The sequence below is a fragment of the Mus musculus genome, chromosome 8 (assembly GCF_000001635.26).
Source record: "Mus musculus strain C57BL/6J chromosome 8, GRCm38.p6 C57BL/6J".
Classification (NCBI taxonomy): domain Eukaryota; kingdom Metazoa; phylum Chordata; class Mammalia; order Rodentia; family Muridae; genus Mus; species Mus musculus.
In genome coordinates this window covers 59,338,715-59,410,803 of record NC_000074.6, presented here as the reverse complement: position 1 = coordinate 59,410,803, position 72,089 = coordinate 59,338,715, and positions in this window count along the sequence as shown.

Sequence of the window (72,089 nt, the reverse complement as noted above, 5' to 3'; positions counted from 1 at the left end):
GAAAAGATGGCTAATGGGATCCTAGAATTCTCCTGTCTCTGCTTTTCATTATATTTAAAAAATAATTTTTTTCTTAACTGTTTACTATTAAAATAAAAATAAAAGCAATTGACATAAGTATAATCATTATTAAAAAGAAAGATAGAAGGGATAACTAAAATGTAAAGAATTAAACAAACAGAAAATAATTTATATTTTATTATTTTCCCTAGGTTAGAGTGCTTTCCTAGAAGTGTGACAAATTAAAATAATAGGTATAAAATGACAGTTGATTTCACCTTATACTATAACATCCAACATTTCTATAATCCTTGCAGAGGAAAAAAAAAGCCAATCTGAAGTAATGCTGAGAATATCTCTGAGAAATGATTCTGACATTGATACCAAAGGCTGTCAGCCACTAAAGTCTGATTAAACAGATTAGGTCAAGCACTGTTTTATTAGCCGTATTACAAGGGAGATGACATATTGAAAATCTTTAGCACTGGTTTCCTGTCAGTAGTGAAAAATTTTACATTAACATGATATCAATCTCTCCATTCCAAGTGTTATTCATCATATTGAATAGATTGAAGTGGTAGCCAGATGACCAGCAACGTAGATTGATTTTGGCATAAAATAGTCTGGATAAAAAGTGAATCAGACATGAAAGTGGATTGAATCCTAGGCTGAAACCTAAGTCCAGAAGTGAGGAACTTTTGGCAACCTACGAAGAAATAAGTAGAGTCCTTTGAGGACCAAAACATAACACTGTCCAGTCAATGAACAGTGAAGGGTTAGCCACCAACTGAGGCAAGTAGGGCACAGACAATGCTGAAATCTCTGCTGCTCATGTCCAGAGTCTGCAGCATCTAGAAAAGTTATGGCGTAGGTAGACATTAGTGGGCAAAAATATTCAGAGAACCAACTGCTTCTAAATGGTTTGTTAAAAACTAACAAACAAAAAGCTATCTGTACTTGTGATGTTAGTATTCCTAACCATCATGGGTGACCTTCAGGAAAAGTTTATTACTGGAACCAAGAGACCAGGAGTTAGCAGATTTCCTACCAGAAGGTAGATAGAGAGATGCTCTGTGACTTGGTAACAAAGATGGTGAATTGGCAAGCTATCTGGCTTCTTCCTCGATTTGAGACAGAAATCTGGCAGCTTAAAACATAGACTTAGGAGCACTTTTCTCCCACAGTAAGGCCTGTTGCTAATGGACAGACTCAATAAGTTCATGGGCTTGATTGTACAACGGTTTTGAGTTAACCGACCATCCTGCTCTTCATCAAACTGACCAACATGAAATTAGAAAGACGTTTTAAAGACTTTAAAGCTACCAGCTCTTAGGGAGAGGGCATGTTTTTACTTCTGCTTGTTTGTTTGTTTGTTTGTTTGTTTGTTTTCTAATTCCCTACTGCAGTTTGAATGTGAGATCTCTCTCACAGGCTCACGTTCTTTTAATATTTGGTTTTTAAGTTAGTTGTACTGGTATTCTTTTTTTTTCTTTTGGTTGTTTGTGGGTTTTTTTGTTTTTAAACAACAGAGTTGGGGATTTTATCTTAGTTTATGATTGATTTATTTTATGATTTATTTATTTTATGTATATGATACACTGTACCTATTTTCAGATATACCAGAAGATGGCATCAGACCCCATTACAGATGGTTATGAGCCACCAAGTGGCTGCTGGGAATTGAGTTCAGGACCTCTGGAAAAGGAGTCAGTGCTTTAAACTACTGAGCCATCTCTCCAGCCCCTAGTTGTACTGTTTTAAGAGGTCAAGCCAAAGGCTGGCTGGCATAGACCAATGGGGCATGGCTTAGTTATACCCATTAGCTTCGCATACATTCTGAGTTCTCTGCTTCTTGGTTGGTTATGATGGAATGAGCTACAAGCTCCTACTACCATGGATCAAATCACAATGTTATGTCAAACTCTTTATGCTGTACTACACCTTCTGAACTGTGAGCTAAGTAGAACTTCGCCTCACTTAAATTGCTCCTGTCATTTAATTGTCACAGAGACTTGGGATCAGCAATTCTACTTTAATACAAATAAGTATAAATAACCAGTATTTATTTAACATAGGAAAACAAAACCCTTCCTTTCCTTCTATTTCTTTTCTTCCTGTAATGCTTCTATTTAATACTTTCTAAAATGAGATCCTTAGCATCTCTGTCCTTGTTCATCCTACAGTCCACACTTCTACCATGGGGAAAACCTAGTCTTACCTTTTGTCAAAATCTATTAACTAAGATGGATGATCAGTTCTCAGCCTTCACATTTTCTGTCATTGTAAAGACAAAATTGTAGTTTCCATATACTCAGACATCTCGCTTCTGCTACCCATTTTGTGGCTTCCTCAACTCTACTTGGTGAGACCACTGTACCTAATCTTTCATTTTCCTTTATTTTATTCCCCTAGCCTTCTGTCATGATCTCTCCTTTCTCTTTCATATTTTCTATATTTTATAGAATAGTTTTATACTTATATGACGTTAGTTTTGATTTCTCATCTTAACTTCTCTTGAAGATCCTACTTAAGGGACTCAGAGGACCATAAGCAGCTGACTTGGATGCATGCATGAAGGAATCTCAGAGGAAACTCCAATGTATATGGGAGGTTCATTGCACTCAGTGCCTACTCAGGCAGATTCTTCCTGTATCAGTGAAGAACATAGTCATAGCATTGCTCACATTAGTACATGTGTTTACAAATGGCAGCATGCCATAACAACATCAATCAAGTCAATTAACTTTTGCAGGGCACATAATAGTTATTCTTATTTTACAAGGAGAGGAACTAACCCAGACATACCCATTTATTTTATATGGTTTTACATTTAGCAGACTGTTTTGAAAATCTATTCTGATTCTACTTAATATGGCACATAAAAGTCACAAGGGTAATTCTACAAAAGTGATATATTTTAATTTCTTACCTCAAAATCACAAGTCATTTGTGGATGTCACAAAGTGAGATATAGTTCTTGTTTATTTTTTTAAACAAGCATCTTAACTTCTACCTATCTACCCTATCTAAATTTCTTCCATATCAATTAACTCACTGTAGCTACCATAGCCATAAACCTGGCCCATGTTCTTTATTATTCCTTCTCTAGTTTAGTACACTAGCTTCTAAATTCAATTTTCAATGCTGTAAAGATTTTTAAAAACGTGATTATACATGTGACTATATACTTTTGTAAAATATACAGCTCAATATAAAGAACTAATTTTACAATACTTTGAAGTCTGTAGTATGAATAGATTAAGCAAAAACTTTAAAACCTGTGTAGCAATTGGAATTTATAAACTGAAAGATTTTAGTGTCTAAATATTCTTCACCATCAATATTTGAACATTTTCATTGGCTTAACCAAATTAATCCTTTGAATTGTAACAATAGAGAAGTAAAATACTGTAAAAGTCACTTTTACTTCAGTCAAATCAATCTCTGATTATCACTTTGTCTGCCCCTCAATTAGATGTCATTTTAAAACATGGCTGCTTCCTTTTATAAAGTAACCTTACTTTCATTATATGGGGTTAAAGGTATATACCAAGGATGTGTTTGTATTCCAGCTAAAGGGATCAAAGGGGTGCAGAGAGTCTGTACTCTAGACATTATTCACAGACCTCAGAGGTCTTTGGATGTAATCTCTTGCCAGAGAAGCCAAGTTTCTGGACTGAAATTTCTCTACAAAACTACTTGTACTTACTAGATATACTATTTAAAAGGGGTGAAGGGGCTAGACTTCAAGAATAAAGCCCAAGTGCAGGTAAGGTTGGGATAAGAAGAGGGGTATGGAAAAAATAAAAACAAAAATAAAGAAGCAATCATTCCATAATACTTATATTTGATACTAGAAATGGTTTTACAATAATATACTTTTCTCATCACTGTAAGCACATTATAATTGACAAAAATATCTGAAATAAGACCACTTTGATTTTTAATTTATGCTTGATTAATGTGACATAGATATCTATGTAAATATTCCAGGTATTATTTTTGCTAATTGCTGCATATTATGTATAATACTTTTAATTATACTAATGTTTTAATATGTACAATTATTAAGTGACTTTGAATATGAAATGCCCACAAAAATAAAAACAAATTTTTAGGGCATAAGACAATTTACTGGTTAGTGTGTTAAAATAACAAAACCAGTAAATAGTAGGTGATAATCATCTTCAGTTTCCACATATGCACACACACTGTAGACTGAAAATTTTACAAATGAATTGTATCTGAACTAAACAGGCACAGACCTTATATTTTATTATTCACTCAATGGTACAGTAATATTTGCACAGCATAAGCACTGTATTGTCTATTATATGTAATTAAGACATTATTTCAGGTATACAGAAAATTCTCTCCAAGTACTATTTAAATACTGCATTAGTTTATATGATGAACCTAAGCATTTACAGGCTTTGGTATTCATAGAGATTCTGTACTCCGCCTTCTTTGAATAATAAAGGAGGGAAAAACTTACATTTTAAAAAATGATTCATTATCAATCATGCTTAACACATAAGAGGATGCAACACACATCTTATCTTTAAGTGGCTGTATGTGCACATTGTCACTAACTTAATAAATGCAAAAAAATAGGATGCTCCAAGAAGAAGGAATGTTCCCTTGTGTATTTTCCATAATTCAAAAGATAACAAATTCAAATTGTGTTTTGTTACCATCACTCTATTACAAGTATATCCATTATGAGCATAATTTAATAGACATGAGAAACAAAAATATTTGCAGAGTAGTTGTGTTTTAGGAGGATAGTTGGTTTTAAAATACAAAATTTAATTGGCATGTGTAAATAATGAACTTGAACTTTAGGAATTTATCCAAATTGAATCTTGACAATGATATATATACATATATACATACATATATATATATATATATGCACACACATATATACATACACACATATATACATAAACACACATATATATACATACACACAAATATACATATATATGCATATGTGTTATGATTGTATGTATTTATGCAATACATATTTATATTTTTATTTTTATCTGTATGTACATTATCTATATTATTTCTCTATATATACATATCTAACTCTATCTCTATGTATATCTATGTATATCTCTCTTTTGATCTATCTATCTATCTATACACACACACACACACACATATATATACATATATATATATATATATATATATATATATAATTGAACAAATGAAACTACACATATGCTAAAGATTGTGTGTCTGACTATGACAGATATTAAAGAACATGATTTTGTATAGCTTTAGTTGCTAACTTTCAGTTTGACCTTTCTGTTATTAGGACTTTCATTTCAAATTATTGTCAAAACACACACACATACACACACACATGAATAGCATAATTTGAAAGGCATTATTTTGAGATACAAGGAAGAAAGGACAGTTTTATTCACATATAAATATATTTGCAATTAGCTTCATAAAATAGAACCGTTTAGTAAATGGTTTTGTTTTACACATTGTTCTGCTCAGACTGCAATAACACAAAGCTACAGAATGAATAACCAAGACACTGAGCTGTTTCTCACTGCCTGGCATCTGGGAAGGTAAGATCAGGTTGTCAGCATCAATGGACTTTATCCCAGAAGAATGCCTTCCTCTGGATTCTCAGAGAATAGAAAGAGAAAAATTAATATTCCTTCTTACATGGGAGCTAACCCTCCATGTGGGACTACCTATGATGACAGTATCCCACTCTACATACCTTCCAAAGCCCCACCCACATCCTAAAGCCATTACAATAGAGGGAAGGACTTCAGAAATTGAGGTGTGAGACACACCAATTCATGGCTGTGAATTAATATAGATACTTTATAATTCTACTAGTTCTTTGAGTATTTCATATAATGTATCTTGGTCTTTGTCATTCTACTCCTTCCCAGATCCACAGCAAACTCTCATATAAATACTTTCACATGTGTTATTTCTCTCCTAAGCATCACTAATTTAAAACTGAATTTATTATGTTTCACAGAAATGAGTTAAAGTAAAAGTAGTTTCCTGAATTTCACTTTTTTTCAGTGATTATAAATGGTTTAAAGGATTTGAACAGATATGCATATACATTACACACAATCATATAAATGCATAACCTGACACTCATATGCACATACACTTACATGCAAGAACACACACACACTATATATATTTATATTATAATATTTATATATTATAAACATATATATAAAACAAAAGCCTGTAGAACTAGAAATTCTGTCCCAGAATCTGGACATGATTTTTAGGTTGTCTCACAATTAACCTAAAATAAAACTAGTTGTGTGTGTGTGTGTGTGTGTGTGTGTGTGTGTGTGTGTGTGTGTGTTTGTGTTATTTTTTCTTCCAACGAATTTAAGTAATAGTTTTCTTTTAAACAATTGCTTAGATCATTCCAAGTCAAAGTGTTTGTTTTTTTTTTTTTTCATGCTTACCAGAAAGACAGTCAATACTACAGAAATGGATATATGTCCTAAACTGACAAAGAATAAAAGGTGTTTGAAATTGAAAAGAAATTATGAAATCATTAATCTGTTTTAGGACCAGATTTCACTTATTTTTAGGTACATTTTTATTAGTGCTTCTTGAGGTCCTATATGGTCACAATAAATTTAGATCGCATAGATTATTTCCCTTGTCCTTAAACAATTAACTATCTCTACTCTTAAAGTAGCTCACAGCATGTGCTTATTTTATGAGAAGCAGAGAAAAGCTAGAAAAACTTCAGTGGAACACAAAAGCCAGCATCCCTGGCAAGTGATAGAAAATATGAATAATGAATAGCTCTGCCACACTGTCTCAGCTGCAGCATAAGCTGAGCCACAAGCCTCCTTTAGAATGGGAGCATGCTCACTGCTGCTATCTCTCTGAGCAATTTTCAGGACTGGCTATCTTTTAGTGCAGTCAGACTATCCTCTTCATAGTGTGGGTCACATGTATATCAGCAGACTTGTTAAAGCTCAAAGTGAGCTGACAGCTGCCAAGCTTGCTAAGCAGAGATTTCATTTTCATTACCAGTAGGTGAACTGCTGCATGGGTCTCTTATTAAGGTCAGTCTGATTCAATAGCCTTAACCTCCTTGAAGCCAGAGCCTTTTCTATCTCCCTCTCTGCCTTTTTATTACTTCCATCTGTTAACCAGATAAATGCCATAGTAAACTTACTTTTGTTTAAAATGAGATATAAAAAAAATTGAATCCTGGTATTTTTTACAAATAATTTCTATATATTTCAATTTTAAAATTACATTCTTCACAATGGTTTTTCTAATGTAAAGAAAATATCATCTCCAGGGAAGTTTTTCCTACTTTGAACATCCCACAAACTTGGAGAACTAAGGTTCAGGACAAAATCAATATCTACCAGAGCTACTCCAAGCTAGTGGCTTCTAGGGCTTTTGACACTGTGGGTGGGCAGGAAAATGGATTTGGAAAGAAGCTTTATTATCAGATTATAGATGTAAAATTATGAGAGAGAGAGAGAGAGAAAGAGAGAGAGAGAGAGAGAGAGAGAGAGAGAGAGAGAGAGAGAGAGGAGCATCTATATTTGTCAGGCCTCTCAGGAGACAGCTATATCAGGAGTCTGTCAGCAAGATCTTGTTGGCATCCACAACAGTGTCTGGTTTTGGTGGTTGTTTATGGGATGGATCCCCATGTGGGGCAGTCACTGGATGGGATGGCCATTCCTTCAGTCTCTGCTTCACACGTGTATCTCCTTCCTTGGATATTTTGTTCCCCCTTCTACGAAGGATCAAAGTATCTACACTTTAGTCTTACTTCTTGAGTTTCATGTGTTTTTTGAATTTTGTGTTGGGTAGTCTAAGTTTCTGGGCTAACATCCACTCATCAGTGAGTGCACACCATGTGTGATCTTTTGAGATTGGGTTATCTCAGTCACTATGATATCCTCCAGATCCATCCATTTTTCCAAGAATATCATAAACTCATTGTTTTTAATAGATGCATCCCACTGAATTCAGGAACTAGACAAGGCTTGTACTCTCTCCCTACCTATTATTCAATATAGTACTTGAATTCCAGGCCAGAGCAATTAAAACAAAAGGAGATCAAAGGTATACAAATTGGAAAGGAAGAAGTCAAAATATCACTATTTGCAGATAATATGATAAAAAATTCCACCAGAGAACTCCTAAACCTTATAAACAACTTCAGTGAAGTAGCTGGATATAAAATTAACTCAAACAAATCAGTTGCCTTTCTTTACACAAAAGATAAACAGGCTGAGAAAGAAATTAGGGAAAGAACACCCTTCACAAAGTCACAAATAATATAAAATACCTTGGTGTGACTCTAAGGAAGTGAAGATCTGTACGATAACTTTGAGTCTCTGAAGAAAGACATCAAAAAAGATCTCAGAAGATGGAAAGATCTCCCATGCTCATGGATTGGCAGGATTAATATAGTAAAAATGGCTATCTTGCCGAAGGCAATCTACAGATTCAATGCAATCCCCATCAAAACTCCAACTCAATTATTCACAGAGTTTTAAAGGGCAATTTGCAAATTCATCTGGAATAACCAAAAACCTAGGATAGCAAAATCTATTCTCAACAATAAAAATACCTGTGGTGGAATCAACTTTCTTTACCTCAAGCTGTACTACACAGCAATTGTGATTAAAAACTGCATGGTACTGGTACAATGACAGAAAGTTCAATGCAATAGAATCATTTTCATAGTTACAAATATAGTTTATATTCAAATTTCTAGTTTATTTGGGATTAACATTTTAAAGAAATCAATACATGGTCAATGCTGATCAAACTAGTTTTTAATATATCAAGAGAATTTTAAATGGAGATTTGCACTCTGATTTTGGCTGACAGAAAAAAGTCAGTATGAATAAATCAAATATTGTGGATTTTGCTAAATAAAATAAATTGAAAATGCTTATTTAAAAATACAAGCCGGGTGTGGTGGTGCACGCCTTTAATCCCAGCATTTGGGAGGCAGAAGCAGGCAGATTTCTGAGTTTGAGGCCAGCCTGGTCTACAAAGTGAGTTCCAGGACAGTCAGGGATATACAGAGAAACCCTGTCTTGAAAAACCAATACCAAAACAAACAAACAAAAACCAAAACAAACAAACAAACAAACAAACAAACAAAACCCCCAATAATACTACTATTATCAGCAACACAGCCCTTGTGAAAGAAGACTGGAGTAGAGTAGAACAATGGCCAATTGAGGTGAGTGTGTCTTTAACAATGAAAATAATCCAAAGTTTTCCTGAGAATATGCTTGGTGATTTCATTAAAGTTTTGAGCCTCCCCCTTCATGAGGCTTTTGAAACTAAATCCTTACTACGTTTTTATAAATCGTTAAAAGCAGTTAGTTATTCCAATCAGTAAACAAAATGTATAACCATGCTTTTAAAATAAGCGATCTTTTAAAAATTATGGAATTTAATAAAAAAGACAAAGACTAGTTAACATACTATATAAAGTAGTGAGGACTATGGATATGAGTATAATGATAGCAGAAAGGGGGGCAGACAGAGGAAACTAGGGGAGAGTGTGGACAGTTAACCAAAATGAAAGGTGCTTGAAAAGCCAATTGGAAATATAGTATCTTGGTCCCCAATTAAATATCATAACTAGAACTGACAATACTATGAATATATTTAGATTAAAGAAAGTTTAAAGGGGATATCAGTGTATGGGCTTCAGGAGTTAATTGGCCAAATCTCAGGATGTGTGAAGAAACTTTATGGAAAACCCTTGATTTATAAACTAATTATAAAACACAATAGTTTTAATTTTATTTATGAAATTTGCACAGAGACATGAAGGCAAAGGTAAATAATGTCATATCGGGAAAAATGCACTATTAAATGAAAAAAAAAAAGACAGTGTTAAGCGTAGGGTACTTCCTATGGGTTATTGGTTAGAGAGGCCATAGAGGACTGCAATAACAACTCAGACTATTGCCTTTGGTCTTTTTAGCCCACTATGATTAAATGGTAAGTTCCTATTAATGTAGACACTACACACTTTGCTAGTTATAGGACATAGAGTAATTAACCTCAAACTTCTCAGAGACATTCTTTTATGGATCAGGTAGTGCTTGCAGGTTCATAAGGGATCAAAGATATAGATAATCTTACCCAGGACGGAATCCCCACATTAGAATACTGATGTGTCAAGCAATATGTATCTACTGTTGTAGTAATAGCATTACTGTTTGGAGGTAGCCAATTGCTTGCTGATTGGTTTAGAGGCCTAATACACCAATGGAAAGATAGGGCTTATGGAGAAAGATACTTTTTTGTTGTTCTATATACCCATAACATGAAATAGCCTTCTAAATATTTGTGCTTATAACCATAGTTTTCTAATGTTCATAACTTAAATTAGAAAATATTAGTATTGCAGTAGGTTAAGCAAAGACTCATTACTTTTCAAAGTGATGAGATTGTGGCTGCAAATTCTTATTCCTAAATAACTCATTGGTATTGTTCTCTGATCTAGTGAGATCAAGAGAAATATCAAGAGTGGATAGAATTATGTAGACACCAAAGAAGAGGAAGAGATGTCACAAATTGCTGTCTGTAGTACAAAACATTGCTGTGGTACATATAAACTCACAACAGTTAAGGTTATGCATACAAGATTTATGCACAATTGAGCCAGTCAAAATTACAATATAGAGATGAGAAAGTATCTCATAGATACTACCCTAGCTGAGGAATTACTGGCAGAAAAGGGAAAGTTATTATTTTTCTTGAGGAGTGGGCAAAAGTTATTGAATGCAGTGCACACCTTAACTCTCAACCACTCACCCTCATGCACATGGACAAGGGATTTTAAGAGGGGAATATTGGTGTGTGCATGTGTGTTATATAACAAATATTACATGCAGGATACACACACACATACGAACACACACATATATCACTTAGAATTATAAACTGAAGTCAACAATTTCAGAGTTTAAGATATAAATAATTGAGTCTCTTCCTCACTCTTTCTTCCTTTAGTTTCAGTAGATCTGGTTTTATATGTAGGTACTTTATCCACTTAAGAGCCTCAAACATATGGGCACATGGAAAATTTCCTGAACGGAACAAAAATGGCGTGTGCTCTAAAAGCAATAGACAAATGAGACCTCATAAAATTGCAAAGCTTCTGTCATGCAAATGACACTGTCAATAGGACAAAACAACAACCAACAGATTGAGAAAAGATCTTTACCAAGCCCACATGCAATAGAGGGCTAATAGCCAACATATAAAAAGAACTCAGGAAGTTAGACTCCAGAGAATCAAATAACCTTATTAAAAATGGGGTACAGAGCTAAACAAAGAATTCTCAACTGAGGAAACTTGAATAGCATAGAAGCACCTAAAGAACTGTTCAACATCATCAAGAAAATGCAAATCAAAACAACCCTGAGATTCCACATCACACCAGTCAGAATGGCTAAGATCAAAAACTCAGGTGACAGCAGATGCTCGCCAGGATGCGGAGAAAGAGGAACACTCCTCCATTGCTGGTGGGATTGCAACCTGGTATAACCACTCTGGAAAACATTCTGGCAGTTCCTCAGAAAATCAGATATAGTACTACCTGAGGACCCAGATATATCACTCCCAGGCATATACCCAAAAGATTCTTGAACATTTAACAAGGACATATACTCTACTATGTTCATAGCAGCCTTATTTATAATAGACAGAAGCTGGAAAGAACCCAGATGTCCCTCAACAGAGGAATGAATACAGAAAATGTGGGCCATTTACACAATGGAGTACTACTCAGCTATTAAAAATAATGATTTCATAAAATTCTTATGCAAATAGTGGAAATAGAAAATATCACCCTGAGTGAGGTAATCCAATTACAAGAGAAAGCATATGGTATGCACTGACTAATAATTGGATATTAGCCCAATAGCTCGTAATACCCAAGATACATTCACAGACCACATGAAGCTCAAAAAGAAAAAAGACCAAAGTGTGGATGCTTTGGTCCTTCTTAGAAGAGGGAATAAAATACTCAAGGGAACAAATATAGAGACAAAGTATGGAACAGAGACTAAAGGAAAGGCCATCCGGACACTGCTTCCCATGGGGATCCACCCTAAACACAGTAACCAAATGCAGACACTATTGTGGATTACAATTAGTACATGCTGACAGGAGCCTAATATAGCTGTCTCCTGAGAGGCTCTGCCAAATATTAACAAATGCAGAGGGCAATGCTCACAGTCAACCATTGGACTGAGCAGGGATGCCCAGTGGTGGAGTTAGGGGAAGGACTGAAGGAGCTGAAGGGTCTTGCAACCCCATAGGAAGAACAACAATATCAACCAATCAGACCCCCTGCCCCAGAGCTCACAGGGACTAAACCACCAACCAAAGAGTACACATGGAGGGACCCATAACTACAGCAGCATATGTAGCAGAGGAAGGCCATGTTGGGCATCAATGTGAGAAGAGGCCCTTGTACTGTGAAGGCGTCATGCCCCAGTGTAGGGGAATGCGAGGGTGAGGAGGCAAGAATATCCAATTATTATCTACACAATAGAATACTACCAAGCCATTAAAAAACAATGACATCATGAATTTTGCAGGCAAATGGATGATAACAGAAAATACCATCTTGAGTGAAATAACTCAGACCCCAAAGGGCATGCATGATATATACTCACTTATAAGTAGATACGAGCCATAAAGTAGATTACTCATTCTATACTCATCATACCCAATGAAGCCTAAAAACAAGGAGGACCCAAGGAAGATGTTTAAATCTTTCTCAGAACGGGTAACAAAATAGATATGGGAGGTCAATCGAAGGAGAGAACTTGGTAGAAGCCGGGATGTGGAGGCAAGTGGGGTGCAGCAGATCATTAGGAAAAGAGAGGTGGAAGCATTCTCTACAGCATGCCAGAGCCCTGGAATGCGGAGAGGCTTGAGGGATTCTATGGGAGTGACTCTAGCTGAGAGTCCTAGCAGTGGAGAGTATGGATCTTGAAATGACAACTTCCTATAACCAGGCAGGATCCCCTATGGAGGGATAAAGACACCAACTCATCCACAAAAACTTCAAACCAAAATGTTTCCTGCCTGCAAGATGTCCAGGGACAAAGATAGAGCAGAGACTGACGGAATGGCTAACCAATGACTGCCCCAAATTGAAACCCATCCCACAGGCAAGAACCAATCTCTGACACTATTAATGATACACTTTTTTAATGAGATATTTTCTTCATTTACATTTCAAATGCTATCCCGAAAGTCTCCTACAACCTCATTCCCCGCCCCTGCTCCCCAACCCATTCCCACTTCCTGGCCCTGACATTCCCCTGTACTGGGGCCTATAATCTTCTCAAGACCAAGGGCCTCTCCTTCCAATGATGGCTGACTCTTCTGCTACATACGCAGCTAGAGACACAAACTCTCGGGGTACTGGCTAGTTCATATTGTTGTGCCTCCTATAGGGTTGCAGACAACTTCAGCTCCTTGGGTACTTTCTCTAGCTCCTCCATTGGGGGTTTTTGAGTTCCATCCAATAGATGACTGTGAGCATTCCCCTCTGTATTTGCCAGGCACTGGCTTAGCCTCACAAGAGAGAGCTATATCAGGGTCCTGTCAGCAAAATCTTTCTGGCATATGCAGTAATGTCTGGGTTTGGTACTGTTTATGGGATGGATACCCGGGTGGGGCAGTCTCTGGATGGTCCTTCCATCCGTCTCAGCTCCAAACTTTGTCTCTATAACTCCCTCCATGGGTATTTTGTTCCCCATTCTAAGGAGGAACGAAGTATCTACACTTTGGTCTTCCCTTTTCTTTAGGATATTATCTTGAGTGAGGTAATCCAATCACAAAAGAACTCACATATGTACTCACTGATAAGTGGATATTAGCCCAGAAACTTAGAATACCCGGAATGATACACTTTTATGCTTGCAAACAGGAACCTAGCTTAGCTCTCCTCTGAGAGGCTCGCCCGAGCAACAAATTGAAAGAAATGCAGAAACTGACACCTAAACATTATGTGGATCTCAGGGAATCTTACAGAAGAGTTAGAAGAAGGATGGAGGGACCTTAAAACAACAGGGAATCTACACTAACAAAGTCAACTAATCTGGACTGTTGGAGGCTCCCAGAGACTGAATCACCAACCAAAGCCCAAGCACCTAGGTCACCCTTGAAGTATGTAGCAGATGTACCACGTGGACCTCATGAGTATCTCCCAACAACTGGAGCAGGGGCTGTCTCTGAGCCTTTTGTTTGCCTGCCTATGGATCTTGAGCCCCTAATGGAGCACCACATCTGGCCTCAATAGGAGAGGATGCACCCAGTCCCCCAGATACTTGTCCCGGTCTGGAGTGGGGTGGGAAGTAGGGGGTTGATTTAGTGTGAATGTGTGACACGCAGAGTGGGGGGTCCTCTTCTCAAAAGGGAAGGGATTAACGAATAGGGGAACATTTTTGTGAAGTAGTACTGGAAGGAGAGGAAGATCTGGTATTGGGTTGTAAAATGAATAAATAAATAAATTTTAAAAAGAAAAAAGAATGGACAAATATGTCCATAGATGAGCTATGGATAGGGAGCAATTATTTGGAAAACCCATATCCAACAAAATAATATTCTCGCTGGGCAGTGGTGGCACACGCTTTTAATCCCAGCACTCAGGAGGCAGAGGCAGGCAGATTTCTGAGTTCAAGGCCAGCCTGGTCTACAAAGTAAGTTCCAGGGCTATACAGAGAAACCCTGTCTCGAAACAAACAAACAAACAAACAAACAAACAAAATATTCTTATGAATTTCAACATACATAATTGATTTGTATTCTTTTAAGAATTGCTATCAGAAATGGCCATTTTACTGAGGGGAATATACAACTGCCAATAATTTACAAAAACAATTAGCATGCTTAGATAATAGGAAAATAAAAATTAAAACATAATAAAAAATTATCTGCTTTCATAACAGTTAAACTAAAATTGTAACAGCACCAGAGCAAGGATACTGAGCTGTTCAATCTTTCATACATTCCTATGTGTAGCAAAAGCCACAATCACACTGGAAAAGCAGCTGCAAAATAAGCCTGTTAAGCCTGAATATACAATTGTTAAAATTAATAAAAAATTTAGATAATGCAAATGCTCTAAATTACCACTTCTCATGCCAATATTTTGGTGTAAATCTATAAAGTTATATAACAAGTTACAAAATTGGGAGAGGCTCAAGCACACCTACATGTCAATCTACAGTTCTTTTAGCCTAAAATTGGAGGTCATTAATGGGAGGAAGAAAATGGAAGAAGGGGAAGGTAAGGGGTGAATGTAGTACGCACAAAGTATACTATATAAATGCTGCATGAAAATGTCCTTATGGAACCTAATGCCATGGAAATGAATACATATTATTAATCAACTAAAATTTTAGGTTCAGTTAAAAATAAAATCCACCTCAGATATAAAACCTAGTTAATGTGCCTTTTAAGGATAGAGTTATACGTTTTGAGATTTGAGCTCTAATTTGGAGTACATTAAAATTGTTGAAATGAGGGAAAGTGATTGCAACTCTCACATACAATATCTTCATGAAGTCACAGATACCCAGATACCCAACTAATTAGAGGGTACTTTTAGAAGAGCTGTGTTCTTTGATTGTCCCAAGTTCCTTTCACAAATTTTAATAACTTTGCCTGGCTTTGAGTTTGGCACACCTTCAATATGGAGAGCCTAATATCTTGAATACAAATTTTTAAACTTCCCATTAATCATTAAGAAGTAAGATGCTTTGTTCGAGCGTTTGACAGTACTTTATTTTTTATTGTTTGAAATTATAATTACATCATCCCTCCCCAGATTTTTCTCCCTATAAACCCTCATGTATAGTCTCTTTCAAGAGAGCATCTCTTTGAAGCCCATGACTTCTTTTGTCCTTGCTATTACATGTATAAATGTGTATGTACCATACTTAATTACACACACATTAACTGCTCTGTCTGCATAGTATGTGTTACAGGGCTGTTACATTTGGAATTGTTGTGCATTTCCTGGGCAAGATTATTTCTCTCATTATCAACATTCAATTTTTGGCTGTGGGTCTTAGAGTTGGGTTGAGGTCTGTTGAGATTTCTTTGCAAAAGAGGGAGACCTTATTACAGGAAATCACAACCAATCAAAATGCAGAATTGTGGCGCCCAGTCTCACTGGATCCATCTACAAGAGAATTCTACTCATAATATTCAAGGTGTATTGTGGAAGAGTGGGTGAGAGATTGTAAGGACCAAAGCATAAGAGAGATTGTTGTGGCACTGTATACCCTACAAGTATCAAAATTTACATCCTCAAAGTGTCACAAATATGACTGCCTAAACCTGATGAACAAAGATGTTACCAACACTTGTGATGGTTCTCTTGAAATCATTTGCATATATAAAAATATAATTAATTTGGTGCATTTTATAACTAGTTACCCAAATTAGACTCACTTCTATAATTATAATCTAAGAAGGTCCTTCAGATAAATACCTAGAATATTGGATTTTACCTGATTCCGCACCCACTTAAATTGACAAGCATCTTTAGCTGTCACAACAGAATAATGTCTGTGTTGGAAAAATATTAATGCATAGTTGGGAAAGGATTTTAGATATAAGTAATAAAATCTATATAAACATGTTTCTTATTTTTGTGAGTGGATCACCTTGTGAAAATATTTGAGCATTTCTGTGTGTTTATGGTAGACTTAAACTGGTTTAAAAATACTGATTTATCACTGACTTTAAATTATGGTTAGAACATTCTGCAATTCATTTGGTCCTATTTAATTCATTTATATTTTTGAAGTTAATAGTTTTGACAATTTCATATATCTAGAAAAGGAGGGGTTCATGACCAGCTCCCAGTATTCCTCTATCCTCCCAGATCGGCTCCTCTTCCTCTTTTTCCAAATGCATCCTGCTACTTCCACACTTTTCGTTCCCTCCCTCCCTCCCTCCCTTCCTCCCTTCCTCCTTCCCTCCCTCCCTTTGTTGCCTGTCTGCCTTATTTCCTTTTTTTGTACACACTAATTTAATTGAAGCTACTTATATAAAACTATACATTTTATTTTATTTTTAAAATAATAAAAGCTAAAAGGTCTAGAGTTCAGGACTGATACACTTCCTATTTTCATTTTGTTCTCAGTAGGAAAAAGTTAGTGGAAGACTGATAAAGCATTATTTCTACTCTTTTAAACAATGTATTGTGTAGGCTAGATAGCTTTATTTACTCTAAGTTTGCAAGGCAGCTGCCTTCACTACTTGTCAAAATGACATGTTAAAATACCTGAGAATTATTAATTCGAACAGTAATTTTGTTTGATTTCTCTGCCTTCATAAAGCCCCTTAAATTGTTCAGGATTCTGGTTAAGCCAATAGTGCTCACAAAGGAAGCAAAATAGCACCCAAGCAAAGCAGCTGAATTTAAAGGACCTGAGGGAAAAGCTTTGATGTTTTGCACTGAGTATGGGATGGGTGCTGCTCTTTGTTCTTTTTGAAAGTAGCAAGCCATTCAGAGACATCTAAAATGAGAGACTATTGCTGCCTAGATTATTTACAGATGAGAATCTCTGCATTCAAGTGTTTCAAGTAACAATGTACACTTTGAACCTGCATTTTGTGGGATATTGAGCATGCTTTTCAAAAATGTCTGAAGCTGAGGAAGCAAACTTTAATGAGTAAATCTATAAATGTAGAAAGTTAAATCAATAAAGTAACGCTTGTCCCTTCAAGGTTTTGGTCAATCGTCATCAGATACATCAGGTACCAAGTACTGAAGGGACTTTCAGTCCCAACAAACACTTTCATTTTATCCTGATCTACATCTTATTGTCTCTGTTTTCTTTTGTACGAGCAGAATGGCAGCTCACTAATAAAATCAGAGAAACATCTGTAACCCTATAACATAAAGTGACAATCAAGTGAATATAAGAAAGTGTACATACTGATACGTTTTAAAGATTCCACTTTTGAACATTGTTGGCTTTGGTGCAAGTAAATGGCTGACACACGTACATAAAAGGACATAACAGCGAATTATTGCATTATCTACAAAGGCTGCTTTTACTTTGGAAGCTGAAGCCACTGCCAGTAGAACCCAGCAGGCTTTGAAATCTTGTCTTTTTCCCCTCACAACCAGGCTGTAGCCATACATCAAAAATAGCCATGTTAGCACGATCGCTGATTGCAGCACCCAGGCCTTCATCATTGCCACTCAGATTCTTAGCAGGGTCACATTATTAGAAGGTGTGCTTTAGGGTGTCCTATATTTTTGCCTTTCATGTCCTACTCTTGGCCAATCCACTTGAGTTTCTTGGGTAAGAGCAGTCTCTCCATCTTCCACCAGATCATGAAGGGATAAAATTGGAAGCATCAAATGTCAGCTGTGCAGTTGCCATACTAGCTCACCCACCTGCCAAGCTTTGATCATGAGTTTGGTCAGAGGAGAACTGGAGGTAGTTATTATGCTTTCTGTCTCCACAAAGAAGCCATTCCATTATCACAGTTTAGAGGAAGCCAAAATAGTCTGAGGTTCCTCAAGCAGCACAAGACAAACAATATGCCTTTCTAGGAAATCAGCTGCAATTCATGTGACATTTATATCATTTATCATAGCCAAGGGCAATACCAAAGGAGAAACAGATGTTTTCTCTATTAAAGTTAGTGATATGTGTGCTGCACATGTGTGTGCATATATGCATTTGTGTAAAATAAAGAGCATGGTAAAATAAGTATTCAAATGCTATCTTCTATCCATATCTACCTTTCTTTCTTCATATATATATATATATATATGAAGAAAGAAAGTCTTCATTTGTATTTGTATTTGTCTACTCTCATATATATATGAGAGTAGACAAATACAATAGACAGTAAGGCAAATATTACTGTCAAGACTGGGTATCTGTGAACAAAACTGGCCATAGTATATCTTCTAAAATAAAAACTAATAGAATAATCAATGTCTCTCCTACTATGAGTAAAAGCATATCCATATATATATATATATATATATATATATATATATATATATATATATATGTGTGTGTGTGTGTGTGTGTGTGTGTGTGTGTGTGTTTATACACAGTTAAGTTTATATATATGACATTACCCATTGAGAGAAACAAAAGTATTATTCACTGAAGAGCTAAAGTGTAAATTTTGCCACCTAGAGTCTTTCAAAAGAGAACTGGGAACATACTGTTGGCAGTAAAAATGAGAGAATAAAGATGCAGAAGAGTGAATGGTTCCCTGCTGTGTGCTTCCTAGACAGAGCCATTCTCAAGGACATTCTTACCCACAAGAGCTTCAGGGCTTTTGGTTTCAATTCCACTTGCAATCATGAGAGACCAGTTGCATATTGGAATCCCTATGCCTGCTTAATTACACTATCAAATCATCTGTTAATTTTTGTGGCTGGCTAGGGAGAAATAAGAATGCAGATGAAGCAAACCACCAGATTCAAGTAGGAAATGTTCCTCTTCTAACTATCATTTTATCCACAAGTTTTAATCTAAGAATCAAGTTTTTCCTGCTTCTTGCTGAAAAAGTGTGGTAAAACAAACAAGAGTGATAGAAATCTAATCTAATTTGAAAGACTGTATTTCTGCTGGCATTTAAATTGGTCATACCATATCTTCTGAATGAAAAACATGCCAGTTTCTTCTACTAGTGAAGCCATGTGGTGATCCCAAAGGAAGATGATACCAGGTATCACCAATCCTGAAAAATCTTTATCGAGGTGAAGATTAAAAGTGCCAGTTTCACTGGTTAGTTTATTTGTGTATTATATCCTCAAGTTGCTCTTTTATGTTCTGGGAAACCATTGCAATACTGACATGTACTTCATAGTACCAAAGAAATAAAACCACATTTCATATTCCTATACACAGGATGTTAAATATATGGAATATTATATAAGATAGTTAATAAAATACCATATAAAAAACTACTATTTTAAAAAATTTAGCATTCATGTGGTTCAAATAATTCTAATTTTTAAATTCTCAAACCAAAGTGGAGAATTTTTTCTTTTATTTCTCTTTTCATCTTTGACCAATTATCTCATAGAGGATGAGGGGGCTTTTACCCTCTGATCATTCAGCCATTATTTCTAACTATAGGGATTAAAAATATAAATAATATAACACACACATGGTCAAAGATTTCTTAAATGCTCACTGTTTTCTGTCTTTCTTTATATTACCCATGTGGTTCTGCTAAAACATATTGGGTCATTGAAAGAAATTCCACTGGCAATATAATCTCTACATATACAAAATCAGTTCATCTTATCTATAAAAAGAAATTTTGAAAATACAATTTGAAGTAATCTTATTTATACCTGTTGAAATGAAAATAGTACTATTGTGATCTGTAGAAACCACAGCAATATCCATACACTGAAATATTGAAATAATTGTAGCCATCATTTTTAAAACTGTGGATTTCTTATTTATTGTGGTAATGGATAGAGGTGAGGGCATTTTCCTTGTATCCCAAGAAGGTTTAATATATAATGGACTATATTACTCTGAAATGGTGGTCTAGAGAAATAATTTCTCACTATAGAAGTGAGAATGTATTATTAAAAGCATATGATACTGTGAGCATTTCTTCCAGTAAGATGATGGTTAATCAATTTCTGGTAACAGACTGGATTAATAATAGTTGTTATCTTCTTATTTTACTTCTATCCAGATGGGTTTTTGCACTTAGCATTCATTTTATCTATTTTAAAAAGTCATCTGAGTCTATGGACTTGCTCTTCTGGCTCAGTAAGTATTTTTGTGGGTTGCTTAGTCACTTTCTGCCAAAAAAAAAAGTGCCAGAATGGTTCTTCATTTTCCAGAGAACGAAGACATTAAAAATTCATACTAAGTCTCCTAGTAAATTGCTATACATGGTGTTATATTTTAATGACTGCTTGGATCAAGCACATGGACTCTTCTCTTAAGTGCTTCTAGTTTGCATTTGAAGGAGAACACATGTGGGGGACAGAATGAAAATAATCATTGAGAAAATTAAGATGTTCTCCCTCCTCTCATTATATATTATTTCCCCACAAAAACCTTAAAGGAAGTTCTTAACATTTAGTGGTTCATGGCTTTGTCATCTCTTTTATCTTGGCTATGTGAACCATGTACTTAGAGAGAAATTCTGCGTTCAGAAGGCTTCCATCAGCTTATGATATCTATATATGATTTAAGTAGCACTTTGACCATGTTTCCTAATGAATAGTAGATTCAATTAGATTATAAAAACTGAAATAAGTGGTAGAGTTTAATGATAAGGAATATTTTGTTTCAACTCTGACAACACTGAGTGAAAGCTTCTGAACTGGCTATATCATTTCCACAAGAAGGAACCCACATCTGACTTTTCTTGGGTAATCAAGAACTAGAAACTAGGTAGTCAGAGACTTAGGGCAAAACCAAACACGACTGGTCTAAAAACAAAACCAATGTGTTTTCTAATGATATTCTGCTTCTACTATTTTGGTGATTTATTCAGTCATTGTCATAGAGGATGCCTCCGGCAGCAGATTGGAACAGATTCAGAGAACTACAGACAGACATTAAGTGGGGGTCTAAATGGGAGGTCTCCATCATATCCATGAGAAAATGTCATGGAAGAGAAGTTAGAAAGAGTTTAAGAACCAGTATGGATGGAAGACACCATGAGAACATGACTGTGCATCAACTGAGCAAGGCATGTATGATCTTTCAGAGACTGAGGTAACAAGCAAGGGCCTTGACAGGTCTATACCACATCCTCTGTGAATCTATCTTAGTTATTAGCTTAGTATTTTTGAGGGACTCCAGACTGTGAGAATGAGTGGGTCTCTGACTCTAGTGCCTGCTCTTGGAACACTTTTCTTCCTGTTGGATTGTCATTTCCAACATTGATATAATAGGTTCTGTTTCATCTTATTATATTTCATTTTGTCATGTCTGGATGTTATCTCTGAGATGCTTGTTCTTTTTAAATGAGAGATAGAAAAGGAGTGGAGCCCGAACTTAGGCAAGGCGGGGGAAAATGGGAGGACAAGGTATGATCAGAATATGTTGTACAGAATCCATTTTAAATCACAGAAAAAACTGCAAAACTATATATTTTCTTTGAGCAACCATGAGGTCAATGTTAGGAGTCAAAAATAAGCCAGCAAAAATTAATAAACTGGTTATGCAGTATTTAATTGACAAAGTTTGCAACAAGTGCTCTCAAAAACTAATCTTATGTTTCTTGTAAGAAAAATTGTTTGATATTTGGTCATTGATCAATTGAGGAAGCTTTTCAGACTATAATCAGAGATAGTAAAATTTTACCATGTATGTATACTAAATTACTTCTGAGTGCTGAGAATACTGAAAATAAAGTGCAGGTTGTTGTTGTTGTTGTTGCCTTTATATGCATGTTTCAAACAATTAAAAGTCCATGATATATAGAGCTGATAAACTTAATAAAGAGGGTGTTTTGGCTATTATTTGAAACTATAGGGGAAGGCAACCTATTAAAATGCCTTTTGTCAGTGTGGGACATTGGACCTATCAGTACAATCAATAGCATATCAGATTTTTGAGCAAAATGAGGATTTTCATCATATTTTTCCTTAGATGAATAAAATGAGAATGGGTGCATTCCAAAGAATTCACACTTTTAAAAAATAGTCCTCATACACTCCTCCATTGTTGGTGGGATTGCAGGCTTGTAAAACCACTCTGGAAATCAGTCTGGCAGTTCCTCAGAAAATTGGACATAGTACTACTGGAGGATCCAGCAATACCTCTCCTGGGCATATATCCAGAAGATGTCCCAACCGGTAAGAAGGAAACATGTTCCACTATGTTCATAGCAGCCTTATTTATAATAGCCAGAAGCTGGAAAGAACCCAGATGCCCCTCAACAGAGGAATGGATACAGAAAATGTGGTACATTTACTCAATGGAATACTACTCAGCTATTAAAAAGAATGAATTTATGAAGTTCCTAGCCAAATGGATGGACCTGGAAGGCATCATCCTGAGTGAGGTAACACATTCACAAAGGAACTCACACAATATGTACTTACTGATAAGTGGATATTAGCCCAAAACCTAGGATACCCAAGATATAAGATACAATTTTCTAAACACATGAAACTCAAGAAGAATGAAGTGTGGACTCTATGCCCCTCCTTAGAATTGGGAACAAAACACCATGGAAGGAGTTACAGAGACAAAGTTTGGAGCTGAGACAAAAGGATGGACCATCTAGAGACTGCCATATCCAGGGATCCACCCCATAATCAGCTTCCAAACGCTGACACCATTGCATACACTAGCAAGATTTTATCGAAAGGACCCAGATGTAGCTGTCTCTTGTGAGACTATGCTGGGGCCTAGCAAACACAGAAGTGGATGCTCACAGTCAGCTATTGGATGGATCACAGGGCTCCCAATGGAGGAGCTAGAGAAAGTACCCAAGGAGCTAAAGGGATCTGCAACCCTATAGGTGGAACAACATTATGAACTAACCAGTACCCAGGAGCTCTTGACTCTAGCTGCATATGTATCAAAAGATGGCCTAGTCAGCCATCACTGGAAAGAGAGGCCCATTGGACACACAAACTGTATATGCCCCAGTACAGGGGAACGCCAGGGCCAAAAAAAAAAAAAAAATGGGAATGAGTGGGTAGGGAAGTGGGGGGGGGGAGGGTATGGGGGACTTTTGGGATAGCATCGGAAATGAAATTGAGGAAAATATGTAATAAAAATATTAAGAAAAAAATAGTCCTCATGTCTAGTTGTGTTAACAGTGGTGCAAATAAGAAAAGTTCAATACTCATAGTGGACTCAGGTTCAGACTCTAGAGTATCTGAGTCTCTCGAGTCAATGTCACAAGTGAGCTCAGATGCAGAGCTGTGTTACCAGGATAAAAACAATAACTTACATTCATTATCCAGTTTGTACTGTGGGAAAAAAGTATTAAAGAGCAGAGAAGAAATTGATGCCTTTCTATTCTAGCTGAAACTCATAGCAGTAGAAGATATGGAGATGGAAATGGTCACCTCCTGTAGCCAGGTGGAATTTCCAGTGGAGGGAGAGGGATATTAACCCAGCCACAAACTGCAGATTTTAACCATAGTGAGACACCCTTTCCATTAATTTTGCCCCTCACCTCTTCCCTTTCTCTTTCCCTTTCCTTTTCCCCCTATTTTGAGATCACTTTTATATATCATATATATGTATGTACATGTTCATGTGCATAATGTACTCAGTGCTGTATTATGTATGTATGTATGTATGCATCATTGCATGTGTGATGTTGTGAACAATAATTGGTTAATAAATATGGACCTTACATAGCATGGTTACACATGCATATTCTAAAATGTACAGTTGACATCATATCATGGTTTCACTCAGAGTCAAACAATAGGTTTGAAATATCAGTATGTTACTGACAGGAATTATCAATACCAGGAAACTTCTGAATTTGTTACCTTGAATCCTGACTTCACCATTTTTCACCAAGTAATGACTTCGTCACCAAATCCCCTCCCCTCTATTTGATGCCACAACCCAAGAGTATAGATTCCCTGCATTTAACCAGCAGTTTGGCACTGAGAAACACCCTGACATAAGCTTTTTTCTTAGTCCCTTTGCTTTCTGCTAATTGTCCCTCATATACTCCTTACACTCTCAGGACTGTCTTTGTCCTCTGGATGGATCTGTCTTCTTAGTACTATTTCTTCATCTTTCAGCACAAAAACAAAGAACAGGTCAGAACTCGCAATAATGCACGATGTTGCTCTTTAGGCGAGCACAGCCGCTGTGTAAGCTCTGTCAAGCAGGTTAAGGGAGGCTTACTGGGCTGTGCATTTGCTTGCTGTTCATGCTTATGTGAGGAACCCTAAGAGATACATTTTTATCCTTTACTTATACACTGTCAAAACAGTTTTACTAGAGAAAATGTTAATTACAAAACTTGAAACAATATTGTTGTTGAGAGAGAAGCAGCATTTCTACCACTCTTGCCACTTCTGCACTCTGTAGGCTTTTGCCTTACCTCAGCAGCTTTCTCACAGGATGTTGCATGAGATTTCATTTTGACGCTAATCTTATTTTAGCATCAAACGCTCTCAGTTAGCTGCTGTCTTTGCTTCTTGAGACATTGCTTTTGATTAGCAGATTTCATTGTTTGCATGGTTACTCAGACCATATTGCAACAAAACCACTAATTTGCTGTCCAACTGCTTCCTTCTTATATTGGAGATGGCAAGCATTTCAAAGGTTTTTTTTTCTTTATTTAAGTTATTATAAAGTAAAATATGCCAAAATTTTATTAGCTATAATTCTTAAATATCTTTCACATTGCATCTTTACTCAAATTCAAATTCAACCCCAATTTCTTAAAAAAATTGGAAAATAAACAGGAAAAAATCATGTACATAGAATTAAGACTGTTTAAAATAATAATAACATGTTAGTATTTACAAATTGTAATTATAGACAACCTATATATAGAATGTTATTTAATTGCTGGTAAAATAGACTCTTAATCAGAAATGTATCTTCTTTATGTTTTTGTGACCCATAAATAATGATCAAAACACAAATAATTACTTAAAATATTGATAGAAAGGCTATTAATTCTACATGTACTGACATGAAGTCTATACCATCCAATATAACATTCACAAGTAAAAATACAATATGAACAAGACAAATGTAGATCAACTGTTTAGATACTTTCATCAGATTCAGCTTAGAAGGAAGACTGCTGTTATTTTTCTAATAATTTTTTTTATGATATGAGCCAAGGAAGTTTCTCAGATGAGCCAGAGTCTGCCCCCTGGTGTTGATCATAATACACTGTGGTTTTCATAGTCTCTATATTACTTTTTTTGGACCTGTTTGATTATGTCAACTATTGAGAATCATGTTATGCAGGCAAACATGCTAATTTCTTAGCTGATCAATGAACTCTTTTTTTTTTTTTTGTCGTGGTGTAATGACAATCCTTCACATATGGCCATTTGACAATCTTAAAATGTATTCTGCTCTTACTCGATAATATCTAGAAGTTTGAACCAGATTAAATGCTGCTTTGCTCACACCTTTGTAATTCAACAACGTCCTCTACCAGAACTGATATTGTAAGATCATTACCATCTTACACTCTCAAAATCAGAAGATCTACCTGCATTTTGATGAGGTTTTACATCATGATCAACAACTGAGTCTCTGATTTCATTTACTTTATGACACTCGTCTGCTGCTGTATTATTGTTATTGTTGTTGCTATTTGTTAGGTCCCATTGGATAGCCCAAGAACATTAGTTCACATACCAAAACCTCTTCACCTTCCTATACAGTGGACTTTCTCAAATTGGGACAACACAATGCATTACTAATAGGAATTCGTGAGAGTAGATCTGAGTTAGGTCATGTATGTTTAGGATTAGTTTCTCCTAGATAGTAGTACATCCTAACAACCCACTTCCCTAATACATTAGCCAACAAGTCTTCTGCCTCACTTGTTTTATGTACCACAAAGGAACTGACATTGGGCCTTGGAAGTCGCTTGGGAATTACAAAGACCTGAGTTCAAGCTCTAGAGGCCTCATGAAGAGTAAAAGCTGAGTGTTCTGGGACTCACTTGTAACCCAGGCAGATCCATAGAGCTGACTGGCCAGATAATAATGCTTACTTGGTGAGTTCATAATAGAAATTGGGGATCACTCTTAAAAAATGACACTTTCAGTTATCCTTTAGAATGTATACACATAACATGTGTGCAGAAACATATTTATATACCAACACACACACACACACACACACACACACAGAGAGAGAGAGAGAGAGAGAGAGAGAGAGAGGGAGAGAGAGAGAGAGAGATATCTATTGGTTATATGTAAGTTCACAATTATATATAGCAAAGATAAATAGCATATCCAACATCTTACTAACTTACTTTGTTTCATGAAAAGAATTGAAAATTGATTGTTCAGTTATTTTTAGCATAACCTATATTATTACTAGCTATAGTTACTTTTTTATACAATAAATTATAAGTATTCAAGCACAGTAATGTTTTCTCTCAGGGTGTGTGTGTGTGTGTGTGTGTGTGTGTGTGTGTGTGTGTGTGCATTATTGTTTTTGGTAGTTCATCGATTTTAAATTTTATCTTTAATCATAAGGAAATAATAATATGAACATTTTCTTAAGGAACATGCTATTTGGACAACTATTCATTCTTCACCTCATTCATTTCTTTCGTACCTTGTATCTTAAAAACTAGAATACTAAATGTAACATTAAATTTATTGAATTTTATTAGGTAATATTTTGTGAAAATACTAAATTCTATATCAAAAGAAAAGGTTCTTTAATAAAGTTACACTGAGTTAGTAAAATTCTACATGTGCACATGTTGAATTACAGTGTTACTACAGTCACACAACTAGAACTTTTGTTGTTAAATCTTGTGTAGTGTGAAGTTATCAAATATTTAGTGTGCTTTGTCCACTTTAGCTCAAGCATTCCAGTTACCTATTTACATCTATTTCCCATAAATCAGACACTTTGTGTCTCTGACAAATGCATGTCTCATTAGAAGCTTAATTTGTCTTCAATTTCTATTGTTTTCTGGCAAAAAAAAAAAACACCAAGTCACAATATGTTGAAAAATACAAGTAGCTATAGAGATGCATTCAATCTGAGAATGACATTAGAATTCACGTTTTAGACTTAGGAACATCATGGAAGTCATTGAAAACAAAACTTTGCAAAATATCTTTTGATGAAGCACTTCAGCAGAAGTACTTTAAAATGGTTTAATCAGTCACTATACCTCTGAATAATATATTACAGATGGAACATTATATATTCTGTTAAGTATAAAGATGTATATTTAAATATCGACCTATCTTACATTTACTAATATAGTAAAAACTAACATGTAACTTATATTATAACAAAACAGTGATCACTCAGTCTCACTGTGTCATCAACAAAAACTAAAGTAGGTTATTTTGATATGTTTCCAATCTTGTTCACCCTTCATTCTTTGGGAATCACAACTATCAATTGATACTTTATAAAGAAAGTACTTTAAATTTTGCTGAGAAAGACAAATTATTCATTCTTCAATAGAGATGAAAAGTTATCTACACGCATATCATGCCTATTTTACAATGCATTGTCGTAAACAGACGCTAGCCAGATTTTAGCAGTGATTTCTTCATGACAAGGTCAAAGTAAAATAGACAATAAAGATTCTCTTTTCCCCTACCTCTTCCTGTACCTCTTGTCCATTTTCCCATTCATCTGTTATCATTTTTAGTCCACTGAATTACTATACTTATTTGCTTGACTTTTAAAATAAGATTTTAAATACTCAAAATTATGAAAGACCAGTAATACATTGTTGAACACTAATAATCTTGGTAAATATTTTTATATTTTTTACATAAGGACTTCGTGTTTCCAAAATAGTACTCTCTAGAATACATAGATGTTCTTATTCTCATGAATCATCTCATAGTCCTTCACTAAATGTTTTTTCAGACACTCATACATACTCATGATGAATTGTGGGTTAAAAGGTGACCCGTGTCCGTTCTGGGCTTGGGCCACTCAGCAAGGTGAGATGGAGGAGTTTTGACTGTGCTTTTCCTGTGCCAGTACCATGTAGGTGCCTGGCTATGAGAAACTGCAGCACCCTGCTCTTCAGGGACTGCCAGAGTCAGGCTGGAGGGTCCCTGTGTGGGAACTAAAAAGGGGGCCTAGGGGAAGGAGGGGGGAGGGAGGACCCACATCCGGTCAGAGTTCTACCTATGCTCTGGACAGGCATACACGGAAAGACTGCCAGATGCTTTCCACTCAGCCCCAGGTGAGCATCCAAGCCTCTGACCCACTCTTTGGGGGGGGGGGGCGAACAAGGGGCAACCTAACCTGGGGACCCAGAGCTACACGATGTAGCCCCAGAGTTATGGGAGAGAAGGTTGAGGGGAAAAAAGGTTCCCACATCGGCGAGAGTGAGCACAGCAGGCCTTTGCTGGAGCACAGAAAGGCCTTCCATCCAGAGATTAGAAAGGGCTCATTAGGAGAAAGCCTATCCCATCCTCCAAGCACAGTGGGTCTTGAGGAGAGCTTTATTATAGAAAGGTAGAGGGAAAGAGAGAAGGTGAGAGAGAGAGAGAGAGAGAGAGAGAGAGAGAGAGAGAGAGAGAGAGAGAGAGAGAGACAGAGAGAGAGAGAGAGAGAGGGAGAGAGAGAGAGAGAGAAGGCTAGAGAGAAAGAGAGTAAGAGGGAGAGAGGAGAGAAGACAAAGATGAGTGAGAGGATGAGAGTGAGGAGTAAGAGGTAAGACAGCAAAGTGAGGCCAAGCAGCCCCTCTTATGGTCTTTACTGTTGCTAGGTAACAGGGGAGGAGTTTAGCCTGAAGGTCAGAAACTTGGGACATTGCCTATGTGAATTCTAGCCATGCTTCTCTTGTGGGAGTTGTGGGGGGCAGTAACTTAAGCAGGAGCCAGAGTTCCAGGAGCATGAGGGAAGGCCTACGGTGTCATGTAGGTGAATTATCACCCTTCTGGGGTTCAGAACTCAGGTTGACAGGAGACGAGCCTGTCTGTGCATAGCCCAATGCCCCACATCCCCAGACCTGCATGAAGGCTGGAAACATCAGGTTGTCAGACCCATGACCACCCCAGACATGGGAATGGAAGCAGGTGGGCTGGACTGGGCTGAAGGGGAAAGCAGGGAGTGGAGCTCCAGCTGGGTCTCACAGGGGCGGAGCAAGTCCTTGGCTTGTTGGAGACCATGGCTGAGAGGCCTTCTGCAGGAAATTAGACATGGCTCTTTAGAAGACCTGCTCCATTGCTCCCCGCAGTAGATCCCAATGAAAAGAGACAGTCCATGGTGGGTTTTTTGTTGTTGTTGCTGTTGTTGTTTTGTTTGTTTGTTTGTTTTTTGTTTTTCAAGACAGGGTCTCTGTATAGCCCAGGCTGTCCTGGAACTCACTTGGTAGACCAGACTGGCCTCAAACTCAGAAATCTGCCTGCCTCTGCCTCTGCCTCTGGAGTGCTGGGATTAAAGGCATGCAACACCACGCCCAGCTCAATCCATGGTTTGTTTTGTTTTTGTTTTTGTTTTAGTTTTTTGTTTGTTTGTTTTGTTGTTTTTTGTTTTTGTTTTTGTTTTGTTTTGTTTTATTACATATTTTCCTCAACTACATTTCCAAAATTTCCCCCATACCCTCCCACCCACTCCCCTACCCACCCATTCCCACTTTTTGGCCCTGGCGTTCCCCTGTACTGGGGCATATAAAGTTTGCATTTCCAATGGGTCTCTCTTTCTAGTGATGGCCAACTAGGTTATCTTTTGATGCATATGCAGCTAGAGTCAAGAGCTCCGGGGTACTGGTTAGTTCATAATGTTGTTGCACCTACAGGGTTGCAGATCTCTTTAGCTCCTTGGGTACTTTCTCTAGCTCCTCCATTGGGGGCCCTGTGATCCATCCAATAGCTGACTGTGAGCATCCACTTCTGTGTTTGCTAGGCCCATGGTTTTAAGACATTTATTCTCATGGCAAGAAGTTGATGAGTAAAATCCTTACCCTACTTTCTCATGGTAGGGCCTAGGTTAAACACCTTTTGGAAGGAGGAGTTTCTGGGAAGGGGTCTTTAATTGGCTAAGACCTTCAGGCCTTTAGGTACCTCATTAAAATGGAGATCTGTCTTGAGACTATGTGATCTGTGGTTTCATCCTCTACCTGTGGAGGGGCTTATGGTGTTGCCCTAAGTGACTGATGGCCACAGAATTTTGGAGAGCTAAGGCGTCATGCCAGGAACCTGGTGTCTAAGAGCATGGCAAAATGGCTATTGTTCCTTGCAGGATTATCCCCTGCTGCATCACCCAGGTTTTAAACCTAATTCAACCTGAAACCAGGCTGCCTATCACAGCCCACTGCCCCACAGTGAATGTCGGTCTTCTACAGAGTTGTTATTAATGATGAGTCAAAATAAAGGTACTTATAAAGAATGTGGACGTGTTTTAAATGGCACTCTTTTATGCTTGTATTTTCTCAGGAGTTTTAATAAAATGTAGCAACCGTGGTCTGATGTGTGATTTGATAATATCAACTATTAAGAGGTAGGTTATTTTAACTAATTTTGACATTTTACCCCGACTTGCTGAATTTCCATTCTCTCTAGAACTGTGACAGTGAATCTAAAGTGTGTGTGTGTGTGTGTGTGTGTGTGTGTGTGTGTGTGTGTGTAGCCATCCATATGTTCTATGAATTCATATGCATATATTAGTGAGAAATTTCTTGGCTTGTTTGTTTGTTTTCCTTTTGAGAGGACTAAACTGTGTACTTTTGGATGTTCTGGAATATATTAGCTACCAGAACTAGCTTCAGATTCTTTTCTTTTTTTTTCTTTTCTTTCCTTTCTTTTTTTTTTTTTTGAGAGGGAAAACACATGCATTTTATTCATTATGAAAATATACATATTTATATTTGGCAATGTATATACACTAAATATATTTTTTCTGAATTGTGAAATTTAAGGTGTAGTTATAACTTCTTCAGCTTAGGTTTTCTGTATTAATCATTTTATTTGTTTACATTTCAAATGATATCCCCCTTTCCAGTTACACTTCTACAACCCCGGCAACCCATCCCATTCCATTTCCCCTTTCCTTTTCATCTATGAGGGTGCTGCTCCACCTATTCACCCACTCCTACACTGGGACATCAAGCCTCCCTGTGCTCTGCTACATATGACTCTGGAGCCAAGGCTCCTGCCATGTATACTCTTTAGATGATGTTTTAGTCTCTGAGATCTCTGGGTGGTTCAGTTAGTTGGTATTGTTCTTCCTATGGGGTTGCAGTCCCCTTCAGCTCCTTCAGCCCTTTCCCTAGCTCTTCCATTGGGGTCCTCTGGTTCAGTCTGTTGACTGGCTGTGAGTATCTGCATCTGTATTGGTCAGGTGCTGGTAAAACCTCTCAGGGAACAGCCATACCAGGCTCCTCCCAGCAAGCACTTATTGGAATCAGCTATAGTCCCCAGTTTGGTGTCTACAGGTGGGATGGATTCCCAGGTGGGGCACTCTCTGAATTCCCTTTCCTTCAGTCCCTGCTCCATGTTTTTGTCCCTGTCTTTCCTTTGGACAGCAACAGTTCTGGGTTAAAAATTTTGAGATGGGTAGGTTGACCTCAAATTCTTATTTCTCTTGCCTTAGTTCTGTGGGTGCCCAGTGCAGTATTTACAGAGATACACTAACACCCCAAGCTTACACACAAATTTGAGGTCAGTTAGAAAGTAGCCATTTTATATGTGAATTCTCAATTTTATTTCTTTTCTATAAATGATAATATCATCTAGAATAAGAATGTTATTTCATATTTAGGTCCAGTTTTAAGTTATTAACATAAAAATATTGCAAGTAAATGTAAATTAAACCAAGGAAGAAATGTTACTATCCAATTTAACAAAATTATGTATATCATTGAATTAAATTTTATTTAGGCAACGTTGGGACTCTGACAAATGAATGGCTTTCTGGAAGAGATTTTATTCTTTAATTTTTTTTCATTTACCTGAATTAACAGATAATTGCATGCATTTAGGTGGTACAGTGTAATATTACAATGCATAAATACAACTATGTTAACACAGCTCTGTTATTTTCATGGTTTTTGTCCTTGAAAACTTATCCTTTCTATGTGTGATTAAGCTTTGAATTCTTCCTTCCTAGTTTTTAAATAAAATCTACAAGTAATTGTTAAAATGTATTGTAATATAAGTTTGCTGTAGATTAGCACAACTTGGTCACATCTCTAACTACATAGAAAAATAAGTGGTTAGAAAATAAAAATGTGATTCAAGTGTTATCTTGTCGCCTCCAATTCCAACCAGCAGAAAAGAGCACCGACACAACGTTCTTCTCAAAGCAGTTTATTCAGGAACATTTCAACATACATGCAGGAAAAATCTCTCTCACCCCCAATTGCAATCCCTTATATAACCCCTCTACCTTGCCCCATCAGCCCAGTCCATGTAACAGCAGTCCATTGGCCAGAATCATCATTCTTCATATGGTCCGATCTTGCATCATGGTGCACCTGCACAGTTCACCCAGTGGACATGGCTTAATCAGGGTGTATGAGGAAGTCAGGTGCAAGTCATGAGACTTGGCTGCAGTCCCGGGCACCATCTTGGGACTGCTGCCACACCCACTCCTCACATCTCCCCCTTCTTTACTTATTTGCAGAGAGAATGCCTGTCTTAGGTTGCCCCCTTACCCATCATCGGGAGACAAACAGTCTTGGTTTGATCCCTGTCTTAGGTTGGTGACACACCCAGGGAGTCTTACCCATCATTGATTACTTCTCTAGCTTGCCAAGCCACACTTGAGGAGACAGTCCTGTCTCTACCGCTTCAAAAGCCTGTACCATCAAGGCTTGGGCTCTGCGCTGATGACTCTGCATGTGGAAGATGCACCAGAAGGCCAGGATGCTGATGAGAATTGGGCACATAGCAAGTCCACCAATTCCAGCCTACTCTTTCAGGTGAGAGACTGCTGTGGCAATCCAGTTGGCCAATCCTTCAGCCATAGACACATCGATACGAGTGGAATTAATATGGACGATGGATTGTCTCAATAAGGGATATGGCTGCAGTAATGTCAAAATCCCTTTTAGGTCTGAACAAAGTCATAGCAGAAGGAGCCTCAACAGGCCAGGGTACAAAACGAGGCATCCTAGTCTCAACACCTAAATGATGCAAAGATGCATTCCAGCACATACTATAAAAGCAATTATTACTACTACAATTAATTATACTATCTTCATAACTACCATTATAAATAATAAACACAAAAGGAGGCCACATACAAACAGGCATAGCCTGAAAAGAAACATTCCTCCCTCCAGCAAATTGAAATACAGAAGATTCAAACACACTAGAACCATTCCAATAAAAACTTACATTGCCTCAGGACCCTCCCGCCACCATACTTAAGGGGGAAAGATCAGTGCAACTACCATTCATCCCACATAACAACCATACATTAAAAGGATTACTAGCTCCTACTTGAGCTGGATTTTGATAAGTCCAATTATACCCTGAAAAGGAACTATTATGGACTGTACCTATATAAGGGGAAAAGGAAAAATAATTCTTCACTGCCCAAGCTACATTTCTAGATTGACAGCCGGTTCAAGGTGAAAGGGAATCACAAACATCCCTACAAGAGGGGGCCCATCTAGGTTGGGAGTGTATAGTGCCATTGCCCTTGTATATTCTGGCAGGCCACACCCCTCAAATCCAAGTAGCATTAGCTTTAGTAGAACTATTAACTGGTATATCAAACAATGCTGCAGTCTGATTATACAGCTGAACACAATCACTCATCTGTGAAATATTTTGAGTCATCTGAAAACACAACAATCCCTTTAGCTGAAGCTGCATAGATTCCAGCACTGGAGCTATCTCTCCCTCCTATGGTAAAAGGGCAATTGTAGTGAAGCATTAAATGTAAAGAATCGAGGAAACACTTGTGTCGAATGCGTCAATGGCATGGGTTTCGGGAACACAGACATAATTCCCCAACGTAGCTCTTTAGTTCTCACTAGCGGGAACATTCCCAGCCACAGGAATATCCACGCCCTCATCGTTCTGCTTGTCCTGAATTGCTCTGGTCAGCCGTTCTGGGACCCACAGTGGTTGTCAGTGATCCTGAGGAAACACACAAACAGACCCTCTTGCCCAAACCAACACTGCGTCAGGGCCCTTCCAACAACCAGTTAAGACATCTTTCCACATGACCATGCCTTTTGGAGAAATATCAGGATTAACATGTTGCTCAACTGCAACACGCCCTTGTTTATCTTCATTCAAAAAATTCAAAGTAAATAAGGCAATGGTTAATCTCTCTCTTGGTGTGGACCCAGCAGGGGCAATTCCCCCCTTTTGTTTAATTAAACATTCTTTTAAAGTACGATGGGCTCCTTCAATAATGCCTTGGCCCTGAGGGTTGTATGGCAACCCATGCACCAGACGGACACCCATCATCTTGCAAAAGGAAACGAAAAAGGCTGAAGTATAGGCTGGTCCATTATCAGTCTTTAGTTCTTTAGGCTGTCTCCAGGCACCACAAGCCTCAAAATAATGTGAAATGACCTGGAGTGCCTTCTTGCCTCTCTATAAGGAGGCAAAAATAATGCCAGAGGCTGTATCTATGGAAACATGAATATATTTTAACTTTCCAAACTCAAGAAAATGGGTAACATCCATTTGCCACAAATGTAGGGGGCTCAGTCCCCAGGGGTTAACCCCCACACTGACTTGAGGAAATAAAGAGGCACAGGTTTTGTATGCCTTCATGATCTCTCTCTCGCCTCCGCTCGAGAAATTTTAAATCGTGATGACAAAGTCTTTGAATTAACATGAAATTGTGCATGAAAATCACGTGCCAAATCAATAGATGAGGCCATTAAAAAGGCCATGCATTTTCTGGAAGCTTTATCAACTATATCATTCCCTTCTGCAAGGGGTCCTGGCAATCCAGTATGAGCATGAATATGTTGAATAAAAAAGGGTGAATGCTGATTCAAAATAATTCTTTGCAACTTAATAACTAATTCTCCAATGGTAGATCTCAAATTTATTTTGCCTATGATCTCCAAACACTGCAGCATATTTACAACATACTGGTGGTCAAAAATCAAATTAAAGGGACCTGGAATTAACTCAAATACTTTAATCACAATCTGCAATTCAATGACTTGTGGAGATGCAGGGGGAAACTGAATGGTAACTGGGGATGATCCTGTTATTAAATAGGCTCCTTGTCCTGTTTTATAACCATCTGTAAAAACAAGAGGAACATCTGACAATTGGTCTCTAGCAGTAATAGTAGGAAAGATTACTAGATGTACTTTAACTAACTGTAATATTGGATCCTTGGGGTAATGGTTATCTATAAGGCCTTGAAAACTACACCTCAAAATAGCCCAATTATCCTCCGTGGCTGTTAACACTTCAATTTGCTTAGCATTATAAGGTACTATTAGACTTTCAGGTGCAACTCCAAAAAACTGCATGCTTTGCTGTATACCAATCAGAGCCAACTGAGCTACTGAGGCAGGATAATAAACAAGTGTCTTGGCTGGGGAGATTTTTGGGTGTATCCATAACAGGGGCGCTCTGTGCCATAAAACTCTAGTGGGTTGCAACTCTGTTTGCAGTACGCACAAGATAAACTGTTTGGGCTCATCTTGGCGTTTCAAGGCAGCACTCTGAATAATCTGTTCTACTAACAACAAAGCCTTCCTGGCAGCATCAGTAAGATATCTGGGAGAATTTAAATCTGTATTGCCTGGTAAGATATCATATAATGGCTGTAATTGTTTATTGGTCAAAGAGAGATAGGGTCAGACCCATTGGATATCTCCCAATAACTTTTGAAAATCATTCAGGGTGCATAATCCATCTTTGCGAAACTGAATATTTTGAGGGGACACATATTTTGCAGTAATTTTTGTTCCTAAGTAATTCACTACAACATTCTTTTGCACTTTTTCTGGGGCCACTAAATTCTGTTCCTTCAACTGTGTTACCACGAAGCTATAAGTTTCATCAAGCAAGGCATCCCTGGGAGCGGCAAGAAGTATATCATCCATATAGTGATAACACTTCATGTTTGGAAATCGCTCTCAAACTCCTTTCAGAGCTGCATCAACATAGAGTTGACACATAGTGTGACTGTTGGCCATCCCTTGTGGCAGAACTGTCCACTCAAACCTTTTATCAGGTTCAGCATGATTTTGGGAGGGGGCAGTAAAGGCAAATCTTACCATATCATTTGGATGCAACGGGATAGAGAATAAAAAACAACCTTTAATATCTAAAACTATAATGGGCCAATTTCAGGGCAAGGCCGAAGGCAATGGCAGACCCCTCTGTACAGGCCCCATCAAGATCATTTGCTTGTTTATTTCTCTCAAATCATGCAAAAATCTCCATTTTCCTGATTTTTTCTTTATAACAAATATTGGAGTATTCCAGGGAGATGTAGAGGGCCAAATATGTCCCAACTCCAATTGTTCTTGTACCAGCTCTTTTGCGGCTTTTAATTTTTCTGAGGGGAGTGGTCACTGAGGATCCCATACTGGATCCTCAGTAATGCTCCCTCAGTGGCCCCTAGGAAAAACTCAGTCCAGCCCGATCATTCTTTTTGCAAACCGGCACTGGAGAGGTTCTACCTTGCAGAAATTGTCCTAACCCTTTTCTGGGAATATATCCCATGTCCAGCATCATGTCACGGGCCTTGCTGCCATAGCCTCCTTCATTAGTCAGAACAAAGCCCATCTGAGTCATCATAGCATGGCCCCACAGAGAGACTGGAACAGCTAACACATATGGCTGAAACGCTCCAGAATGTCCTTCCTCATCCTTCCAATATAGGAAGCGGGAACTCATTTCGGGCATCTGAGTGTACCCGAGACCTCTCAGAGTTTGTTGTGACTGTTGCTTAGGCCAAACAGAGACCAATCTCTGGTACTGATGATACTACAATCATCACCAGTATCTAGGAGACCAGATATAGCTTTTCCTTCAATCCTGAGCTTCAATAGGGGTCAGGTACCAAGATTTAGAGAGCAAAATATATTGGAGGTCCCAGTAGAGCCAAATCCCTTGTCTCTTCGTTCTGAATCTTTGGCTGGAAATTGAGAGTGACAGCTGGGCAAAAGGAGCAATTGAGCTATTCTATCACCAGGGGAAATGGCAATGATGCCTCTAGGGGAAGATACCATAATCTTAACCTTTCCTGTAAAATCTGAATCAATTACTCCTGGATGAACTATTAATCCTTGCATGGTAACAAAGCTCCTTCCCAAAATCAGTCCCACCATATCAGCTAGAAGTGTGCCTTTAAAGTCTGTGTCCACCAGCTGGACTCCCATGCGGGGTGTCAATACGAGTTGGATGGTGGAACAGAGGTTGAATCCTGCACTCCCTGTTGTTGCTCTCCAGTGTGACTCCATTGCATCGATGACCTCAAACAGGGCCATTCCTTGGCTACTGCCCCATATATTTGAGGGTGCTGGGGTCAGGGGCCCCTTTTCAAGTTTTTTGGGCGGGCACCACCATATCTGGGAACAAGAGGCTGTCCATGAATATCTTTAACTGACCTACACTCACTGACCCAATGATTTCCTTTTTTGCATCTAGGACATAACCAGGGCATTTTTGGTCACTGGTTTCTGGCACCACTCAATTGTGGGCATTGGTGTTTCATGTGCCCTGTCTGTCCACATTTAAAACAGTTATTATTCTGCTGGCCACCTTTTCCTTGTGACACCTGTATGACAGCAGCAGCCAGACCAGAATTAGAAAGAGGTTCTCCTATTTCTCTGCTTATTTTCATCCAGACCTCTAATCCTTTATGCTTATATGGATTAATTGCTCGCCTGCATTCTTTGGTGCACTGTTCAAAAAATCAGCTGCTTCAGTAGAGGCATGGCAGCATCAGAGTCTCCAAAAACACAGCCTCTACAAGACGAGCCACAAAGTCAGCAAAGGGCTCTGTGGGCTCCTGAACAATATTGGTCAGGTTCCCACTCACCTCTCCTCTATTCAGAAGAGACACCCATGCTTTAGTTCCTATGCTATTAATTTTCTCATACACTTGGATGGGATAATTACTTTGAGCTGCTACAAATCTCCCTTGTCCCAGCAGCATGTCTTGATCCCAGGCTGACTGGCCGTTGCCAGCGTTGATAGATGCTTGCTCGGCAGCAAACTCAAGGAAAAATGCCTTCCAGTCTAGATATTGGCCTGGTGACAAGCAGGTACAAGCCAGATTCTTCCAATCACTTGGAGTCATGCAGTATCGGCGCAGGTTCTCTAATTGTGCTCTTACAAAAGCAGCACTGGCACTGTAAGTACTAACCCCTTCCCCAAATCTTTGAACAATCTTCCAATCAATTGGCTCATGATCATGAGCTCCCTGTACATCCTGAAATACAGGAAAGCACTGGACTCACAGTTCCCTCCAGGTTTCTGGATGCAGACTATGCCCCGATGCTCCATCAGGGACATACGGAGGCGGCCACTGCAGCCCTGACGCCTAAGGTTCTACCTTCACTTTCACTTTCTCTAGAGTTATGAGCTATGCTCTCCAGATCGTCTTCAGACATATCCCCATCACTAGAACTTCCTTCTGCCTCTGACTTTTGGGATTGCTCCTCTCTCACCTGATTCAGTGCCTCATTGCCCTTTTGGAGTTCCGCTCCACATCTTGCCTTATCCTCGATACAATTCCGTATTAGCTTCCACACTGGCAGCACCCCTTTAGCGAGAACTCCCTGTTCTTCTACAAACTTCAAGTCATTCCCTAACTTCTCCCAACTGGGTCCTGTAAGTTGAATTTCCGGTTTTGGGACAAGTTAAGTTTTCAGATTGAGATGATAAGGCTCCCGGTTTGGGACAAGTTGCACCAAGCACCATGGGAAATTCAACTTCAGGTCAAACAGTGCGCCAAGCCCTTAAGGACTTGCTGAAAGTGAAAGAATCAGGCTGAAAATGGAGGCCCTGGAGAACTTTTTAAAAACAGTGGATCGGGTTGCTCCTTGGTTCTCCATATCAGAACATCTTACAGTGTTCCTCAAAGCAGTTTATTCAGGAACATTTCAACATGCATGCAGGAAAAATCTCTTGCCCCCAATTGCAATCCCTTATATAAGCCCTCTACCACGCCCCATCAGCCCAGTCCACGCAACAGCAGTCCATTGGCCAGAATCATCACTTGCCATATGGTCTGATCTTGCATCATGGTGCACCTGCACAGTTCACCCAGTGGATGTGGCTTAATCAGGGTTTTTGAGGAAGTCAGGTGCAAGTCATGAGACTTGGCTGCAGTCTCGGGTGCCCTCTTGGGACATTATCTGTAATCAAAACATACAATTCTAGACCTACGAATGTGATGTTGTGAACCTAAGGCAGTTTGCCACATAATCCTTGTTATGTGAAAAAGAAAGCCCGCACTTGTGCAAATTAGAAATTAAACATGTTTAACATAACTACTGTTCAGTATGAATAAGTTCCAAGTACCAGCCTTGACTTGGAGAGGGCTACCTGAGAGGAGTTTGTAAGAACTGTGGAAAACAAACCAAACCCAAACCCAAATCCAAACCCAAACCCAAACCCAACCACCCCCCCAAAAGAAAACAAAAGAAACCCCTGAAAGTCAATTGTAGGATACAAACTGATAGCCAGTATTCTGGTCCAGACAACTTAATCTGTACATCTCCAGACATATTAATCCAAGCATTTACTCCAGGTTCCTTTAACTATCCCAAGAATCAATATTCCATGACAACAGCCCCCTGATTCTTAGAAGACAGCAAATATATTTTTTTAATCATGATAAGTGAAATCCAGGATTTCCTTGTCTGTAAGCACAGACAATAAACACAATTGGGTGGAATCCCAACCTTTCCTAGACCAAATTCATTCTTCTGTCCAAAGCTGACCTTGAAATCAGGAATCTGCCTGCCTTTGTATCTTTCTGACAAGCTGGCTCATAGTGCATCTGCCTCTGTTCTTTTAGTTCTATGAAGATCTTCATAAATTTTAATTTATATTTTATCATATTTTGCCTAGTCGAGTGTGTGTGTATATAATGTAAATTTAATTTTAATTTTTTTACTTATTCTCTTTACATCCTGCTTACTGTCCCCCTCTATCAAATCTTTTTCCTGTCCTCCCTACTTCTACTTTGAGTGGGTAGGGAGGTATCTCCCCGCATCCTGGCACTTCAAATTTCTAGGAGACTAGGCACTTCCTGCCATAAAATGCAGGTACTATGCTATACTCTACAGACCAAAAGAAGCTAAACAAGAAGGAAAGCCCAAGCCAAGAAGCTTGAGTCTCACTTAGAAGGGAGAATAAAATAGTCATAAGATACAGAGGGAAGGGGGGGACTAGGAGGGAGGGGACTGGGGAGAGGAATAGGAAATTCAGGATCAGGTAGGTATAGGAAAGGACAGGAGAAACTATATATTTTTAAACTGAGATTTTCAGTTATTTCCCAAGGCCTCAAGGGCTGTCCTGAAGGTCACAGTGTTTAGCATTTTTTACTGAGACAGTAGACACAACCTCACCTCTGGACTTTTGCTGTCTGTGATTATTATGGAGTCTGTAACCTGGGCAGAGAGGATAGTCCTTCAAAGGAGAAACAAAGTAAAATATGAAAACATGTTTTATGCCTAGAAAATGCGAACACTCATGGAGATCCATGCCCTGCTGGCTCTGTTCCAGGGGCAGAAAACTAAGTCACACCATCCCTTCCACGTGGCCAAGCAGGACTTCGTTGGTGGATGAGCATCCAAGTGTCATTTCTTGCGGGAAGCGGGTACGGCCGCATGGGCCAAGATGGCACCCTGGCCCATTGCCAGGCCCCATGAAACCCACATGTTTACTGCCATGCCCAAACATGTGCAGTAAAACTGCATGTAAAAGCTGCCTGCCAAACTAGACTATTCCTCGTGATCCGGATCTGATAGCCTATCTGTGATCGACCTGAGCTGGTGCCTGGAGCATGTGTGATTCTGATTGGATGAGGTGGTGTGGAGCGAGATGAGGTCATTTGCCGAGAGTATAGGAGAATTGCCCTTGCCCTAAGTGAAGAGAGAGCTGTAAGTGAAAAAGCTGCAAGTAAAGAAACTGCTGCGTGAACCCAACTTGGTGTCCTTTTCTGTCTCTGCAGGTCAGAGACTGTGACAATTTCTGTCTTCTGTTTTTGTTCATTTGTCCTCCATTTTCTCATCCTCATTTGCTCACTTCCACTTTTTTGTTGTTGTTTTTGGTATTTGGTTTTTCGAGACAGGGTTTCTCTGTATAGTCTTGGCTGTCCTGGAACTCACTTTGTAAACAAGGCTGGCCTAGAATTCAAAAATCTGCCTGCCTCTGCCTCCCGAGTGCTGGAATTAAAGACGTGCACCACCACTGCCCAGATGAAAAATTGGAACTTCTTACCTTCCAATATATATTCTCAGCTTCAGCATCAGTGTGTACATAATTCAAGTGTTCTGGGGGGAAAAAAAATCTCTTTTTTTTTTTTTTTTTTTTTTTGGGGGGGGGTTTTCGAGACAGGGTTTCTCTGTATAGCCCTGGCTGTCTTGGAACTTAATCTGTACATCAGACTGGCCTCGAACTCAGAAGTCTTCTTGCCTCTGTCTCCCAAGTGCAGGGATTAAAGGTGTGTGACATCACTGCCCAGCTCACTTCCAATTTTAAACTGCTTGTTATTCTGCATTACTTTAGTAACAAGAAAGGACAAAAATATTATTTTGTTCTTTGTACAGTGGATAAGTACTATAGGTATTGGCATAGAATTCAATTAGATAGGTACAGAAACAGAAGAAAGTTTTATTTATTTTCTTGATTTTAATTGAAGAATCTATTCCTGGTGATGTGATGATACACAGAAGTAATCAAAACTCCCGAGGAAGCTAAGATATAAATATCATGGATTTACTGCTGGCATAGATACTCAGCATACCTCCATCTCACAACAGCTAAACACACAACGGAAGTAGGACAATAAGCTCAAATCATATTTTTTTTTATGTGTTAGGGTGAATTTTAAATTAAATAATAGTAATAAAAAATAAATGTTTCCATTATGATTGTTATACAAGGAAACACAGAGCTATCATTGTTTTCAAGCCATTTCTTTTTTTGTCTTCATTCAAGCAAAGAGTTGCCTCAGTTAAACACTATATACAATGTCTCACTGGGTTGTGAGTACCAAACACAAAACAGTTAGGATTCTAGGAAGCTGCTGAGTACAGGAAATTTCACCACTATGAAAATATCTTTGACCGGTGTGAGGTGGAATCTCAGGATTGTTTTGATTTGCATTTCTCTGATGGCTAAGGATGTTGAAATTTTCTTTGTCTCCTTCTCAGTCTTTCAGTATTTCTCAACTGAGAATTCTTTGTTTAGCTCTGTACCCCATTTTTAATAGGGTTATTTGGTTCTCTGGTGTCTGCCTTCTTGAGTTCTTTGTATATGTTGGATATTAGCTCTCTATCAGATGTATGATTGGTAAAGATCTTTTCCCAAACTGTGGGTTGCCATTTTGTCCTATTGGCATTGTCCTTTGCCTTACAGAAGCTTTGCAATTTTATGAGGTCCCATTTATTGATTGTTGATCTTAGAGCCTAATCCATTGGTGTTCTGTTCGGGAATTTTTCCCCTGTGCCCACGTGCTCCAGGATCTTCCCCACTTTCTTTTCTATTAGTTTCAGTGTATCTGGTTTTATGTGGAAGTCCTTGATCCACTTGGACTTGAGCTTTTTACAATGAGATAAAAATGTACCTATTTGCATTCTTCTACATGCCAGTTGAACCAGCACCATTTGTTGAAAATGCTGTCTTTTTTCCACTGGATGGTTTTAGCACCTTTGTCAAAGATCAAATGACCATAGCTGTGTGGGTTCATTTCTGGGTCTTCAATTCTGTTCCGTTGATCTGTCACTGTACCAATACCATGCAGTTTTTATCACTATTGCTCTTTAACACAGCTTAAGTTGAAGAAGTTTGCAGCCCCATAAAAGAAAGAACAATATCAACCAACCAGCCACCCCCTGAGCTCCCAGGGACTAAACCACCAACCAAAGAATACACATTGAGTGACACATGGCTCCAGTAGCATATGTAGCAGAGGAATAATTATCTGGCATCAATGGGAGGAGAAGCTCCTGGTTCTGTGAAGAGTGGAAGTCCCAGTATAGGGGAATGCCAGGCTGTGGAAGTGGGAGTGTGTGAGTGGGTAGGGAAACACTCTCATAGAAGCAAGGGGAGTGGAGAGGGGATAGGGGATTTTTCAGAGGGGAAACTGGGAAAGGGGATAACCTTTGAAATGTAAATAAAGAAAATATCCAATTAAAAAAAGAAAAAGAAAAGAAAATATCTCTGGCACAATAGAATGAGGAGATAAATCTTGTATTTGAAATCATTGCAAGATTACAGAATTGGAATTTGTATAAGGAGAAAAGCCTGGGGTTTGATGAAAGTATGAGACATAATGTGAATATTGATAGAAGTTTTTAAAGTTCAGCCTCCAGTTGCTCTGCATTGGTTCTTTTTAGCAAATAATATTCTTTAGAAGGTAGACTTCACACTGTGTCTCCATGGATACAAGCCAAGCTACTCTGTAACTGTAGACCAGAGTATATAGAACACGAACACACACACACACACACACACACACACACACACACACACACACACACAAACACACACACACTGATTTTCACACACACACTGATTTTCACACACACACTGACATTTACAGGAATTGTCATGATCTTAGTTGGTTAGGAGACAATAGCAATAGAAAATATTTCATCCTCAGGACCTTGGGTAATGATGGTGAAGATGACGATGGAAGAATCTGCTAATGGACAATTAAATCACAGGAAAGTGGAGAGGGGAAAGAAAAGGAGAAAGAAGCCTTGGTATAATTTCTGATTCTGTCATGACTGTGAATGTCATGCTAGATAGTTTGCTGCTAGAAAACTCTAAACTTGATAAATTAAATGACATTGATTCAGAAAGGGTCTGGTGGTGATACACCCAAATGAAAACACAGTATGACATCATGGGGTGCAAAAAGGTGATGATCACTGACAAAGCCAGACCTTGGAGAGTCACTCTCCCGACAGGCGGCCCAAGGATAAGTTCTCAGGTAATATCACATTATAATTCAAAGATGCAACTTACAATTTACAGGGAAATTTGCTGAGATTAATGTGGATAGGTTGTAAATAAAATAAATTATATGAAATGCTATTCTAGTACATGTGAATTGGGAAACAAAGATTCACATACACCATGTTTTGTAGACCTCTATTCAGTTAAATACAAATTAAGTATACCTTAAACTTTACAAAACTCCGGTGGAAGAGTTTGCTTCTTACAGAAATAAGTTCCATAAGATGCAATCTTAAAGCAAGAGACAGATTAAATGTTCTTTTGAAATTCATTTCAGATTCAGTGGTGTTTACTTTTATGTTCAATATAAAAGTCAGTAATTACACTTCAAAACCAGTGCCCTATATGATTGAAATATTCTCTGACAGTTTTATTGCTTATATAAGAAAAACAGGGGCTGGAGAGATGGCTCAGCGGTTAAGAGCACTAACTGCTCTTCTGAAGGTCCTGAATTCAAATCCCAGCAACCACATGGTGGCTCACAACCATCCATAACAAGATTTGGTGCCCTCTTCTGGAGTGTCTCAAGACAGTTACAGTGTACTTTCATAAAATAAATAAATAAATCTTTAAAAAAAAAAGAAAAACAATTCTCCCCAAACATATCATATTAAACACTATTATGTATGAAAGAATTAATTTTCTATTTCTTCTTTAATCATTAATATTTTGGATAGTAAGGTAGAGTTATCCACACCCCTAAAACATAATTGTACAGAATATTAACTCTATTTGTTCTTTTGACTTTAAACTTATCTGGGAGTGTATGCATCATATATGAAAAATCTAGGTATCTGTACTCACCAAGTGTGTTTTGGATAACTTAATCTCATTACACATATTCCTGACTCTGTCAAGATTGAGGCTATCTCCTCAGTTAACTACCTATTATTAGAAACATGAAGCATAATATCAACTGTGAAAATCTATTTCTTTGTAAGCAAGTTTACATACAAATTAATTTACAAAATAAAATTAACATATGTAAAACAAAATACAACATTATGGTCCTTTATACTTCAGGACTTACTTAGAGGCTGATGCACGTTATTTAATTCACACTATTTGTGAATAATATACAAATCAATATTTGATTTAAGTAGCATCTTTGTGTTTTATTGAGTGATCCTATTATCTGTATCAAAATGTTTAAAAAATGATGCAATCTGAGGGCCATGGATCTTGCTGAGTCTCAAAGTGTTCATCATATAGAGATGAGGTATATTGTAGTAATAGCATTATTTCTCTTATATTCCTAAGAAAATAGAAGCACACTAAATTGAATCACGTGGCCCACTAAGGCACATTCTTGGAACAATCTCTAAAGTGTAGTCTTAGCTACTAGATTTGCATTCACCCTGGGACTACTTTTAATTAATATTATATTGAAGCTAGCCAAACATTTTCTTTCACCTTCAAGATTCTTCTTTGTAATTAATATAAAAGAATCAAGAAACAATCACATTTTCAACTTTTTTTTTTTTTTTACTTTTTGAAATTATAATATAATTACAACTTTTCTCACATCGATTTTCTTCTTTTAATCCCTTGTATATAGCCTTCCTGGATGTGTTCCAAATTCATGGCCTATTTTTCTATAAATTGTTATTACAAGCATATATTTATGTAACACATGCAAGTATATAAACATGTAATAATATATTACACACAACATACATATTTATCTGTATTTCTAAATACAAACTTTACTGTGCATTTGTTACCAATATTTATGTTTTCATGACTGAACTTAGGTATTTCATAACCAGGAGGTGTGCAGTTGATTTGTAAAGCACTCTCCTTATTTATGTATTCATGTGTTCTTTCTTACTCCCTTCCTTTAAAGCATTCTTTTTCCATATTTGTTTTGTTTTGGTGTTGTTGTTTGATTTTTTTTAAATTATCTAACTGCATGAGTCTGAACACTGCCTCCTACCTTGCAAGTACAGTGCTACTTGTCATGAAGACATCAAGGAAGGATGCTTTATTAAAAGTAGTGTGAGCTTTCACATTCCACAGTATGAGGTTCTGGTGCTTCTAGGAATATTACTGAAGATATTAAATGGTTTCTTGGAGTGACTTATACAAACTTCCCTGATTTCTAGCAAAAATATCCATCACTTCTTTTAATAGAATTACACAGAGTCTAATAATAGTGTTAGCTGGATGGTGAAGTTATCCTCCCCCACAGTCTCATTATCTACCTGTAAGCTCTGAAAGTAAGTTTATAAAGAAAGGGGACTTGAATTATTGTGCCAATTTGTTATGGGTAGTAAAAGCAGCAATATCTTTTTACAAGAAGGCTTATTATTTAGTTCAAAGGTTTTCCCGAATGCCCACTGAGGAAGAAGGGTTCTTTATATTGGCCTGATATGGCATTTCAAATTTTAGTTTATTTTCTGTTAGGAATTTTAAGTCTTACTGCTAGGTGGATTAACTTTCCCTTTTGAGTATTTATGTCCCTCTCTGAATTATTCAATATGAATAGCCATTTATTTCTCACAAAATTGCTTTTAGAAATATATTGTCTATTTAATAAAATCAGAATAGAAATATCCTATCTTCAAAAGGTTTGCACTCTAGTTAGTAAGAGTAAAATATTAATAGCAATAATTTCAGTATTTGGCAATGAGATCAGACAATGAAAACATTTTTCTCAAAATTACCAAGCTGATTTGGTGGTTTAACAAGTATGAGCTACTATTAACTTTGATAAATAATTTAATTTGATAAAAGTTAGATATTTTAAAGGCCAAATATCCAGGTGAATTTTTTAAATAATATTTATTAGGAATTTTCCTCATTTACATTTCCAATGCTATCCCAAAAGTACCCCATACCCTACCACCCACTCCCCTAACCACCCACTCCCACGTTTTGGACCTGTCATTCCCCTGTACTGGAGCATATAAAGTTTGCAAGGCCAATGGACCTCTCTTTCCAGTGATGGCTGACTAGGCAATCTTTTGATACATATGCAGCTAGAGTCAAGAGCTCCGGGGTACTGGTTAGTTCATAATGTTGTTCTACCTATAGGGTTGCAGATCCCTTTAGCTCCTTGAGTACTTTCTCTAGCTCCTCCACTGGAGGCCCTGTGATCCATCCAATAGCTGACTGTGAGCATCCACTTCTGTGTTTGCTAGGCCCCGGCATAGTTTCAGAAGAGAGAGCTATATCTGGGTCCTTTCAGCAAAATCTTGCTAGTATATGCAATGGTGTCAGCGTTTGGAAGCTGATTATGGGAATGAACCCTGGATATGGCAGGCTCTAGATGGTCCATCCTTTTGACACAGCTCCAAACTTTGTCTCTGTAACTCCTTCCATGGGTGTTTTGTTCCCAATTCTAAGAATGGGCAAAGTGCCCACACTTTGGCCTTCATTCTTCTTGAATTTCATGCCTTTGGCAAATTGTATCCTATATCTTGGGTATCCTAAGTTTCTGGGCTAATATCCACTTATCAATGAGTACATATTGTGTGAGTTCCTTTGTAATTGGGTTACCTCACTCAGGATGATACCCTCTAGGTCCATCCATTTGCCTAGGAATTTCATAAATTCATTTTTTTAATAGCTGAGTAGTACTCCATTGTGTAAATGTACCACATTTTCTGTATCAATTCCTCTTTTGAGGGGCATCTGGGTTCTTTCCAGCTTCTGGCTATTATAAATTAGGCTGCTATGAACATAGTGGAGCATGTGTCCTTCTTACCGGTTGGAACATCTTCTGGATATATGCCCAGGAGAGTTATTGCAAGATACTCTGGTAGTACTATATCCAGTGTTCTGAGGAATCACCAGACTGATTTCCAGAGTGGTTGTACAAGCTTGCAATCCCACCAACAATGGAGGAGTGTTCCTCTTTCTCCACATCCTCGACAGCATCTGTTGTCTCCTGAATTTTGATCTTAGCCATTCTGACTGGTGTGAGGTGGAATCTCAGGGTTATTTTGATTTGCATTTCTCTGATGATTAAGGATGCTGAACATTTTTTCAGGTGCTTCTCAGCCATTCGGTATTCCTCAGGTGAGAATTCTTTGTTTAGCTCTGAGCCCATTTTTTAATGGGGATATTTGATTTTCTGGAGTCCACCTTCTTGAATTCTTTATATGTATTGGATATTACTACACTCTCTGATATAGGATAGGTAAAGACCCTTTCCCAATCTTTTGGTAGCCTTTTTGTCTTATTGACGGTGTCTTTTGCTTTGAAGAAGCTTTGCAGTTTCATGAGGTCCCATTTGTCAATTCTCGATCTTACAGCACAAGCCATTGCTGTTCTATTCAGGAATCTTTCAGGTATGCCCATATCTTCAACGGTTTTCCCTACTTTCTCCTCAATAAATTTTAGTGTCTCTGGTTTTATGTGGAGTTCCTTAATCCTCTTAGATTTGACCTTAGTATAAGGAGATAGGAATGGATCAATTCACATTTTTCTACAGGATAACTGCCAGTTGTGCCAGCACCATTTGTTGAAGATCCTTTTTTTTTCCCACTGGATGGTTTTTGCTCCCTTTTCAAAGATCAAGTGACCATAGGTGTGTGGGTTCATTTCTGGGTCTTCAATTCTATTCCAATGGTCTACTTGTCTGTCACTATACCAGTAGCATGTAGTTTTTATCACAATTGCTCTGTAATACAGCTTTAGGTCAGGCATGGTGATTCCACCAGAGGTTCTTTTATCCTTGAGAAGAGTTTTTGCTATCCTAGGTTTTTTTTTTTTGTTTTGTTTTGTTTTGTTTGTTTTTTGTTTTTTGTTTGTTTGTTTGTTTGTTTTTTTATTCCAGATGAATTTGCCGATTGCCCTTTCTAATACGTTGAAGAATTGAAGTGGAATTTTGATGGGTATTACCTGCCAATCCATGAGTATGGGAGATCTTTCCATCTTCTGAGATCTTCTTTAATTTCTTTCTTCAGGGACTTGAAGTTCTTATCATACAGATCTTTCACTTCCTTAGTTAGAGTCACACCAAGGTATATTATATTATTTGTGACTATTGAGTAGGGTGTTGTTTCCCTAATTTCTTTCTCAGCCTGTTTATTCTTTGTGTAGAGAAAGGCCATTGACTTGTTTTAGTTAATTTTATATCCAGCTACTTCACCAAACCTGCTTATCAGGGTTAGGAGTTCTTTGGTGATTTTTTAGGGTCATTTATATATACTAACATATCATCTGCAAAAAGTGATATTTTGGCTTTATCTTCTACAATTAGTATCCCCTTGCTATCCTTTTGTTGTCGAATTGCTCTGGCTAGGGCTTCAAGTACAATATTGAATAGGTAGGGAGAAAGTGGGCAGCCTTGTCTAATCCCTGATTTTACTGCAATTGCTTCCAGCTTCTCACCATTTACTTTGGTGTTGGCTACTGGTTTGCTGTAGATTGCTTTTATCATGTTTAGGTATGGGCCTTGAATTCCTGATCTTTCTAAGACTTTTATCATGAATGGGTGTTGGATTTTGTCAAATGCTTTTTCTGCATCTAATGAGATGATCATGTGGTTTTTGTCTTTGAGTTTGTTTATATACTGGATTACGTTGATGGATTTCTGTATATTGAACCATCCCTGCATCCCTGGGATGAAACCTACTTGGTCAGGATGGATGATTGTTTTGATGTGTTCTTGGATTCGTTTAGTGAAAACTTTATTGAGGATTTTTGCATCGATATTCATAAGGGAAATTGGTAAGAAGTTCTCTATCTTTGTTGGTTCTTTTTGTGGTTTAGGTATCAGAGCAATTGTGGCTTCATAGAATGAGTTGGGTAGAGTACCTTCTGTTTCTATTTTGTGGAATAGTTTGTGAAGAACCAGGATTAGACCTTCTTTGAAGGTCTGATAGAACTCTGCACTAAACCCATCTGGTCCTGGGCTTTTTTTGGTTGGGAGACTATTAATGACTGCTTCTATTTCTTTAGGGGATATAGGACTGTTTAGATCATTAACCTGATCTTGATTTAACTTTAGTACCTGGTATCTGTGTAGAAACTTGTCCATTTCACCCAGGTTCTCCAGTTTTGTTGAGTATAGCCTTTTGTAAAAGGATCTGATGGTGTTTTGGATTTCTTCAGGATCTGTTGTTATGTCTCCCTTTTCATTTCTGATTTTGTTAATTAGGATGCTTTCCCTGTGCCCTCCAGTGAGTCTGGCTAAGGGTTTATCTATCCTGTTGATTTTCTGAAGGAATCAGTTCCTTGATTGGTTGATTCTTTGAAATGTTCTTGTTTCCAATTGGTTTATTTTGCCCCTGAGTTTGATTATTTCCTGCTGTCTACCTCTTGGGTGAATTTGCTTCCTTTTGTTCTAGAGCTTTCAGGTGTGTTGTCAAGCTGGTAGTGTGTGCTCTCTCTAGTTTCTTTTTGGAGGCACTTAGGGCTATGAGTTTGCTTCTTAGAAATGCTTTCATTGTGTCCCATAAGTTTGGATATGTTTGGCTTCATTTTCATTAAACTCCAAAAAGTCCTTAATTTCTTTCTTCATTCCTTCCTTGACCAAGGTATCATTGAGGAGAGTATTGTTCAGTTTACAAATGAATGTTCGCTTTCTATTATTTATTTTCTTATTTAAGATCAGCCTTAGTTCATGGTGATCTGATAGGATGCATGGGACAATTTCAATATTTTTTTATCTGTTGAAGCTTCTTTTGTGTCCAATTATGTGTTCAGTTTTGGAGAAGGTATCATGAGGTGTAGAGAAGAAGGCATATCCTTTTGTTTTAGGATAAAATGTTCTGTAGATATCTGTTAGATCCATTTGTTTCATAACTTCTGTTAGTTTCACTGTGTTCCTGTTTAGTTTCTGTTTCCACAATCTGTCCATTGGTTAAAGTGGTGTGTTGAAGCTCCCCACTATTATTGTGTGAGGTGCAATGTATGCTTTAAGCTTTACTAAAGTTTCTTTAATGAATGTGGCTGCCCTTGTATTTGGGGCACAGATATTCAGAATTGAGAGTTCCTCTTGGAAGATTTTACATTTGATGAGTATGAAGTGCCCCTCCTTGTCTTTTTTTTTTTTTTTTTTTTTGATAAATTTGTGTTGGAAGTCGATTTTATTCGATAATAGAGTGGCTACTCCAGCTTGTTTCTTAGGACCATTCGCTTGGAAAATTGTTTTCCAGCCTTTCATTCTGAGGTAGTGTCTCTCTTTTTCCCTGAGATGGGTTTCCTGTAAGCAGCAAAATGTTGGGTCCTGTTTGTGTAGCCAGTCTATTAGTCTATGTCTTTTTATTGGGAAGTTGAGTCCATTGATATTAAGAGATGTTAAGGAAAATTAATTGTTGCTTCCTATTATTTTTGTTTTTAAAGTTGACATTCTGTTCTTGTGGCTGTCTTGTTTTAGGTTTGTTGAGGGATTACCTTCTTGCTTTTTCTAGGATGTGGTTTCCATCCTTGTATATTTTTTTTGTATTTTGTTTTGTTTTGTTTTGTTTTGCTTTTCTTTTATTATCCTTTGAAGGGCTGGATTCATTGAAATATAATGTGAGAATTTGGTTCTGTCATGGAATACTTTTGTTTCTCCATCTACGGTTATTGAACGTTTGGCTGGGTATAGTATCCTGGGTTGGAATTTGTGTTCTCTTAGTGTCTGTATAACATCTGTCCAAGCTCTTCTTGCTTTCATAGTCTCTGGTGAAAAATCTGGTGTAATTCTGATAGGCTTTCCTTTATATGTTACTTGACCCTTTTTCCTTACTGCTTTTAATATTCTATCTTTACTTAGTGCATTTGTTGTTCTGATTATTATGTGTCAGGAGGAATTTCTTTTCTGGTCCAGTCTATTTGGGGTTCTGTTGGCTTCTTGTATGTTCATGGGCATCTCTTTCTTTAGGTTTGGGAAGTTTTCTTCTATAATTTTGTTGAAGATATTTGCCGGTCCTTTGAGTTGAAAATCTTCATTCTCATCTACTCCTATTATCTGTAGGTTTGGTCTTCTCATTGTGTCCTGGATTTTCTGGATGTTTTTAATTAGGATCTTTTTGCGTTTTGTATTTTCTTTGATTGTTGTGCCGATGTTCTCTATGGAATCTTCTGCACCTGAGATTCTCTCTTCCATCTCTTGTATTCTGTTGCTGATGCTCGCATCTATGGTTCCAGATTTCTTTCCTAGGGTTTCTATCTCCAGCGTTGCCTCACTTTGGGTTTTCTTTATTGTGTCTACTTCCCTTTTTAGGTCTTGGATGGTTTTATTTAATTCCATCAGCCGTTTGGTTGTGTTTTCCTGTAATTCTTTAAGGGATTTTTGTGCTTCCTCTTTAAGATCTTCTACCAGTTTATCAGTGTTCTCCTGTATTTCTTTGAGTGAGTTATTAAGCTCCTACTTAATGTCCTCTACCATCATCATGAGATATTCTTTTAGATCCAGGTCTAGCTTTTCGGGTGTGTTGGGGTGCCCTGGACTGGGCAAGGTGGGATTGCTGGGTTCTGGTTATGGCGAGTAGTCTTGGTTTCTGTTAGTAAGATTCTTACGTTTATCTTTTGCCATCTGATAATCTCTGGAATTAATTGATTTAGTTGTCTCTGGTTAGAGTTTGTTCCTCAGGTGATTCTGTTATCCTCCATCAGCAGACCTGGGAGACTAGATCTCTCCTCTGAGTTTCAGTGGTTAGAGCACTCTCTGCAGGCAAGCTCTCCTCTTACAGGGAAGGTGCACTGATATCTGGTGTTAGGACTTCCCTCCCGGCCTAAGACAAAGGCCCAAAACAGGCCCTGTCCATGGCTGAGTTGCTTTGGCCTGTCCCAGAAGCTGTTAGCTTCTGTATTCTACTCTCTCACCTGTGCAGAATACTCTCGGCGGGGAACCAAGATGTCTGCCACAGATGCTCAGGCAAAGCGCTTCCGGGCTGGACGAACCCCTATCCTCTGGCCAGGAGAGTGGCCGGATGTCTGGGGCCTGTGCAAAATACCATGAATTTTTAATAATAGTGATTGATGTCAAATTTCTCTAAGCATGCAAATAAGAAGAAACATGAAGTGTGTATGTACTTATTTCAGACCTCTGAGAATTTCAATTTGCTGAAGAAAGCACTTCATTTTCTTGAAAAACATTTGAAGGTAAATGACTTTGAAGACTTGAAGCCCAAAACCCAGTGATCATTTATAAGGAGGCTAGATACACTACTGGCAGTACTCTGGATAGGGAATCGTGCTCCACAACATTGATCTATACAGATTCTGTATGCTTTCTATGTGTAACTTAAGATACAAACGTGACATCCCATAACATTGTAAATTGGAAACCCCATTTTACCATTTTCAGAAATGTTTAATATCTATTCGACTTATTAATGACCTTAGTTATATGTCAATAGCACTTGTATATTCTTCTGCCCTCATTGATTCCTGATTGGAGATTAACATTATCTGAAGCAGTGATTTAAAATTAGGTCCCCTTATATAACAAGCACTCCTAAACTATCAAAAGAAACTCAACAATTTTGAACAACTATATATTTGAGTCTAATATGCTCCATTTTGAAATTAACTTTGTTCAAATCATTATAAAAACAACATAGGAACTTGAATTTGGTAGATATTTTTATAGACCTACACTCACTGGGTATTTTGTTTGAAGTAAAAGTTAATACTTTTAAACAAATGTTCTCTATTCAGAATGAAGTTTTACTAAGGCACTGCAGTGCAGTGGAGATCTCCCAAAGTGCACCAAATAGGCTTCCATGTGTCACTTGATCTCAGTTCACAAATTATAATACATAATGGTATTATGTATCCCAGAACTTGGATACAACTTCAAAAGCATGAACAATGAATTCCACAAAATTGAGGACAATGAAGCACAATTAAAAATTTACATAATCTCAGATTTTTCCATGTAGTATGATTCAAATATATGGAGTTTTCAGCGGTAGGGTATTGGCCATTCAGTTCTTCAAGGTAACCAAGAGTGTAGACAGTAGCCTATAATGTTGGGGATCTATGGAACCACATGATCTATGGCCAGTGATGGTTCAAAGGAAGGACTATAGCCCCTTTCTGAACTTATTTTATATGTTAGCCTGTGTTGTCTGGAGGCATTGTTACCTCACTAAATAAATAAAGTATTCTAACCTGCCCTTTCATCCTCTCTCCAATTAAAATATCTTGTTGCTATTTGCCTTTAATCCTTATATAACTGCATTCTATTTTTCTTCCCTTGAAATATCAGCCCATGACCCCTCTGTGTGTCTTTCAAATAGCAACCATATGTTGAAAGATTCAAAGGTAAGATATAAAAATGAGAGAAAATGTGAGATTTGTCTTTCTACGTCTGGGTTACCTCACTCAGCATGATTAGTTTGATTTTTATAATTTGTATGTTTTATTATTTTTCTTTATTCTTTTATCATACAGTGTATGCTGACACAGACTCTCCTCCCTACCCAACTCCCAATAACCCCCCAATGCCTATTTCTCCGAGTTCTTTTATTATTTGATCTTTTTTCTTTTTTCTTTTGCTATCCTGTTTCATTTTTGAATATGAAACTGAGAATTGTCATTTAAAGGTATGTAAAGAATTTTGTTACTATCTTGATGGGGATTACATTGAATCTGTAGATTATTTTGGTAGGATAGCCAGTTTTACTAAGTTAATTCTACTGATTCATGAGCATGAGAGTTCTTTCTACCTCCTGATATCTTTCTCAGTTTCTGTCTTCAGAGACTTGAAGTTCTTGTCATACTCTTGCTTAGAGTTACCCCAAGATATTTCATATTCATTTGAGTCTATTGTGAAACATGTTATTTCCCTAATTTCTTTCTCAGCCTGTTTATTTGTATATAGGAAAGCTACTGTTTGTTTGTTTGTTTGTTTTATCTTGCATCAGCTATAGAATTTCAATGTCAGAATTTTTGTGTTTGCTTATGTACATTATCACATTATTTTCAAATAATGTTTTGAATTCCTGCTTCTTGATTTCTCTTCCCTTGATCTCTTTCAGTTGTCTTAGTGCTTCACCTAAACTTTCAAGAACCGTATTGAATAGATTAGAAGAGTTACCAGTCTTGTCTTCTCTTGATTTTATCAGAATTGCTTTTGACTTTCTATCTATCTAATTTGATGTTGAGCAAACATAGCATCACTAATAGTGTCAGGCATTGCTGTCCACACATGTAAGCATTTGTCATCATTTGAATTTTTTATTATTTATTTTTGTTGTAGCTACTCTGACTGGAGTAAAATCTCAAAGTATTTCTAAGTTTCATTTCTCTAGTGAATAACAATCTTCCAAAATATTTTAAATCTGTCTAGATCTTTTTTAATGTTTTAAGGACTCTGTCTACTTCTGTGCTCCATTTTAAAACTAGTTAATTTTTTCTTGGGGTAAATTTATTTAATGTTTTAGTTTTTACCTATTGTGAACACCAGCTCTCTCTAAGCTGTATAGTAAAGAGGTTTTCAGTTTCTTAATGAAGAAACCTCTTTGCTCAAATGATGGTTTCTTTTGCTACACAGAAGTTTTAGATACAATAGAAGCTACCTAAGAAGAACCATAATCAATCTTAGCCATGTGCAACCCCTTACCAGTGCAATAGAGGTAGAGTGTTATAGAATTAACTGATCATTTTCTGATTATATTTAAGGTCCACTCCACAAGTTTAAATCCATCCCTGTTCTTGTAATTGTGGTCAAGAACCTAGAGAGCTCAGAGGCTCTGTGAGGGAACCTACTACTGCTCTATTATTTGCTCAATATGTGTATTATCAAATCAGTTCCTAACAACTCATTTTTATAAGTATAGATTGATGAAGCTTTCAACTGTCATGAATTTCTCTGCCTTCAGGAGATGGTGGTTAACACAGAGAATTACAACTGGACAATGTACAGAGAATAAGAGAATGAAGAGCATGATAATATGTGACATCCTAAGGACACCTCTTTTTCTGAGTTCAGAGATTGTTTAGAGTAACCGGGGGATGAAAGATTGTCCCTGGATTACTACAAGTCAATAATAGTTTTCAAGTCATTGCAGGGCAATTGTACATTTGAGTGCACAGCAGTTGAGACAGCATACACAAGACCTGTGCAGAATTAGGCCTGGCATAGTCCCAGTATTGAGAGTAATTGTGGACATGAAGTTCCATCCCTTACAAAGAGTTATTAATAATTAACTATTAGCTAGTGAAGGAACAAGATTTAGTTTTCTATAAGATTTTAACCATGGTGGGTTGACCATGCTCCAGTGGAAGAAAAGAAGATACACAGATGAGTTAGGAAGTGAGGGAGGTACATCTGGGTGTAGCAAAGGAAGGTAGAATATATGATCAACATTCATTATTCCATAATCATTTGTCCATATTACCAAGGAATTAAATATAATATATGCTCAAAGAACTAACAAACAATAATAAAATCAGAAAAAATATATTATCAATTTGTAGAGCTAATATTATCTAATAGCTATTTCATATATTAAAATATTTGCAATAACAGTTAGAACAATACTAAACTTGAATCCACTTGAATTGTGTAAAGTAAGTAGAGTTCTACTAGGCCAACATATTAAGGCATTTTAGAGCATATATATCCCGTGGTTCCTTTGTAAAAGCAAGCCAAACGCTCTCTTAAATGAGAAGTCAATTCTAAGCAAGCTAAAATGTATCCCACAAAACCCGTTCAATAAAACCTTAAAAGACGATTTTCTACCAGTTCCTTTGTGAGTTTCTACTAGTCCTTTGTGGTTGACACAGTTTCTCTATGTGCTCCCTAAGTTGTGCTTTGACGTGTCATAGATTCATCCCATTCAGCTGCCTCTTTGGGCAGTCTTTTAGAACAGCTGTGCTGTATCCCTCTTTCATTTGCCCAGAGAATACTAAGTGGTAGCCTGCTGTCATGCTGCTGCCAAAGGAAATTAGATGCTGTGATTCCTGTGCAGTGCCCCAATTACAGCCAGGAACAGCTTTTACCAAGCTGCACTTGCTCCAATGTGTAGGCATCATGGGTTTCTGCTTGAAAATAGTTGCTCCCAGAAATGGTATTCACTGATGATGGCATACATTTCATAGCATTTCAGAACCCCCAAAATGTTAATTTTTTAAACGCCTAAATTTTTCATATCAGTTTCTATACATGTTATATATAGTTTTAAATGTGGTGTTTGTTAAGAATTTGGATGAATCTAACTAGAAGCTAAGGTCCTAATTTACAGTTACAACATTATAAGTATTTAGAAAATCTTGGCACAAAAAGGATTCATGAGTTCATTTCTATATAAAGAGTATTTATATAAATGAAAAACATAAGTACAAATAGTTGATGTATATATATATATATATATATATACACACATACATATACATATACACATGTGTTTGATACATATACACACATTCAAATGTACTGTAAACACATATATTACTTTGTACATCTTTGTGTTTTAAATTTTATGTGAATACTTTATTTGCATCAGAATAACTAAGTAACTTATTTACTTTAAAGTTCTGGAAATTAATAATCAATTAAAGTTGACCTTCCTTTCTGGATGGCTATTGGTTAATTTTCGAGGCACTGATAATGGAGCTCTGTGTATTCTACTACAGGACTGTTGATTTGTTTTCCTTGAATCTTTGCTTGTTTCTGTTTTTTCTGTGTTGATTGTTTGTTTGTTCGTTTGTTTCTTGTTATTGTTGTGGTTGTTGCTGTCACTGATGTTGTTGTTTTCTCTTTGAATGGTATGAAAGGAGTAGTTAATGGTTATTGATTTTTATGGTAGTAGACATTCCAGGTATTTTATTCTGCATGCATGGCTATGCAGTTGCTATTAATTCTACATTATCTATTAAAAATGAGGATTGAAAATGTTAAGTAACCAGTGATAAGCACAGTGAAATATTGCAACCCCAAAGCTATATTCTTGAATCTTGTCACCCATCTTCATGACCCCTTACTCTATAACCCACGTAGAAATTTGGTACAGAGGCATTTTCTGATAAATTTTTGTGCTGACCCTACTCACAGGAAGAATCTTTGAGTTGAGTTCCTTAGGCATTTAACTGCCTGGTGTGTTCTAGTACGTACTGAATTTAGTTTTTGGAAATTTGATATGAGGTCACTTTGCTCAAGATTCCATCACAATACAATGTGTTGTATCCTGTGCTTTTCCAGAACTGTTGTTGTTATTGTCAGAACTCTTAAACCAGCAATTCATAAAACACGTTGTCCTCTGAACATTCTTACATAAAGTAGAATTACTTTTTCCAATATGCAGCTATGGGCATAACCATGTACTTTGTACAACTATACAGTAATAGTAGACATTTGATTTAGTTTTTCAATATTTTTATGTAAATTATGGACCATTATCTAGACTGAATAATTTTGTGAGTAAAGATTACGCTCCCTAATTCATTCTGAGCTCTATAGACTTTAGATAAACAGTATTACAATAAAATATACCCTAAAGTATTTGATTGATTGAAATGAAAATGGTTCTCTGTCACATTAGAACCAGGCTGCTTTTGCAGACATAAGCTTGCCCTACTTGTTATGCCAATAGGATTGACATTAAACTTTGCAAGCATGTACATAAGTGGTTCAGAATAATTCCCAATGTAACTCAATTCTGATGACATTTGGTACTACTGCACTTTCCAAAAACTCATGGAAAATGTCAATTCTTCCCTGTGGCACTTTTGCCAATTTCAACTAAAGTGAAAATTGGTTGTTACTGGAAAAACAAACTAATTTCTTCTACAAAAACACATCTGTTAATGACTAAAGCTTTTTGTGTTTAAAATTCATATATTTCCCAAATAATATAATACTTGAAATTGGTTGTTTGAACATATGAACTTTGAAACACTGTAAGTCAATTTCCAGGTTGTGTCGGTGCTCTGACCAACTATAAATCACTTCACCTTTTCTAAGCATAGATTAAGAGTTATTGTGTTCAATTTACTCTAGGTTAAAAAAATGCCATAAAAGTACTTTTTGAATACCTGGTATGTGATGCCAATTTCCTGAACCACAAATTATTTAAAGATGATAAAGAATTTGGTCCTTCATTTAAATAAGTCATGCATTATACATTCATAATTGAAGCTGAATGAAGTTGAAAACTCTGTAGAGTAAAGGACACCATTTAAACAGTCTACAGAATCGAAAAATGTTTAGCAATTACATCTGATAAAGGGTTAGTATCTAGAATATACAAAGAACTAACAGGAAAAAAGAAGAGGGAAAGAAAGTAGGTACTGGATAGCAGGAAAACAAACAACTCAATTAAACTTGCAATATAGAAATATAGCATTCTCCAAAGACAAATACAAATGGATAAAAATCACTTTAAAAGTATTTAACGCCTCCTCAGACATCTAGAAAATACAAATTAAAACTACTTTGAGATTTCATCATACACCAGACAAAATGACCAATGTTAATAAAACAAATGACAACATATGCTGGTTTGTGTGTATAGAAAGCAGATCACGTGTTCAATTCTAGTGGAAGGCAAGCTAGTACAACCACTATGTATATCTTCAATACGATGGATTTAGATTCACCACAAGATAAAACTATACCATTATTGAACATATATCTGAGAATCTACACTTTGCTACAGAGATACTTATGTATGCTAAAGAATCAATGGATAAACAACATTTAAGCATTTAAGCAATGGCATATTATTCAGCTGGTATTATAAAGGAAATCATTAAATGTGCTGTTGGAACATTGTCCGTAGCTGTAGTTGTATAAGGAGGTTTCTGAGTGCTTGTGGAAAACTCCAAGAAATCAAGACAAGAGTCTTTTGATATCACCTTCTTTAAAATACGGAATTGTTTTTGAAATGTGTTTTTATGCTTCTCCCAGTTATAGCTGATAGGAGTGAGTTTATTTCAGCTGTTATTATATATATATATATATATATATATATATATATATATATATATATATATATGCCTATGTAAAAAAAGGTGGTTTTACCACCTGTGTCTTCTTCTTGGAATTGAACACTTCAGTCATCTAATTCTTCTTAGCCCATAGAGCATAAATTGACAAATGCTCTGAATGAAGCAGGCTATTGCATGAGACTTTAGTCTGCCTCAATTTTAGGCCCATACTCTCAGGTTCATACAGCTAACTAGTCCAGTAAAATATCTATGAGAATATGAATATCATCAGAAAATATCCTGAGTGAAGTCACTAAGAAATAGAATAGCAAATTTATTGTTTTCTCTTATACAGAATGTTAATTTTTATGTTTTATATGATTTTCATTTAGTCCATCTACAGAGGTTAGGTAGTGCATCAAAGACTGGCATGAGAAGAAATCTTCCAGTATAGAGGAAACTGAATATACCTTTATAAGGAGATAAATAATGGGTAAAATAGGATACGGGGTTTAGTAGATGGAAAGAGAAGTTAAAAGGGGTCCATAGGCAAGAAAAACACAAAAGAACTTTGAAAAGACATATAGAAAACTACTACTCTAGAAGATTCCTAAAATATATAAAAGGAATTTAAATGGAATTAACATATAATAGGGAGACAATACCCTAACTAGTTACCATATTCAACCAAGTAAACACCCAAAACAAAAATAGGTTAGATTTTGTTGACTTATTAGCCATAGAGATGCCAAAGAACTTTAATTGACCAGACTTTTGATTATACTCTACAACATGATGGTAAGGTCCTATTCCTGAATATACTACTTACTATGTCACGGCACATGGAGAAATCAAGGTGCTATGATGTCAAACTAGAAGCCTCCCTGATCCTGACTAGAATGATGCTATAAAGCCTATACACAGAACTAGAGGTGAAAAGTTACCAACATTCTCACTCAGAAAACCTGTCACATACAACGATTTTCTGCTGCAACACTCACTGATACAATAGTAGAACAAATGTTTTAGAAGTAACCAACCACTTTTTGATTGTTGTAAGGCCCACTCTGGGAGATGGAATTCATACATACGGTTATTTATGAAGCCAAAAATCTGAACCTAGATAGGTCATGGGTCTTGCTACTATTCTTCCAAATGAACACAACAATAAACAGTCTCTCAGTGGTATACTAAATTTTCCCTAAATTTGTGGATCACTAAACCTCATAGTCAATGGTAAGTAACACATAGAACTACATAGAACAATGTGTGAGGAGTGTTTTCACTAACTTTGGAGCACTTAGTTCTCAATGGACTCTGTTTCTTACATCTACTCAATCCTCAGGGATCTCTGCCCAAGAGTATTTTGAAATATTATTATAACCAGAGTTTCTGAATGACTCCAAGGAAACAGTGTTTTGGAACACAATAGGGATGTTCTGCATATGAACTCACAGAGGTTGTGTTATCATGTACAAGACTAACATGTGTAAGTTCAAGATATGAATTATCATGGAAAAGAGGGACTGTGCATAAAGTGACACGCCTAACCAACAGGCTATTTGTGATTGATGCTGTTGAGATCAGAAAAATCACTTTTCCCCAATGGAGTGTCACCAGGTGTATTAACTACACTCCATGATAGATAGGCCTGATGCTTAGGAACAGTTGATCAACAAGAAGTGGAGTGAATTGTGTGTGTGTGTGTGTGTGTGTGTGTGTGTGTGTGTGTGTGTGTGTGTGTGTATGTGTGTGTGTGTGTGTGTGTGTGTGTGTGTGTGTGTGTGTGTGTGTGTGTGTGTGTGTGTGTGTGTTGTGTGTGTGTGAGAGAGAGAGGGAGAGGGAGAGGGAGAGGGAGAGGGAGAGGGGAGAGGGAGAGGGAGAGACTACATGTACATATTTATGTATGTGTGTGCACTTTCTTTTGTTACGATTTGATTTTTTTTTTGTCTTTTGTTGGATTGAGGAATTCTTTTCTTTATTTTGAGTAAGAGCAGGAACATTAAGTTTGGTGAAAAACAGTTGGGGAGAATTTGGGAGGACATGGAGAAATAAACAGAATATGACCAAAATATATTGAATCTAACATGTTTTTTAAAAGTGAGAAACAATTAGCAACAAAAGAAAATAAATCAAATAGGAAATGCAATTGGAATTCCTATTACTTTTGGATTGTTAAGTATTTAAAAGCCCTGAGAACAATGACCACTGGTAAAGTAATCATTACCCCTAAAAGTATAACAATGTGTGGTAAGTTACTAGTTTCCATTTTTAGTGTGAATCTTAACTCAAGGAAAATGACTAGTGGTATCTGAATATTATCATGATAGCTATTAAGTCATGTTAGCTCCCTGGAAAGTCTTTCCTTAATGTAGTCTGTGAGAGCCACTGAACTAGATAAAGGTAAAAGGAGGCTGGACTTTTTAAATTTCTGAATGCCATTTTTATTTTCTAAGAGGAGGGGGTAAAATGAGAGCCATCATCAAGCCTTTTCACTATTTCTGATCTCTCACTGATTGGTACAACACAGCCGTTGTGGCCTAAACTTCTTTCCAAGCTGACAAACTCAACATGGCTTCCTTCAGCTTCTAACTGAATTGCTCTGCTTGGCACCAAATTAACTGGCATTTTTTTTTCAAATCTTCCTTCTCATTTGTTTTCTCTGGCTTCAACTACCTCTGCTAAACTGAACAAACTTAGCTCCATTGCACTGTAGTCACTGTACTGACTCCCAACTAACTCATTATCTCTCTCACTGGGCTGCTTCTAAACAGCTTCCCCTCCTGCCTCCCATGCTGGTCTCTTGAGAGTTCAGTGTATTCTATTTTTGATTCATTCTGTCAATTCTTTCTCTCATTTATCACTTTGTATGCCCCTCAATTACATGTAACTTTCAAACATGGCTACTTCCTTCTATCTTAAATCTTTTATCTTAAATCTTTTTACTGAGGACATATCTGTATTCCAGTCAGAGAGATTAATCATGTGTGGTTTGCATTCCATCTAGATCACAGAGACCTAGGTCTTTGGACTTGAATCCTTAGGAGAGGAGTAGTGTTGCAGGATACAAAACTCTATTCATATTCTTTTGAATGCTGAAAAGTGCTAGATTATAGGATATGAGCACACAGCTTGCTAATTCATTCCTCTATTGATGGTTCACAGATTAGTACCCTTTAAAAATATGTACTCATAGTATTGTGATAAGTGTCTTATATAAATTTTATATAAACATAGTTTACTTTTTTCTTGAATAAATATCTAGAAATTGAATTGTTGATAAATTAAACTCTGGTTCAATTTAGTGGTATTTTCCTAACTGTCACACGATTTAAGTTTTTATGAGCAATATATGAAACAGTATTGGGACAACATATCAGACATTGTCATAGGAGGGAGCAGAAGCATTGTCATCAAAGATCAAAGAATCAATTTGGAATTAGTTTGGGGCAGTCTCCTGTTCTACATTCAAATTTCTGCAAAGTTTCTTAAGTCTGTCCTATATTTTAATTTACTCAAGAAAAGATTCAATTTAATTTCAAGTTGGTATAAAAATAAAGCAAACCTAAATTATCACAGTGTAGACAATTTTTAAAATTCATCTTACCTGGTAAAGTCCAGTATCCGTTATCTAAGTTACTTTTGGTGCTGATGTATTTTAGAGACAGAAATAAAGCTAACGTTACATTTGTAGCACTAGCTAAAACCAATTCTGTAAAGTACTGTCCAAAGTAGGAAAGTGCAGAGAAACAATAGACCCATAGCATTCCTTTCATTTGTGTTTATCTGAACTTAAACACAGGAAACAGCATGCAGGCATCATGCCATCGAAACAGATGTGCTTCATTCACTCTAGATCAGATAGCTATGTGTACATGTATATCAAAAGAAAAGTATACCTGCCCTTGAAATCAGATTTATGTTATTTGAAAATCCTTCAAATATTTTAGCACATAATGTAGTGATATAGTTATAAAAGGAGGAGAAAAGAATATAATAGCACAGACTTCACTACTGTCTAAGATGTGAGTTGAGCACCAAATGAAAGAAAGTTACTTCTAGTTTGCACTGAGTTTTGGGTACCTTGTCATTATCACAGTGCTTTGAGAACTACAAGTATAGTTGCCATCAATTCTGATATTACAATTTCAAAGGTTATTCTAGAATATAATTTAAGTTTACTTGGATGTTAAAGGTTTGTTGTTGTTTTCTAATTGTTTTTGTCAACCTGACAGAAGCTACAGTCATCTGAAAAGGAAAACTCCACTTGAAATGAGCCTCTATGGGTTGGCATGCAGGCAAGTCTATGAGGGTATTCTCTTGATTAATTATTAATATGGGACAACTCAGCCCACTGTGGATGGTGCTGCTGATGGGAAAATGGTTCTGAGTTTCATTAGATGAATGAGGAATATGAGGAGAAGGGGAAGAAGATAAGCAGGAGGGGGGGAGAGGAAGAGGAGAGGAAGAGGGAGGAGGAGGAGGAATAGGAGGGAAGGAGAAGCAGAAGGAGAAGGAGGAGGAGGAGGAGGAGAATGAGAAGGAGGAGGAGGAGGAAAGAAGGAGAAGGAGGAGGAGGAGGAGGAGGAGAATGAGAAGGAGGAGGAGGAGGAGAGAAGGAGAAGGAGGAGAAGGAGGAGGAGGAGGAGAAGGAGGAGGAGGAGGAGGAGGAGGAGAATGAGAAGGAGGAGGAGAAGGAGGAGGAGGAGGAGAATGAGAAGGAGGAGGAGGAGGAGGAGCAGGAGGAGGAGGAGGAGCAGGAGGAGGAGGAGGAGGAGGAGGAGGAGGAGGAGGAGGAGAAGGAGAAGGAGAAGGAGAAGGAGAAGGAGAAGGAGAAGGAGAAGGAGAAGGAGAAGGAGAAGGAGAAGGAGAAAAGAAGCAGCAGCTGAATGAACATTGGGATGCAATCCAATACGCGGTATTCTTCTATGGCTCCTATAATTCCTGTCTCCAGATTCCTACATTGACTTCCTGCCTTAAGTGGCTGTAAACACTAAGCTGAAATAAACTTCTCCCCAAGGTGGGTTTAGTTTGTTTGTTTTGTTTTGTTTTTGTCATGGAGCTTATCACAGTACTAGTCAGCAAACTACATTGGGGGTTCAGGGCAGTGGGGACACGAAAACATCTTTGACTGTGTGGTAGTATTGGAGGTGATCTGTATCAAGAGACTGACACTCACTAGCACTTTGCCATTGTAAATAGCTAAGGCATCATATAATATACTGTTAATATCTTTTTTACCCTTTTCTGTCTTCCCTTCTTAGGATTAAAATGACTCATTATAGCCCCATCTACCAATGATGACAGATTAATTTTCCTTGGTATTTGTTTCTTCAGCATGTTCACTGTACATCCAATTACATCTCCACATCTGTTTCTCTGAGACCAAAACTCATTGATAAAATGATAACCTTTCATTTCAGTATGTTGATCCCTTTGATAACACAAAAAATGAATACTCTGTGTTCAAGAATGGAGCAAATGTGAAGCATTCTCTATCCATATCTCTTCTCTTCCTGGGTCCCATTCAGCATGCTTTGCAGTAGTTAACACTTATATTTATATGGCATGTATACTTTGACTTCTATGTACTGTGACAGGTTCTGAGTTTCTCAGCTACTGTGTGTGTGTGTGTGTGTGTGTGTGTGTGTGTGTGTGTGCACACGCCCGCATACATAATCAAGAAAGGAAGGGTTCCAATAATTTTTACACTTTATTTTTATGATTCTCTGATAATCACATACAATGTATTTTCAGTATATTCACATGTACACACAGAAACACACACACACACACAGAATCCATATCCTCCATAGTTTGTCATCCAACATTGAGATTACTTACTTTTAAATTATTTTTTAACATTAAGTTCAGTTTGTGTTGTCCAGACAATGATATTTTATAAATTACTCATCCATGTGAGGTGTGAATGATGTTTTGAATTATTTTTGATATAGTTAGATATCAATCCTGCCATGTGTTGAGCATAGGGAGAATGCACAAAATACAAAGAGGAACTTTTAGCAAATGATTTGAAAGGTTCATACAAAATTGTGATTAGGTTTATGGGTTTGTAAATTGAGGTTCCCTGACCCTTCTCTTCCAAAAGTATTTTAAAGAAAGAAACCCTATATATAGTTCAAATCATTATGTGTGTGAATGTGTGCATGTCTGGTGTGTGTGTGTGTGTGTGTGTGTGTGTGTGCATTTTGTCAAAATTTATTTTTTATTTACTTATTTATAAAAATATAAAATGATGAGATTTCATAATCTCTTTGTACAATAATAGTTTACTATTTATCATCATTTACTTTCATGATCAAAATACTGTTTCTTTAATAGTAGATGCCTCTTTGACATTGGTTTCTGAGATTTAAAAACTGTTTGCTGAGAGAACGTGTGATTTAGAAAGAAAAAGATGTCAGGCTCAATGCCCCCTTAAATGAACAAACAAATAACAGATCTAAACTGCCCCTTAAATTGTTGTGATATACCTTTGTCACTGTGTATTTATATGTGTGTACGTGTACCTTTGTCACTGTGTATTTATGTGTACATAGTTGGTAGCATCACTATATAATCAAACTTCATTGTGAATATTTCTTTATATCACTTTAGAAACAATTTCTTAATGATCCTTGCTTCTGTTTATAAGCTTTATTGTTAGAAACTCACATATAGCCCTTCCGCTCGACTCGAGACTCGAGCCCCGGGCTACCTTGCCAGCAGAGTCTTGCCCAACACCCGCAAGGGTCCACACGGGACTCCCCACGGGACCCTAAGACCTCTGGTGAGTGGATCACAGTGCCTGCCCCAATCCAATCGCGCGGAACTTGAGACTGCTGTACATAGGGAAGCAGGCTACCCGGGCCTGATCTGGGGCACAAGTCCCTTCCGCTCGACTCGAGACTCGAGCCCCGGGCTACCTTGCCAGCAGAGTCTTGCCCAACACCCGCAAGGGTCCACACAGGACTCCCCACGGGACCCTAAGACCTCTGGTGAGTGGATCACAGTGCCTGCCCCAATCCAATCGCGTGGAACTTGAGACTGGGGTACATAGGGAAGCAGGCTACCCGGGCTTGATCTGGGGCACAAACCCCTTCCACTCCACTCGAGCCCCGGCTACCTTGCCAGCTGAGTCGCCTGACACCCGCAAGGGCCCACACAGGATTCCACACGTGATCCTAAGACCTCTAGTGAGTGGAACACAACTTCTGCCAGGAGTCTGGTTCGAACACCAGATATCTGGGTACCTGCCTTGCAAGAAGAGAGCTTGCCTGCAGAGAATACTCTGCCCACTGAAACTAAGGAGAGTGCTACCCTCCAGGTCTGCTCATAGAGGCTAACAGAGTCACCTGAAGAACAAGCTCTTAACAGTGACAACTAAAACAGCTAGCTTCAGAGATTACCAGATGGCGAAAGGCAAACGTAAGAATCCTACTAACAGAAATCAAGACCACTCACCATCATCAGAACGCAGCACTCCCACCCCACCTAGTCCTGGGCACCCCAACACAACCGAAAATCTAGACCCAGATTTAAAAACATTTCTCATGATGATGATAGAGGACATCAAGAAGGACTTTCATAAGTCACTTAAAGATTTACAGGAGAGCACTGCTAAAGAGTTACAGGCTCTTAAAGAAAAGCAGGAAAACACAGCCAAACAGGTGATGGAAATGAACAAAACCATACTAGAACTAAAAGGGGAAGTAGACACAATAAAGAAAACCCAAAGCGAGGCAACGCTGGAGATAGAAACCCTAGGAAAGAGATCTGGAACCATAGATGCGAGCATCAGCAACAGAATACAAGAAATGGAAGAGAGAATCTCAGGTGCAGAAGATTCCATAGAGAACATCGACACAACAGTCAAAGAAAATACAAAATGCAAAAGGATCCTAACTCAAAACATCCAGGTAATCCAGGACACAATGAGAAGACCAAACCTACGGATAATAGGAATTGATGAGAATGAAGATTTTCAACTTAAAGGGCCAGCTAATATCTTCAACAAAATAATAGAAGAAAACTTCCCAAACATAAAAAAAGAGATGCCCATGATCATACAAGAAGCATACAGAACTCCAAATAGACTGGACCAGAAAAGAAATTCCTCCCGACACATAATAATCAGAACAACAAATGCACTAAATAAAGATAGAATATTAAAAGCAGTAAGGGAGAAAGGTCAAGTAACATATAAAGGAAGGCCTATCAGAATTACACCAGACTTTTCACCAGAGACTATGAAAGCCAAAAGAGCCTGGACAGATGTTATACAGACACTAAGAGAACACAAATGCCAGCCCAGGCTACTATACCCGGCCAAACTCTCAATTACCATAGATGGAGAAACCAAAGTATTCCACGACAAAACCAAGTTCACACAATACCTTTCCACGAATCCAGCCCTTCAAAGGATAATAACAGAAAAGAAGCAATACAAGGACGGAAATCACGCCCTAGAACAACCAAGAAAGTAATCATTCAACAAACCAAAAAGAAGACAGCCACAAGAACAGAATGCCAACTCTAACAACAAAAATAAAAGGGAGCAACAATTACTTTTCCTTAATATCTCTTAATATCAATGGACTCAATTCCCCAATAAAAAGACATAGACTAACAGACTGGCTACACAAACAGGACCCAACATTCTGCTGCTTACAGGAAACCCATCTCAGGGAAAAAGACAGACACTACCTCAGAGTGAAAGGCTGGAAAACAATTTTCCAAGCAAATGGACTGAAGAAACAAGCTGGAGTAGCCATTTTAATATCGGATAAAATCGACTTCCAACCCAAAGTTATCAAAAAAGACAAGGAGGGACACTTCATACTCATCAAAGGTAAAATCCTCCAAGAGGAACTCTCAATTCTGAATATCTACGCACCAAATGCAAGGGCAGCCACATTCATTAGAGACACTTTAGTAAAGCTCAAAGCATACATTGCACCTCACACAATAATAGTGGGAGACTTCAACACACCACTTTCTTCAAAGGACAGATCGTGGAAACAGAAACTAAACAGGGACACAGTGAAACTAACAGAAGTTATGAAACAAATGGACCTGACAGATATCTACAGAACATTTTATCCTAAAACAAAAGGATATACCTTCTTCTCAGCACCTCACGGGACCTTCTCCAAAATTGACCATATAATTGGTCACAAAACAGGCCTCAACAGATACAAAAATATTGAAATTGTCCCATGTATCCTATCAGACCACCATGGCCTAAGACTGATCTTCAATAACAACATAAATAATGGAAAGCCAACATTCACGTGGAAACTGAATAACACTCTTCTCAATGATACCTTGGTCAAGGAAGGAATAAAGAAAGAAATTAAAGACTTTTTAGAGTTTAATGAAAATGAAGCCACAACGTACCCAAACCTATGGGACACAATGAAAGCATTTCTAAGAGGGAAACTCATAGCGCTGAGTGCCTCCAAGAAGAAACGGGAGACAGCACATACTAGCAGCTTGACAACACATCTAAAAGCCCTAGAAAAAAAGGAAGCAAATTCACCCAAGAGGAGTAGACGGCAGGAAATAATCAAACTCAGGGGTGAAATCAACCAAGTGGAAACAAGAAGAACTATTCAAAGAATTAACCAAACGAGGAGTTGGTTCTTTGAGAAAATCAACAAGATAGATAAACCCTTAGCTAGACTCACTAAAGGGCACAGGGACAAAATCCTAATTAACAAAATCAGAAATGAAAAGGGAGACATAACAACAGATCCTGAAGAAATCCAAAACACCATCAGATCCTTCTACAAAAGGCTATACTCAACAAAACTGGAAAACCTGGAGGAAATGGACAAATTTCTGGACAGATACCAGGTACCAAAGTTGAATCAGGATCAAGTTGACCATCTAAACAGTCCCATATCACCTAAAGAAATAGAAGCAGTTATTAATAGTCTCCCAACCAAAAAAAGCCCAGGACCAGATGGGTTTAGTGCAGAGTTCTATCAGACCTTCAAAGAAGATCTAATTCCAATTCTGCACAAACTATTTCACAAAATAGAAGTAGAAGGTACTCTACCCAACTCATTTTATGAAGCCACTATTACTCTGATACCTAAACCACAGAAAGATCCAACAAAGATAGAGAACTTCAGACCAATTTCTCTTATGAATATCGATGCAAAAATCCTCAATAAAATTCTCACTAACCGAATCCAAGAACACATTAAAGCAATCATCCATCCTGACCAAGTAGGTTTTATTCCAGGGATGCAGGGATGGTTTAATATACGAAAATCCATCAATGTAATCCATTATATAAACAAACTCAAAGACAAAAACCACATGATCATCTCGTTAGATGCAGAAAAAGCATTTGACAATATCCAACACCCATTCATGATAAAAGTTTTGGAAAGATCAGGAATTCAAGGCCCATACCTAAACATGATAAAAGCAATCTACAGCAAACCAGTAGCCAACATCAAAGTAAATGGAGAGAAGCTGGAAGAAATCCCACTAAAATCAGTGACTAGACAAGGCTGCCCACTTTCTCCCTACCTTTTCAACATAGTAATTGAAGTATTAGCCAGAGCAATTCGACAACAAAAGGAGATCAAGGGGATACAAATTGGAAAAGAGGAAGTCAAAATATCACTTTTTGCAGATGATATGATAGTATATATAAGTGACCCTAAAAATTCTACCAGAGAACTCCTAAACCTGATAAACAGCTTCGGTGAAGTAGCTGGATATAAAATAAACTCAAACAAGTCAATGGCCTTTCTCTATACAAAGAATAAACAGGCTGAGAAAGAAATTAGGGAAACAACACCCTTCTCAATAGTCACAAATAATATAAAATATCTTGGCGTGACTCTAACTAAGGAGGTGAAAGATCTGTATGATAAAAACTTCAAATCTCTGAAGAAAGAAATTAAAGAAGATCTCAGAAGATGGAAAGATCTCCCATGCTCATGGATTGGCAGGATCAACATTGTAAAAATGGCTATCTTGCCAAAAGCAATCTACAGATTCAATGCAATCCCCATCAAAATTCCAACTCAATTCTTCAACGAATTGGAAGGAGCAATTTGCAAATTTGTCTGGAATAACAAAAAACCTAGGATAGCAAAAAGTCTTCTCAAGGATAAAAGAACTTCTGGCGGAATCACCATGCCAGACCTAAAGCTTTACTACAGAGCAATTGTAATAAAAACTGCATGGTACTGGTATAGAGACAGACAAGTAGACCAATGGAATAGAATTGAAGATCCAGAAATGAACCCACACACCTATGGTCACTTGATCTTCGACAAGGGAGCTAAAACCATCCAGTGGAAGAAAGACAGCATTTTCAACAATTGGTGCTGGCACAACTGGTTGTTATCGTGTAGAAGAATGTGAATCGATCCATACTTATCTCCTTGTACTAAGGTCAAATCTAAGTGGA